The sequence below is a fragment of the Eptatretus burgeri genome, chromosome 5, assembly GCF_056783735.1.
Source record: "Eptatretus burgeri isolate ZD-2024b chromosome 5, Ebu_testis_v1, whole genome shotgun sequence".
NCBI lineage: Eukaryota > Metazoa > Chordata > Myxini > Myxiniformes > Myxinidae > Eptatretus > Eptatretus burgeri.
Genome location: NC_140965.1, coordinates 40,064,415 through 40,136,503, shown reverse-complemented (window position 1 = coordinate 40,136,503; position 72,089 = coordinate 40,064,415). Strand labels below are relative to the sequence as shown.

The 72,089-nt window shown below is 43.8% G+C and overlaps 2 protein-coding genes across 3 annotated transcripts in view; both read right to left on the bottom strand.

The window, feature by feature from the left end:
• Nucleotides 1-15,710: 15,710 nt before the first annotated feature.
• Nucleotides 15,711-43,423, bottom strand: LOC147026289 (uncharacterized). Of its 2 annotated transcripts, XM_085881555.1 has the most exons (7): nucleotides 43,318-43,423; nucleotides 43,016-43,177; nucleotides 40,870-41,043; nucleotides 38,947-39,188; nucleotides 26,308-26,506; nucleotides 19,117-19,261; nucleotides 15,711-15,991 (listed from the first exon to the last, which is right to left on the bottom strand). In XM_085881555.1, exons 3-7 carry the CDS (start codon nucleotides 40,916-40,918, stop codon nucleotides 15,961-15,963), a joined length of 666 nt encoding a protein of 221 aa, XP_085737681.1. In that variant the 5' UTR covers nucleotides 40,919-41,043; nucleotides 43,016-43,177; nucleotides 43,318-43,423; the 3' UTR covers nucleotides 15,711-15,960. The 2 variants fall into 2 exon arrangements, with proteins under 2 accessions (XP_085737681.1, XP_085737682.1); XM_085881556.1 differs by having other exon boundaries at nucleotides 43,016-43,373.
• A 9,902-nt stretch (nucleotides 43,424-53,325) lies between these two features.
• LOC147026288 (prosaposin-like) overlaps nucleotides 53,326-72,089 on the bottom strand; it is a 75,902-nt gene continuing 57,138 nt past the window's right edge. The window contains exons 8-13 of the mRNA XM_085881554.1: nucleotides 64,017-64,106; nucleotides 63,798-63,828; nucleotides 63,477-63,613; nucleotides 60,229-60,309; nucleotides 57,682-57,792; nucleotides 53,326-53,913 (exon numbers count right to left, since the gene is read on the bottom strand). Coding sequence (XP_085737680.1) covers nucleotides 53,878-53,913; nucleotides 57,682-57,792; nucleotides 60,229-60,309; nucleotides 63,477-63,613; nucleotides 63,798-63,828; nucleotides 64,017-64,106 — 486 coding nt within the window. The 3' untranslated portion in view covers nucleotides 53,326-53,877. The remainder of the gene's footprint in view (nucleotides 53,914-57,681; nucleotides 57,793-60,228; nucleotides 60,310-63,476; nucleotides 63,614-63,797; nucleotides 63,829-64,016; nucleotides 64,107-72,089) is intronic.

The window sequence follows — 72,089 nt, the reverse complement described above, 5'->3', positions numbered from 1 at the left end:
CTGTCACTGTACATACCCACTCCCTTAATTTGTCAAACCCCAATTTAGCCCCAACTTATTTTTTTATTGTTTTTATTTTTACTTCCCCACTATAAATCGTCCCCTAACCCCCTTTATCGTCCTTGTTCGGCTAACCGATCCTGTCACCTAGCCTACTCCCAACCCCTACGTTCCCTTCCCGGAGGGGAACAAGGGAGAGCTAGCGTCCTGTGTCGAGGCCCAACGATGCCTCAGAATGGCCTCCCCAGAGTTCGGCGATCTTAACCCAAAGTGGGTCCAGCGGCCCACAACGACAGCGAGGGGATGGATGGTGCGGAGGGGTACATCTCCTAATCTACCCTATCCATTTAACAGTTAAACTACCCCGGGGCTTTCAACAAGCGCCTCTCGCTTAAACTATTGGTTCTAACAACCCAGATTCCCGTCGCCTGTGTTGGTGTCCTCACAATTTCGGGCCTCGCCCCCCAATTTTCGCTCCGTGCCCTCACACGGTCTCCTGGCTGGGACACGTGGCTCCCTTTGGCAGGCACGACCCTCTGCCGAATCTCCCGCTATGGCACCCCCGGGCACTACACTGCCTCCGAGCCTACCAGCTCCCTAACACCGGGGAGTGCCCCCATGGCACCTCCCCTGAAACGCACACGTGGCAGGCCGGCCTCCCGGGCCCCTTTCCGAGGGTCACCCGTGCCCACAACACTGCCCCCGCGGGTAATGGCGCCCCGGGCCCCCGCACCAAGCAGGCGCACCCGTGCCCACTACTCTATCCCGGCCCCCCATGGGCCCTTGGCCTACCGCGGCCGACTAGCCTGGTGCCCGGGGTACCCACTCAGCGATACTCACCTTTCGCAGCCACGCTCCCAAGCCCGTCAACAGGGCTCCTGCACCCCTCCAAATGGGTCTCGAGCCTACTTTCCCACCAACAACAAAACGACCTCCATTTTTACAATTTGACTAACCCAGCTAACTCACTCTACACTGACCCCGGGGTCCCTTGGGCGGGAGTCACTCCTCCCCCCAATCACTCATCGCACCATGCATTCCCCATTCACTCCATACACACAGACCCGCTGGCCTCACTCACTCACCAAGCACATGCTTCCACTTCACTCACCAACTCTTCAACACACACACCACTGAACTCTGCCATCCTTCTTACTACCTCCCCTAACTAACTCGTGCTCCCACGTCATCCCTTAAACTATAGCACGTTCCTTTTAACTCTACGTAGCTAAACTACGTCCCCACTACACATCCAAAGTCTGTCTCTGTCTCCAAATAATTCATTTTATTTCCCAACCTATATCTGGCTACAATCCCTCTAACTAATCCATTCCACGGACTCCATGAGGACTTACCCCTGCCCCATGAAGTCGGTCTAGCTAAGCTAACCCTTCCCCCTAACTAGTTTTCATCCTGTGCCCAGGTAAGGGGGTCTTCCACCCCTTACCCAGGAATCCTTTGCACCCGAAAGTGAGGCTTGTCTTTTTTTTTTTTTTTTTTTCCATGCGCAGCACCTGCGCGGCAACTCAGAGCTCGCGCACTTTGCACCTGCCCGTGACGTCATGCAGCTGCACGTGTTCCTCGTCCCTCCTTGGACGGGACCATCCGGCAGAGATACCCCTCCTGCCGGATTCCAACCCCACGTGCAGCCACGACGTCACCGTGCGCATAAAAAAAACAAGCCCCACGTCTCGAGGGGTTCCCCACGCGAACACATGTGCTTTGCCCGTTGGAGCTTAACACACACGATCGCGTGGAGAACCCGTCCGGTCCAAATCCGTAGTCCTGCCTAAACTTTGTCCGTCCGCGGGATCGGCAAATCCACCGCTGGCGTTTCCGGACCGGGACTTCACTCTCGCAAGCGAGCACGTGGCGGTCTCGTGCGTTGCACAGCACGAACCGCGTGCTCACTGCTGGGCGAACCCGGCACGGTCCCCGAAACAACTACAGCCGCTACTCGGCTTTCTTCCTTCTGTCGCCGTCTCCGTCTCCATTCCACACACGCACACCTGCGTGTCACGACGCACACAGTCCACTCCATCACATTCACACGGGGAGACGCGGCTGCGTGCTCCCGCATGCCAACCGACATCTCCCTCACATACCGCTCTCTCACACACACGGTCTCCCTTGCACTCGGCCGTTCACTCACGCGTGCCTCACTACTCACACAAACCATACTAGCCACACACGCGGGGGCACTCAACCGCTGTGCCTCATCCACACACCGTGCCTCACTCATACACGCGGGGGCACTCAACCGCGGTGCCTCATCCACACACGGTGCCTCACTCACACACGCGGGGGCACTCAACCGCGGTGCCTCACTCGCACTCCGTTCCTCATCCACACATGCGGGGGCACTCACCCGCGGTTTCTCATCCACACTCCGTGCCTCATCCACACACGGCGTGCTGGGAAGCACGTACTCCGGCACCATCGCCACCACACCACTCACACACGAGGTCGCTTCCACACACGGGGACACACTCACACCTTGCACCACACACACAGGGACAACCACACTGGGGATTCGTGTCCCCACAAGGGTCTCCGGGGCCTCTATACCCCCAAGCTCTCCGTGCACCTGTCTGCAGCACTCCTCCCTCAACCTCGCAAAGCACGACCGAACTCACCTGGTCGTGACTCACCTCAAGGGGGCATACTCCCTCCCCTCGTTCCTGGAGGAGGCCATCCAGGTGCTCGCACTGGGTCCCTGCACGCTCCGCGAGCTCACCCCCATTATCCTCCACTACCTCCGTGTGTGTGTGTGCGTCACTTACCCCGTCTTCATCGTGTAGTCTTTCCTCTATTTTTTCTATCTCCCGTGTCTCTACACATCCACAAGTTTCTGCTGTTCCCTCCCGTCCATCAGTCTCCGCTTCTTTCTGGCGTCTTTCCCTTATCTTTATGCAGGTCAACCTTGCTTTCTCTTTAAGTCGCTCCCGTCCTTCCCTGTTTTTCACTCCTTGCTCTTTCACGATCTCCGCGTACCTCATCCTTGCTCTTCGTATTAATTGTTCTTTTCTCTCCCTCGCAATTACTTTCACCTCGTCTCTTGTCTCCCGAATTACTTTTTCCTTACCCGCCTCCACCGTGGGCCTGTCAGCCGTTGCACCCCTTCCAGCTCGTTCGTTCCGACACGTGGAGTCGCCATTCCGAGTTCCCTGCTAACGGCCTTCATGCCCGCCTGCAGGCATCGGCCCATGTTCTGCGTCTCACCCCGTAGTTCTTTCATTTCTTTTTTCATTTGCTGTGTATTCGCATCCATCGTCGTTTTCACTTCATTCATATTCGCATCCATCTTTTCGTTCATGCCTTTCATTTCCGCATTCATTTGTGCCAGCATGGTGAATAGCTGGGCCATGTCGGGTACGCTTGAGTGAGCCATTTCGGCAGGGGTTGGGGAAGGGTCTTGGTGGAGAGGGGGAGGTGTCATACACCGCGGCCGCCGCCGCACCCACCTCAGGTTCTGGGTTCAGTTGGGCGAGTCCGTGTTCCTGCACAATCAACATTTCCTGCTCGGGGATTCCATCCTGGACCATGGATTCTACATTACCACACATATACATTTCTAATACCCCCGGCTCCCGCTCGCCTTGAGACGCCATCTTGCTTCTCGTGAAGGGTTAATTTAAATCGCTCGTAATTTGGAGGGAATCGGGGGTCGCTTCTCTCACCCCTGGACCGATTCCCGTGAATTTAGCCGGAGACAGGAGAGCCCGTTTTCCTGTTCTCCGATACCAGTGCCGCGAGGAGGGCGATGAATTTGTATCGCACGACCTGACACCAGTGTTGCGGATTTCGCGCCCGCCGGCGTGCGACGGCCACGTAACTCGAATCGCGGCACGTCGCCCACCGGACGGACAATCCAGTCGTGACCCTCTCGGACTAACGCCGGGAACCAGTCACGGGTGGACCTTTCGGTCTCACCGCGATCGAGCCAATCAGCCCCCGCGTGGGATAGGGTTGCTCGCCAGATTCGAACTACCTAAGTACCCACGCGGAGGGTAGACCGGGCGATCGCACCTCGCCGCAGGTCGACTTCGGACACGGGCCACTTAAGCGACCCGTTCCGTACTATCAGAATAACCGAGCGGTGTTATCGTCGACCTCGACGGTTCGATTAATTATCGGGCGTATTCAGCCCACTACCAACCCTTTACGTGAAGCAAGATGGGGATTCAATGGAGGAAAAGACGAAGCGAAGCGGGAAACAGTTCAACAATAAAGCACATTTATTCGCGGCACACGGGAAGCACACAAATACAATTCCACCAAATGCACACAAAAAAGAAAACAATTCCATTTACACAAAAAGCAAACATAAAAGTGAAAACACAGTGCAGAGCTAATACCGACTACCGAGCACACGGCAACACTTATACAATTCTACTTCACAGACGGCGCCGACAACACATACCCAAAACCAAGGAAAAGAACATCCCCAAGAATGAGGCAGGCCTGAGGCCGAGACCGGGTCGGGCCTACCCGTCTGGTGATGAGACGCGGAGCGGCGATGGCCCCGCAACCCGCGGGCCTCGTGGACGGTGTCTGGTCGGGGGTGGGAACGGGGCCCCCTTGGTCGCACTATCTCAGCGCGGGGGGAAACAGGAGGGGGTTGCTGATGCTCTGGGTATAGAGGATCTTTATTATCCCTGGTGTGCGTCTCCACCTCGGCCAGGTCGCGCTGCCGGCCTCCCTCGGGCGTGCAGCTCCTGGCACCGACGCGAGCACCCCATCGTCCGACTCTCTTCAGCTTCTCCAGCCACTGCAGGCTTCGGGCTCCAGACTTCTTTCGTTCTCGTTCTCGTTCGTTCCGACTCCTTCTCGTTCTCGTTTGCGACTCTCCTTTTCGTTCTCGTTTTTTTTCTGACTGACGAACACCGTCCTTTTATCCCCCCGTAACTTCGCCTTTGACCCCCTCCCTTTGACCTTTCACCTCGCTCCCCATTGGCCCGAGAAAAAGTGGGCGTGAAGGCTTTTTGATCCACAAATTTGCATATATCGATCGTTCTGGAGGCGGGGCCAAATCGCCCCTCGCTCACCGATTGGACGGCAAAAAGTGGGCGTGTGTCGTTTTTGATCCGTTTTTGAAGCACAAAATCCGTGATTTTGTACACGCTGTTCGACGCGCGTTCTGCATGAGTCCAACACCGGTACCCACAGCGGGGCAAGAACGGTGGCGATGCTACGGTTGTGAGGTGTGCGTGAAGGTCGTGGCGGTTGTGGTGAAGCGGTGGTTGTGGTCGGTGGTTGATGTTGTGGTTGTGATCATGGCGGTTGGTCCAAAATAAAGATAGTAAAAGAAAAACGGCTATCCTGAAGAGTCGCAGCTCGCATAAATGACATGTATTCCCACTAGACAACGGGTTTGGGCCTAACTACACATGCACTTACCGAGATACCTCACCTAAGGGACCTGAATGGTGGTTTGCGAATCTGGTAACCACAACACCACCCCCTTCCCTTTTTACAGACTCGTCCCGAGTCGTCAAATTTTCGTGTGCCATCATGTGTAGTTTTCCCCTAGTGCACTTTACCTACGGATCCCTGAGTGCGACATTCATGGTATTCGTGTCCCCAAAATAAATAACCTGAGGGCTGCGTAACTGTCTAAACAAACTCACTCATACGGACGACTTAAATAAAATTGCCGGCGCTAAGACAAACATGCCGGGGGCGCACTCATATGTACAGTACATCTTAACCTTAACTTACAAATTTTACACTAAACCATGGCCCAGGATCATTGAACTCTGCAAAAAGAAAGCAGTTAGCAGGGAGCCAGGCTGCCCACATGCAGTCTCTGACTCAATACAATGCAGGTGACAGGGAACGTGGCTGGCTGCTCACACGCAGTCCAAGGCCTTCCCTTTTGAACTGAACTCAGTGAACCACAACGGTGCTTGGGCTGCACAACGCAGTCTCCGTGCCAGCTCAAGTGGCACACGCAATGAGCACAACGAATGGATGCATGGACACAAACACGGTGCACGGGCCGCCACTGCAGGCCCGTGTTGTAGCTGCCAACAGGGCAGTTCTTGCAGCTTGCAAACTGTTGCCTTGATCCTGGCGCACATGGAAATGAACAGGGGGGGCAAAGCAAAAATTGAACGGGGGCTGGTGAACAGGGGCAGTGGGCATGGCATGGCAAAGGCAGCAGGCAAACACAGCCCGCAGAAGAAGGCCGCTGCAGGCAAACTCAGCCCGCAGAACCAGGCCGGCACAGGCCTCGAAGCAAACACGGCCAGCCGATGGCACAGGCCTTGCAGCAAAACAACAGCTGCCGATGAAGTTGGCCGGCCTCCGCCTTGAAGCAAAACACGGCCAGCCGATGAAGTTGGCCAGCTCTTGCCGTTCAGTGGAGGTTGGTGGAGGGAGTGCGGTGGTGCTGGCCACTTGGAGGGCGGGCTCGGACCTACCTACCTGTCTCCCTCCCAACCTATCGCCTTTGCCTGTCACTGTACATACCCACTCCCTTAATTTGTCAAACCCCAATTTAGCCCCAACTTATTTTTTTTTTATTTTTACTTCCCCACTATAAATCGTCCCCTAACCCCCTTTATCGTCCTTGTTCGGCTAACCGATCCTGTCACCTAGCCTACTCCCAACCCCTACGTTCCCTTCCCGGAGGGGAACAAGGGAGAGCTAGCGTCCTGTGTCGAGGCCCAACGATGCCTCAGAATGGCCTCCCCAGAGTTCGGCGATCTTAACCCAAAGTGGGTCCAGCGGCCCACAACGACAGCGAGGGGATGGATGGTGCGGAGGGGTACATCTCCTAATCTACCCTATCCATTTAACAGTTAAACTACCCCGGGGCTTTCAACAAGCGCCTCTCGCTTAAACTATTGGTTCTAACAACCCAGATTCCCGTCGCCTGTGTTGGTGTCCTCACAATTTCGGGCCTCGCCCCCCCAATTTTCGCTCCGTGCCCTCACACGGTCTCCTGGCTGGGACACGTGGCTCCCTTTGGCAGGCACGACCCTCTGCCGAATCTCCCGCTATGGCACCCCCGGGCACTACACTGCCTCCGAGCCTACCAGCTCCCTAACACCGGGGAGTGCCCCCCATGGCACCTCCCCTGAAACGCACACGTGGCAGGCCGGCCTCCCGGGCCCCTTTCCGAGGGTCACCCGTGCCCACAACACTGCCCACGCGGCTAATGGCGCCCGGGCCCCCGCACCAAGCAGGCGCACCCGTGCCCACTACTCTATCCCGGCCCCCCATGGGCCCTTGGCCTACCGCGGCCGACTAGCCTGGTGCCCGGGGTACCCACTCAGCGATACTCACCTTTCGCAGCCACGCTCCCAAGCCCGTCAACAGGGCTCCTGCACCCCTCCAAATGGGTCTCGAGCCTACTTTCCCACCAACAACAAAACGACCTCCATTTTTACAATTTGACTAACCCAGCTAACTCACTCTACACTGACCCCGGGTCCCTTGGGCGGGAGTCACTCCTCCCCCCAATCACTCATCGCACCATGCATTCCCCATTCACTCCATACACACAGACCCGCTGGCCTCACTCACTCACCAAGCACATGCTTCCACTTCACTCACCAACTCTTCAACACACACACCACTGAACTCTGCCATCCTTCTTACTACCTCCCTAACTAACTCGTGCTCCCACGTCATCCCTTAAACTATAGCACGTTCCTTTTAACTCTACGTAGCTAAACTACGTCCCCACTACACATCCAAAGTCTGTCTCTGTCTCCAAATAATTCATTTTATTTCCCAACCTATATCTGGCTACAATCCCTCTAACTAATCCATTCCACGGACTCCATGAGGACTTACCCCTGCCCCATGAAGTCGGTCTAGCTAAGCTAACCCTTCCCCCTAACTAGTTTTCATCCTGTGCCCAGGTAAGGGGGTCTTCCACCCCTTACCCAGGAATCCTTTGCACCCGAAAGTGAGGCTTGCCTTTTTTTTTTTTTTCCATGCGCAGCACCTGCGCGGCAACTCAGAGCTCGCGCACTTTGCACCTGCCCGTGACGTCATGCAGCTGCACGTGTTCCTCGTCCCTCCTTGGACGGGACCATCCGGCAGAGATACCCCTCCTGCCGGATTCCAACCCCACGTGCAGCCACGACGTCACCGTGCGCATAAAAAAAACAAGCCCCACGTCTCGAGGGGTTCCCCACGCGAACACATGTGCTTTGCCCGTTGGAGCTTAACACACACGATCGCGTGGAGAACCCGTCCGGTCCAAATCCGTAGTCCTGCCTAAACTTTGTCCGTCCGCGGGATCGGCAAATCCACCGCTGGCGTTTCCGGACCGGGACTTCACTCTCGCAAGCGAGCACGTGGCGGTCTCGTGCGTTGCACAGCACGAACCGCGTGCTCACTGCTGGGCGAACCCGGCACGGTCCCTGAAACAACTACAGCCGCTACTCGGCTTTCTTCCTTCTGTCGCCGTCTCCGTCTCCATTCCACACACGCACACCTGCGTGTCACGACGCACACAGTCCACTCCATCACATTCACACGGGGAGACGCGGCTGCGTGCTCCCGCATGCCAACCGACATCTCCCTCACATACCGCTCTCTCACACACACGGTCTCCCTTGCACTCGGCCGTTCACTCACGCGTGCCTCACTACTCACACAAACCATACTAGCCACACACGCGGGGGCACTCAACCGCTGTGCCTCATCCACACACCGTGCCTCACTCATACACGCGGGGGCACTCAACCGCGGTGCCTCATCCACACACGGTGCCTCACTCACACACGCGGGGGCACTCAACCGCGGTGCCTCACTCGCACTCCGTTCCTCATCCACACATGCGGGGGCACTCACCCGCGGTTTCTCATCCACACTCCGTGCCTCATCCACACACGGCGTGCTGGGAAGCACGTACTCCGGCACCATCGCCACCACACCACTCACACACGAGGTCGCTTCCACACACGGGGACACACTCACACCTTGCACCACACACACAGGGACAACCACACTGGGGATTCGTGTCCCCACAAGGGTCTCCGGGGCCTCTATACCCCCCAAGCTCTCCGTGCACCTGTCTGCAGCACTCCTCCCCTCAACCTCGCAAAGCACGACCGAACTCACCTGGTCGTGACTCACCTCAAGGGGGCATACTCCCTCCCCTCGTTCCTGGAGGAGGCCATCCAGGTGCTCGCACTGGGTCCCTGCACGCTCCGCGAGCTCACCCCCATTATCCTCCACTACCTCCGTGTGTGTGTGTGCGTCACTTACCCCGTCTTCATCGTGTAGTCTTTCCTCTATTTTTTCTATCTCCCGTGTCTCTACACATCCACAAGTTTCTGCTGTTCCCTCCCGTCCATCAGTCTCCGCTTCTTTCTGGCGTCTTTCCCTTATCTTTATGCAGGTCAACCTTGCTTTCTCTTTAAGTCGCTCCCGTCCTTCCCTGTTTTTCACTCCTTGCTCTTTCACGATCTCCGCGTACCTCATCCTTGCTCTTCGTATTAATTGTTCTTTTCTCTCCCTCGCAATTACTTTCACCTCGTCTCTTGTCTCCCGAATTACTTTTTCCTTACCCGCCTCCACCGTGGGCCTGTCAGCCGTTGCACCCCCTTCCAGCTCGTTCGTTCCGACACGTGGAGTCGCCATTCCGAGTTCCCTGCTAACGGCCTTCATGCCCGCCTGCAGGCATCGGCCCATGTTCTGCGTCTCACCCCGTAGTTCTTTCATTTCTTTTTTCATTTGCTGTGTATTCGCATCCATCGTCGTTTTCACTTCATTCATATTCGCATCCATCTTTTCGTTCATGCCTTTCATTTCCGCATTCATTTGTGCCAGCATGGTGAATAGCTGGGCCATGTCGGGTACGCTTGAGTGAGCCATTTCGGCAGGGGTTGGGGAAGGGTCTTGGTGGAGAGGGGGGGAGGTGTCATACACCGCGGCCGCCGCCGCACCCACCTCAGGTTCTGGGTTCAGTTGGGCGAGTCCGTGTTCCTGCACAATCAACATTTCCTGCTCGGGGATTCCATCCTGGACCATGGATTCTACATTACCACACATATACATTTCTAATACCCCCGGCTCCCGCTCGCCTTGAGACGCCATCTTGCTTCTCGTGAAGGGTTAATTTAAATCGCTCGTAATTTGGAGGGAATCGGGGGTCGCTTCTCTCACCCCTGGACCGATTCCCGTGAATTTAGCCGGAGACAGGAGAGCCCGTTTTCCTGTTCTCCGATACCAGTGCCGCGAGGAGGGCGATGAATTTGTATCGCACGACCTGACACCAGTGTTGCGGATTTCGCGCCCGCCGGCGTGCGACGGCCACGTAACTCGAATCGCGGCACGTCGCCCACCGGACGGACAATCCAGTCGTGACCCTCTCGGACTAACGCCGGGAACCAGTCACGGGTGGACCTTTCGGTCTCACCGCGATCGAGCCAATCAGCCCCCGCGTGGGATAGGGTTGCTCGCCAGATTCGAACTACCTAAGTACCCACGCGGAGGGTAGACCGGGCGATCGCACCTCGCCGCAGGTCGACTTCGGACACGGGCCACTTAAGCGACCCGTTCCGTACTATCAGAATAACCGAGCGGTGTTATCGTCGACCTCGACGGTTCGATTAATTATCGGGCGTATTCAGCCCACTACCAACCCTTTACGTGAAGCAAGATGGGGATTCAATGGAGGAAAAGACGAAGCGAAGCGGGAAACAGTTCAACAATAAAGCACATTTATTCGCGGCACACGGGAAGCACACAAATACAATTCCACCAAATGCACACAAAAAAAGAAAACAATTCCATTTACACAAAAAGCAAACATAAAAGTGAAAACACAGTGCAGAGCTAATACCGACTACCGAGCACACGGCAACACTTATACAATTCTACTTCACAGACGGCGCCGACAACACATACCCAAAACCAAGGAAAAGAACATCCCCAAGAATGAGGCAGGCCTGAGGCCGAGACCGGGTCGGGCCTACCCGTCTGGTGATGAGACGCGGAGCGGCGATGGCCCCGCAACCCGCGGGCCTCGTGGACGGTGTCTGGTCGGGGGTGGGAACGGGGCCCCCTTGGTCGCACTATCTCAGCGCGGGGGGAAACAGGAGGGGGTTGCTGATGCTCGGGGTATAGAGGATCTTTATTATCCCTGGTGTGCGTCTCCACCTCGGCCAGGTCGCGCTGCCGGCCTCCCTCGGGCGTGCAGCTCCTGGCACCGACGCGAGCACCCCCTCGTCCGACTCTCTTCAGCTTCTCCAGCCACTGCAGGCTTCGGGCTCCAGACTTCTTTCGTTCTCGTTCGTTCCGACCATATATATATATATATATATATATATATATATATATATATATATATATATATATATATATATATATATATATATATATATATATATATATATATATATATATATATATATATATATATATATATATATATATATATATATATATATATATATATATATATATATATATATATATATATATATATATATATATATATATATATATATATATATATATATATATATATATATATATATATATATATATATATATATATACATATATATATATATATATATATATATATATACATATATATATATATATATATATATATATACATATATATATTTACATATATATACATATATATATACATATATATATATATATACATATATATATATATCCCAGATACCGTTGAGACCGTCTTATTGAGACCGACATGCTGTGAGATCGTTTTGACATGGCTGGTTTCGGGATAGGTTCCTCACCATGAAAGTTATTTTTACCTCCGCCACCAAAGATGAAGGAGGTTATGTTTTCACCCCTCTCTGTCTGTGTTTGGTTCTTGCAAAATCGAATATTTTTCAAGTATATTGGGTCAGTCGATTTTGTCATTCTGCCTGTCTGTTTATCGCCTCCAGGTCACAATTCCAAACTGATCGTCATGAAACGTTACCAAATTGTGGAGGTCATCTGAACTGAAGCCTATTGAAAGTTTTGAGGTCAAAGTTCAAAGGTCATCTTGAGGTCGAATTTCTGAAATCGTCATTTTTCATCCGATTGACTTAAAATTTGTGCAAGATTTGCGAATTGCATCACTGAATTGGGGGACCAACTATTTTTGAGATCAAAAGGTCAAAGGTCAACTCAAGGTCAATCTTGTAAAATCATCAATTTTCAACTGAAAAATTGTTGATTTACATCCTATAAACTTGAAATTTGAACATGATTTGCATCGTTCATCACTGAATTGGGAAAGCAACTATTTTAGGTCAAAGGTCAACTCAAGGTCAAACTTCTAAAATCAACTTCAATATGACCTGAAATTCACCTGAGCTTTGATTGAGACTGTCGATTTCAATCTTGATGAAATGGACAATAGTCTGGCAGCCATTGGCTAAAGTGTGTTTTGGAGTACATACACAATTTTATTACAGATTCTGGTAACATAGACTATACTAAACTCAAATCCGAGTGATGCCACTTTGTCACGCTTGAGCAATTTTTTTTAGGAGCAAAATTCAAAATGGCTGCCATCAAAACCGGTTTTTGGCCACAACTCGGCCAAAAATCGAGATATGAACCCGATTTCAGTGACAGACAAAACCTACGAGAAAGATTGGCCACATGTATTGACCCTCTACAACCAGAGAATCACCCGGATGGGCTTGTGAACATTGTAACCGGAAGAATGAGTCCAAACATTGTCAACGCTGACATTTCTGTTGGCATAGGAGTCAAGCAGATGAGGGAGTATGGCCAGACAGCTTCAACAAGCCGCTCAGCAAACAAGTATTCACGATGGCAGTGTCCCGAAAGCAGATAAAGGTCGGACAAACACCTGTAAATGACACGGGGCTCATGTATTCAAGAGTGTTGGGCCTTCAGGCAGTGAGGGACATCAACCTGAAAGATATCCTGAAGTTTGAGCTCGCCCCAGTACCACCTTCTATGTTTGAAGATAACGGTGGCATGCGAATCACAAAATGGAAAGCAGTCTTGAAGCAGAAATTGCAGGTAGAGGTGTCTGACAGAATGTTTCCAGCAGATGGAGCAATCATTGTAGATGGTTGTGCTATGCTGTGGGTGATTCAATGGCCATCAAAAGGAACAGTTGAGGACTATGTGCAGAATCTTCTTTCTTATTTGAGAGATAAGCTGAAGCTATGTGATACGTATTTGGTCTTTGACCGGTATTATAACAGCATCAAGAAAGTCACGCGAACCGCTCGTGCAGGCAAAGATGCCAGTCGACGACACCAGCTGAATCTGACGACGCCACTCCCTACACAAAAGATCGTTTTGATAGTGACAGAGAACAAAGTCCAGTTAATATCATTTGCAGCAACATCATAAACCATCCTGAAGCATTTTCTGCCAACACAAAGCTCATATTAACTGGACCTCACCTAATACCTATGGAAATTGCAGAATACCAAGTAGTAGAGAGGCCTGACCTCAGAAACACTCACAAAGAAGCCGATGTTATTATGGTACAACAAATGGTCCTTCTGGCCTCATCAGGAGTTCCGAGTATCCGGGTAACTTCAGACGACATAGATGTATTCATATTGCTGTTGCATTTTTACCAACGGAAGGAACTGGCATGCGACCTTGTGATGGCTGGTACAAGTCGTGACAGATCGTCTGTTGACATCAAGGCGACAGTGCAGAAGCATGCACATATTGTCACCCAAGTTCTGGCAGTACATGTGGTGTCTGGATGTGACATAGTTGCATTCATGTGGGGTATCGGAAAAAGCACAATTGTGAAACACCTCAAAGATGGTCGTCAATTAAATTATCTTGGTGATCTTGATGCAGAATTACCAGATTTCATATCTGAAGCAACCGCCTTATTTGCTGCTTGCTATGGATCCCAGGAAACAGAAGACATGTCAGCTATTCGATTTGATGTCTGGTCTTCAAAGATGGCTAACAACAAGCTGACATCAGCACCAGAGTTAAAAACTATACCATCAACCACTGTGGCTTTCATCCAACACGTTCTCAGGGCGCACTTGCAGGTAGCAATATGGCGGGCTGCATTAGATCCAGACCCACCATTGATCGATCCAACGAGTCATGGATGGTCACATGAAGAAGTGTCGAGCATGTTGCTGCCTGTGTCTCTGCCTCCGGATGTCACCAGAGCTCCTGATAATGTTCTCAAGATGATCAGGTGTGGGTGCGGCTCAGTGCGACCCTGTGCAACGAATAGATGTAGTTGCTCTGCCGCCAGGCTCTCCTGTTCATTGTTCTGTGGCTGCCATGGTATGGAGGAATGTCAGAACGACCAAACAAAGTCTGTATCAGCAAGCGAAGCTGTGGAACTTGAGTGAACACGAGTTATTTGATTTATGCAGCTGTCTTGTATGTGAGATTGAGTGAAAGAAAGATTGAGTGAAAGCAGAATGAAAGAAGTTCATCAGCAACCAATCAGTCTATTCATAGTTGATAGCAAGTACAGACCCCTTTTTGGATTTGAATTTGTGTAAAATTTGTGTAAGCCTTGCTTATTACGTTTATTATGGTTATGTGTTAATATAATTAATTATAGTTTGTAGTTACCTAATCATTGTATTACTCAACTGCACTGTTGGAAATAAAGATGTACAATACAATACAATATACTGTTTACCACTTAAATCAGGTTCATATAGATTTTGGGCATAGTTAGGGCTGAAAATAGTTCGGTCGATATTTTTTCAGTCCAAATATTATATCTAAATAGAAAAATTGCAATATAGACTATTATTATGAGTTGTATGGTTTATTTAAACATATCAGTGTATTCCTTGATCCCCAAAACATAGGGTTTGCCACTGAAATCGGGTTCATATCTCGATTTTTTTTTGGGCCGAGTTACGGCCAAAAACCGGTTTTGATGGCGGCCATTTTGAATTTTGCTCCTAAAAAATTGCTCAAACGTGACAAAGTGGCATCACTCAGATTTGCGTTTAGTATTGTCTATGTTACCAGAATCTGCAATAAAATTGTGTATGTACTCAAACACACCAAGGGTAAAATTCCAGTTCTGCATCCAGACTACAATATGATGTATACATGGCAACTTTTGGAGAGGGGGATGGATTTTGCAAGTGTCGTGCATTTTCTTGTTTGTTTGTCTGCAGGAAATCTCAAAGTTGTGGATGGCTCTGGATGAAATTTTGTGGACAGGTTGGGTGTGTGATGAGGACGAACTGATTAGATTTTGGTGACTATCCGCATCCGGAGCCGACTCCCAGAATTTTCAAGTGATTCTTCACCCTTTCTTCACAAAAAAATGATATATAGCACGATATCTCAAAAAGTTGTGGATGGATTCAGATGAAACTTGATGGACATTTTGGGTGTGTGACCACGACAAATTGAGGAGAGGATTCTGATCTGGATACGAGAATTATTTATTTAATCTTTAAAGTGCTTCTTCACCATTGAGAGATAATGCCAAAAACGATATATAACATGATATTTCAAAAATGTTTTGGGCCTGATGTGGATCAGGCATTGTGGGGCAGAGCTACATGCTCTACTGAGTGCCCTTCTTGTTTCACAATGTTATTTTTACATGATATACTGACCATTTGCATGCACAGATGTTATGGTGATATATATATATATATATATATATATATATATATATATATATATATATATATATATATATATATATATATATATATATATATATATATATATATATATATATATATATATATATATATATATATATATAAATGTAAAATCAAAGTAAATATTTGTATAAATTAACACAATAAAGCACTTCTGACAAATGAAGTCATTAACACGTTATAAAAAAACAGAGTTCCTCTCCGAGGAGGACATTGTCCGATGCACAGTGCTACGACACTGGTGGGTTGGTGGGAAGACGTTACTGTTGGCTGGATCCACCAGCAGCAAGAGCAAGAACAGGTTCTTCTTCCTGAGATGGCTGTCCCTGAGGTTCCTTATTTGGTCTCTTCATATTGAGAGGGAGTTGTCTCTTGAGAATCTGTTGGTAACAGTGGATTCCATACTTTTAAACAGTGCCTATAGCAGCACAGCAAACATAGTACCCAGTCATCATCATTCTGCTTCAACAGGTCTGGGGCTTCATTAATTTTTCCAAGAGCCTCTTTCAACACTGGTGGTGAAGACCTTGTGAGGTGGAGCCTTTTCTGCTGTCTCCTTATCCTTCAATGTCACATGCCTTTCCAGTTCCTGCAGGTTATCATTAGTCACTTTCTCCTTATGAGAAGCCAGAACTTACTCCACCTCCTTGGCAATAACATGAAAAAAAATTTTTTGTCCTTGTCCCAAATTTTTCATCCTGTGTAATAATAAAACCTTGTACTGTAAGACTGTTCACAACATGGTATTGCTGTATTAAATTGTAATGATTTAAAAAAAATTTTTCCACTACCAAGATGGTTAAATGGAAACAAATTCTGAAAGCAAGTATAAGAGACAGTGTAAGATTCATTCCATTTGTTGCTTTTCTTTGCCACATGTGACTGACATATTTGACAAAGAAAATATTGATTATGCAATTCACGAAACTTAACAAAATTGAGGTTGTTTGAAGACTCGTATCGAACATATAATGCACCTTGTCCTCTCGTCATTTACTCCTGGAGGATATTTACAATACCTGAACATGTAGCCGTGGAAATAGAAGGCATTCAAATCTGTTACCTTAAAACTTAGTATAATAGCAAAAAAAAAACAAAAAACCTTGAAAACCAAAATGTATTACTACCCTCGCCAGAGGATAGAGTATTGCATTTGTGTCTATTTGTCTGTCTGTTTGCTTGTTTGCACAGAACTTGAGCAGGTGTATTAATTACATTAGACGTCTATATACCTTTAGAACCCTGAGACCCCGTTAGATCTCTTGGAAGCCTTAAAACTCTAGAGATCATGTAGACCGCCGTTACACCCTTTCAAACCCTAAACCCCTGCAATCCTATAATACCGAGTTAGACCCTTTAGAATCCTGAAGACCCCTCAGACTCCTTCATACCCTTTTAGGCCTTTGGACCTTCACACTTTTCAGACCTTTTAATTCCCTTTAGACTCATTTGACCTTTTTAGACCCCTTCGACCTTTTCAGACCTCTTCAGATCTCTCGACCACACAAAACAAGTCCTGCCGAAGGTCTGCAATTTGATTGTTCTTTCCAGTTACCCTCGCGAGAGAAGGTGGTATTGCATTTGGGTGTGTTTGTTTGTTACTTGTGAAAATCGAAGATGTTTCAAATACATTGGTTGGTTGCATGTGTTATTCTGTCTGTCTGTCTCTGTTTTTATGTTTTGAAACTTAGCATATAGCAAGTACTCACCATCGAGAATGTGTGATTAAAAAGAAAGAAAGATGTCATAGGTGCCTTCATTATGACGTCATGATGGCATACATAGAACGCGACATCCGATCACTATGAAAAATTTTGAAGGTCATCAAAAATTGGCCCACAGGAAAAAACTGATTACGTCATCGGTCACGTGGTTCAGCAGCCATATTGTTTTTTTGTCGTCTTTAAACTTCAAAAATCTCTGAAACGACTGAGCAGATCAAGGCAAAACTTTACACATATGACCACCTATCCATGAGGAACAAAACGTTCACACATATGATGTTTATAGGTCACAACCAGCCATATTAGATTTACCCGAAGGAGGAGAGGACAGATTGTTGGTGCTGCCGAAGTCTCCTTGGCTATTGGGCACAATCCTGGACGGGTCACCACTCCGATACAGTATACCAGCATGCCGGCACTCATTTTGCCGACCTCGGAAGAATGACAGGCCGAGTTAACCTCACCTGGTATTAATTCAACAGCTGAGCGGGATTTGAACTCAGGACCCGAGGATCCAAAGCCCACCACCCTAACCATTAAACCAACACCAGGCATATTTACCCTAAAACCTATATATTAAAAAAATATCTTCTCCAGAACGACTGAACAGATCGAGGGGAAACTTGACACAAATGTTCCCCAAGCCTTGGGGACACCAGAGTGTTCACAAAAAATTGATAGGTCACAACGGCTGGCAGCCATATTGGATTGAGCATTAATCTTAAAAAAATATTTCTCTTGAACTGCTTCATTGATCGACATGAACCTCAACAATCAAGATCTAGTAGTTATGGGCAATATATGTTTTAAATTTCAACCTATTTGGATGCATGGTCTGGCAACCAGAATTATTTATTTTTTTTGATCTGGGTTGTGGGTTTTTTTTAATAAGGCTCATTTTTGCTGTGTCTGGATGGGTTTGAGGGTAGAGGAGTAGCAGCTGAAATATCCTATCCAGGTTCCCCCTGATGACTTCATCTTTGCTTTTTCTTGTTTGTGTTCATTCTGATTACTCCAATGCATGACTGTACCTATTTGGTCTTCAATATGATTTGAATTGAAAATATTTTAATCCCATTCTGAATTCAATCAAGTGTCCAATCAAAGCGGGGTTGCATCAAAGTGGGACGTCTTGGTACCCAGTCATCACTGCCAGTGGTTATAAAGTGTCAGTTCTAGTTTTGTCTCTTATTAATTACGTAACACACCAGTGCACAAACACCACACAAAATGACACAAAAGTACTGGTGAGGGTCTGTAATCTCTAATTGCTCTTTTTCTAAACCAGAAAAGGACTGTGGTATCGCATTGTGGCATAGTAATGTGGTGTCATTCTTCATGGTTATTCTTCTTCTTCTTCATCCAACACAATCCCACAACAAAAGTAAAATGTCAAAAGATGTTGTGATGGCAATCCATGAGGATTGCGGTGTCATTTTGTGGCATCGTAATGTGGTGTCATTCACCTTGTTGTTTTTGTTTGTTTTTTTTTTTTGAGATTTCATCCCTCTGTTTTTACATTTTTTTTAATTTAAAATAGTTTTTTTTTCTTTTGTATATAATATATTATCATATCCATTCTGAAAACATAGTTGCCTGATTTATTAATTTATTTATTTTAATGTCATTGTAATGTAACATTAAAAAAAAATGATGTTTTACTTTGCTGTTTTAAGAAAGAATATTTCAAGCATTGAGAACAATGAAGGCATTCTTGAAAGTTCATGTCATAAAAGAGCATAAAATGGGCCATACAGGTACATCAAGTACTCTGGACTTACCTTGACCTCACCACCACCACCACCACCACCACCATTGCCAGGAGCAGAAAAAGGATGGTAACAAACAGAACACCCCAACGTTGTCTTTGACCTGGAATTATTTCTGGTGTTGTGTTTGATGGGGAAGTTGGTGAAGATGATTGTTCTTCTCATTGTTGGGAAAAGGCAATGACAAAATGCAGAATAAAAGGAGAATTAAAATCCACATCATGCACAAATCCACATCATGTACAAATCTACATCATGTACAAATCCACATCATGTACAAATCGACATCATGAACAAATTCACATCATGTACAAATCCACATCATCCGCAAATCCACATCATGTACAAATCGACATCATGTACAAATCCACATCATGTACAAATCGACATAATGTACAAATCCACATCATGTACAAATCCACATCATGAACAAATTCACATCATGTACAAATCGACATCATGTACAAATCGACATCATGTACAAATCGACATCATGTACAAATCGACATCATGTACAAATCCACATCATGTACAAATCCACATCATGTACAAATCCACATCATGTACAAATCCACATCATGTACAAATCCACATCATCAGCAAATCCACATCTTCCGCAAATCCACATCATGTACAAATCGACATCATGTACAAATCCACATCATGTACAAATCCACATCATGTACAAATCCACATCATGTACAAATCCACATCATGTACAAATCCACATCATGTACAAATCCACATCATCAGCAAATCCACATCTTCCGCAAATCCACATCATGTACAAATCCACATCATGTACAAATCGACATCATGTACAAATCCACATCATGTACAAATCCACATCATGTACAAATCGACATCATGTACAAATCCACATCATCCGCAAATCCACATCTTCCGCAAATCCACATCATGTACAAATCCACATCATGTACAAATCCACATCATGTACAAATCGACATCATGTACAAATCCACATCATCCGCAAATCCACATCTTCCGCAAATCCACATCATGTACAAATCCACATCATGTACAAATCCACATCATGTACAAATCCACATCATGTACAAATCCACATCATGTACAAATCCACATCATGTACAAATCCACATCATGTACAAATCCACATCATGTACAAATCCACATCATGTACAAATCCACATCATGTACAAATCCACATCATGGACAAATCCAAATAATGTACAAATCCACATCATGTACAAATCCAAATAATGTACAAATCCACATCATGTACAAATCCACATCATGTACAAATCCACATCATGTACAAATTTGTTGTATTTTTACTGTTATTTCGTTATCTTTGTGTTTACTGTGTGTTTCTTGTTTGGTTTTGTGTTAACACTTCTCCTAAACGTTGAGTATTCATCGTCTTTTCATCATATCGTGTTTCCTTGAGCCTGAGGCCTACTCCTATTCCCGTGTATCAACACCATCTGTTTGTTGTATTTTCTCCTCATCACCTTCATTTTTCCCCTCCACTATCCCTCCATCAATTCCTCTCGACGAAACCCTCTGTTTCAAGTCTTAAAATAAAATAAAATAAAAATAAGAATCTTTTCCCTTCTCACCTCACTCTCCTGTGACCACGTGACTTCCTCGAGGTACATCAAAAGGAGGTCACGTGGTTACAGGAAGGTCAGGTGAGAAGGTACTTCCTCTTCTTCCACCTTCCCAATCCCATTTTGATTGTGAACGTATTCACCACTCACCTCGTCACAATTTCTTTTTTCTTCAAACTCTTCCTTAATCTTCATAAAACAACCACAAAAAAACCATCTCAAAATGTTTTGACTTCCTCTCTCTGCCATGCTCTTCTTCTTCTTCTTACTCTCCTTCTTCTTCTTCATCAAAAACATGAGTTATTTTCAACCTTTCATTCGTTCCGTGTCGAAAAATTCCATCTATTACAATGTTTCCTTCATTCTCTCAATTCTTCTGAACTCCATCCATCCTCCAATGTATTTCAACAAATCTCTCACCTATAAGTTTTTAAAATCCCATTTCACAAAATGCATGTTTTGTCTTCCAATCTTTCTTTTTTTTCCAACTTCAGTGCAAATTTATCACACCTCTTTAAATCTCCCTCCTCCTTACTCCTCCCCTGCTATACTCCCTCCTTCCTCCTCTGATCTTGCCCCCCATCCCACCTTCTCTCTTCACTCCTCTCCATTGCATCTGCTTTAATAACAGCTCCCCCTCTGGTATCCCAAACTGCTTGGTTTTCAAACATCCATGGGCTCCGTTCCAACCTTACAAGTATCTCACTCTCTCATTCGGTACACTCAATGTCTCAAACATGCTCTCTCTTTCCTCTTATCTCACCTCCCCCTCTTCTTACTCCCTCCCCCTCCCCACCCTGCCAAATCTTGTTCCTCCCCCCACCTGCTCCCAACTGAATCATACCTACACCCAGTCCCATCCTTCTTGTCTCCCCACCACTCCCTTCTCTATCCTCCCTCATGACCATGCCTGCTCTCATCATCTTACCCCTCCCTCTCAAATCAGCCACCTCCTTTCTCTTCAAAACAAACATCTCACTCTTCCCCTCCAAGCTCCCCCTTGCCCATCCCCTTCAAATCTCCCCCTTCTCCAAGCGGCCACCCTCATATCCACAAAGGTGCCTCCTTCCCCAACCCTCTCTCTTCCAACTTATTCCCTCACCTCCTCCAATCTCCTGCTTCCTTATTATTCCCCACTTTAACTCAAACTCATCCCTTCAACACCCCTATCCTGAACCTATCCTGAACTTACTCTTTGTCCTCCTCCCCATCCAACCCTCTCCCCAAGATCTTATGCAGTCTCTGACACACTGTCAACAACTCTTCCTACCTCCACCTCTCATCCCCTGCACCCAAAGCATCCTTCCCTCCCTCTTCCTTTACAGTGTGGACCTCAAATATCTGAGGCCTTCGTTCTCACCTGACTGATCTCTCCATACAGGTTGCCACTGACAAACCAGACATAATCTGCTTTACAGAAACTTTCCTCCTTCAAGACACCTTTGAGTTTCTCTCCCTGGTTATTTCCTCCTCTGGTATGATGCACCCTCACCTTGTCATGGTGGCGGAATTGCTCTGTACCAAAAACTCTATTCCTCACTCACCATGCACTGCCCTCTCTCTCCCACACCCCCGGGAATACCTCTGGTTATGGCTTCCACTCCACTCCCACCTCATGTTTAAATGTGTGTTATACCGTCCACCAAACAGTGATGATTCCACTTACATCTCGCTCTCAGAAAACATGGACCAACTTCTATCGTCTCATCAAACCTCTCTCTTCCTCATATGTGGTGACTTCAAATGTCATCACGCCAGTTGGCTGGGGTGGGTACCTCTCTCACCTGCCATGGCACTTCAGCAAAGGATTTCTGTGACTCAATTGGACTGACACAATCTGTCAACTTCTTGACCTGGTTCTCAGCCAACGGACTCCATCTCTTCTGGATTTGATTTTGACCAGTTTCCCAGAAAATGTCTGCTGTTCTTCCTCTGCTCCAATTGGTTCATCTGTTTATATACTTGTTAAAGTGGACATCTCCCTGGCCATTGCAAGAGAACCATCTCACCGCCGACGAGTCTGGCATTTCACTCAAGCCGACTGGCAGGGACTTCAAGCAGCCATCAAACTTCTAGATTGGTCTCCCATCTCTACTCTCTCTGAAAACTCATCCTGGGAATTCTTTCGAAGAAACTTGCTCTCTCTCATGCACAGATTTATCCCCTCTCATCTTCAGTTGTCCTACCCTTCCTCCCATCCATGCTGCACTGAAGCTTGTAGTGAGTAAGTTCTCCTGAAACAACTTGCCTTTGTCTCATGGAAAGCAAATTCAACTGAGGGTAATCTCAGTTCTTCCATAAAGCTCGGAACAAATGTGTATCTACCCTCGGGAGAGCCAGAAAACAACATCTTTCTCATCTCAAGTTTGAACTCTCAAACCTCTCTCCCTCCTCCAAATCCTAATCGTGTCAAATCAAATCTGTTTCTGGTGTATGTTCCCCATCCATCCCCTCGCTGACCTCAAATGGTCGCACAGTTGATGACACTGCATGGGAAAAGGCTGAATGCCGAAACTCTGTGTTTGCTTCCAAATCTTGTGTCCCAAACCCATCGCTTTCTGTACCCACCTTAACCAGTCGTACCCAACTGTTCCTGGACTCTGTGTCCTTCTGTCCTGACAAGGTGGAGAGTTTGCTGTCAAACCTCGACACAGATTGTGCAACCAGTCCAGACGCCACCAGCCCTCATGGCTGCACCAGCCCTCCTAAAAATCTGCACTGCTGTTCTTGCTCATCCTCTCTCTGGTCTATTCACCCTCTAATTTACTCAAGGTCATCTGTCATCAGCTTGGAAATCAGCAAAAATTACTGCACTGCATAAAAAGGTGCAAAAACAGATCCCTGCAACTACAAACCAATCACCCTTCTCCCAATCATCAGCAAGGTTATGGAATCCATCATCGCTTCAGACATTAAATCTTTCTTCTTCAATGGCTTGATTTCCGATCATCAATTTGGATTCACACCAGGTCACTTGACCCTGGACTTGCTGCTCCTGCTCTCTCAACAATGGATGGAGGTCCTCAATGCCAGACATAAGATCAGAGCCTCTCCTGAGATATATCGCGTACTTTCGATACGGTATGGCACCCTGCCCTGCTCACCAAACTCTCTTCTTATGGTATCCAAGACAATCTCCCCTCATGGCTCGCAGACCTCCTCTCCTGTTGCAATCAATGTGTCGCCTTTCATAGAATGCTGTCCTCCCCTCTTCCTGCTCAGGTCGGGGTTCTTTAAGGCAGCGTTCTGGGCGCTGTTCTTTTTCTGGTTTTCATCAATTATCGCTCGGTCTCCCTGGAAAATCCTTTACCTCTTTGCTGATGACTCCACCCTCTTCCGTACCATCTGTCATCCCTCAGACCGGCAAGCAGCAGATTCTTCGCTCACTGCAGATCTGGATAAAATCACAAGTTGGTTCAACGCTCAGAACATGTCTTTGAATCATGATAAATACCACACTGTCACTTTGTCTCTTCAAAAAGACAATTTGAAACCCCCCTATCCCCCCATCTACTTTCTCAACAATCCTCTGGAAGAAGTCCTTTCATTCAAGCTTCTGGGTCTCACTATCTGCTAAGATCTTTCCTGGGAAAGCCACATTTCCAACCTGGCCTACAATGCCAGTCGCCGACTGGGAATCCTCCGTCGTGCAAAGTCCTTCCTCGGCCCTCTTGAGCTCCTGACCACTTACAAAGCTTTTGTCCGTAGCCTGATGGAGTACTGCTCTCCCCTCTGGGCTGGTGCTCCCGCCTCATACCTTTCTCTGTCTTCTACCGTCTCCTCTCCTGCCTTGCACCCCCTGCTCTGTCTGTGATCGCCCCTCCCCCCATCCTGCAGAGTGCTCAAGGTCCACCAGCAACCCCCTTCTGGTGAAACTACCAAAATCAAGAATCACTGCTCACCTTCACTCTTTCATTCCTCTTTTTTTTCTGCCTTTGAAACAAACTCCTGCAAAAAAGCTGTTCACCACCATGTCTTATCTTACTCCTTCCACATCCTTGATCTTTTCTACCCACATTAATCCATTCCAAACCCACCTCCTTCAAATTCCCTGCTTTCCTTCCTGAAAGTCCCTGTCGTGTCCATCTTGTTTACCCCGTGGACCCCACCCCATCCCTCTCCCTTCCACAGATCATCTAATGTCTCTGTTCCCCACTGTTTTGTGCTTCCCTCTCCCACCCCTCGTGTCTCCTGCTCCCCTTGTTATACGTTCTGTGTGTTCGCTCTCATCCGAGCCTCGACATTGTATACAAAAATAAAATAAACAAATGAATCAAACGAGCAATTGATGTATCCTTACGGACAGGTTGATTCGCCACTTTTATAACTTGTAATACTGCCTTCCACCACGTGGTGCTGTACAATACACATCCCCATGGAGAGAATTGGGTTCCTCCCCCTATCCTGAACTTCTAGGACTGATTTTTTTTTTTTTATCCCCCATAAAATGTTCCCCAGATACTCCGTGAGTACAACCAGTGGTTTTAAATATTAGGAAGAGATCAGGAGTGCATGAATCAAACAAACGAACACACAAACAGACTTCTCTAATTTTGTATTATGCACAATGCCAGGAATGTAATGATTCTTCTTTCATGTTCCAATTTGACTGTCTACCTCGTGGCACTATGATCCAAAGGTCAAATAAATTGTCCCTTTTGTCCCCTGTCCTTTGGATGGTGATGTGTATGCGTGTGTGGAGCTCCGTCAACGACCTGACAAACTGGGATAATTCTATTACGATTTAGAAAAGTCGAATCTATTTTTCCCCATCTCGTTGAGAAAACAGAGCATATATTTTTTCTTTTTTTTTTAAATCTCAAACTTAAAGTTTTAAAAATAAATATTTTTTAGTTTTTGTAAATCTCAAACTGTTCAATGTTTAACCTGGTGGAGGTAGTTGGGGGAGGCATTCGCTCGACTGGTGTCTGTGTGTACTGTACGTCTGTATGTCCGGGACCTACTCCAAAACCCTTGAGCCAATCGGCACCAAATGTTCAGGGTATACTCAAGGGGTCCCTACTTGGTTTTCCACAAAATATTTTTTCAAAAAAACATTTCCAATTTTTTTCGGGTTTCTCATCAGGTGTTATTTGTATTATTTGTGCCACAGCACATTGAACACAGAGAGTGGGTTGAGTAGAGCACTCCCACACTGGGCGTGGAAGTACCTGCCAGTTTCGAATGACATTCACCAAAAAATTTAATAAATAAATCACAATTTGCCCTATTTTGGTGGAAACAATTACAATTTTAAGCAATCATTTGAAGTTATATTTTTGCACATTATCAGCAAAGAAATTGTAATATTATTGCAAGTATTTTCAATTAACTCGTTACAAAATCAGTTGTGATACAAGTTGTGCCTGTTTGGCACTTCCACTTGAGTGCTGATCACACATTACAGGGATCCCACAAACTATGATAACTTTTTAAAATTTTTTTAATACACCTGTAATAATTTTCAAATGGACATTGCTATCTTGTCATGTTATTGTCTGCGATCGATTTATGTACAACTCGTCCATGACTCTCAGATCATTGCAGAATAAAAATAATTGTGAATGAGCTAAATGAGGCAAACCAATGCGTTAGTTCATCAACTACTGACCTGGTGCAAGGACGGTCATATTGACCTCACACAAAAACTCCTTCACCTCTGGTAGTATCGTGAGAGTGCAAATGTACTTTCCAGTATCTTGTTCAGCAACATTATTGAAGGAAATTGAAGCATTTCCTTTGGAAGCATCTCCCACAAGTTCCACCCTGTTCACCTGTGAAACAATTTCCTGATTCTTGAACTGCAAAACCTGGGAAGACAAAACCATATTTGAAGGTTATGTTGAAAGCTTTTTAATTTTTTTTTTTTATAAATATGGATTGAAATGCAAATGAGGTTTTGAAAGATGATATTTACCTCTGCCACCAAAAGTGAAGGAGGTTATGTTTTCACTCATTTCTGTCTGTTTGTATGTTTGTCTGTGTGCAGGATATCTCAAAAAGTTGTGGACGGATCTGGATGAAATTTTGCGGACATGTTGGGAGTGTAACAAAGAAGAATTCGTTCTATTTTGTTGAAGATCCGAATCCAGATCCGGATCTGATAAGTTTTTAAGTGATTCCTCACCATTGAGAGATCGGGCTAAAAATGATACATAGCATGATATCTAAAAAAGTTGCGGATGGATTTAAACTAAACTTGGTGGACAGGTTGGGTGTGCAGCAACGACGAATTGCTTCGATTTTGGTGAAGATCCGAATTCGGATCTGGATACGATAGTTATTTAAATTTAAAGTGATTCTTCTCCATTGAGAGATAGGGACAAAAACGATATAGTACTGCCTAGCATGATATTTCAGGCATGAAATGGGCCCGACATGTTCTCGTGGATCAGGCATTGTGTGGTGGAGGTATGTGCTCTACCAAGTGCCTTTCTAGTTAATGATGAACTTGCTTGTGGACTTGGCTCAATTCGAGGTGCAGTGCGCAGTGGTTCGCCGGATCAGGCTGAGTTTAGTCTTTGTGCTTGTGGACTCAGCTCGATACGAGTTACAGTGGAGTGGTTCAGCAGGGCAGGCTGCGTTTCGCGCCTCGGGCCTGTGGACTCGGCTTCGTTCTCCTTTGTGGGTCGGCCCTGCATGGCAAAGAACTGGCGGAGCAAGAGTGTGAGGCTTGGCAGAGATTCTGAACAAGGAGGATTGTGTGTGGCACTCCCGCGAGGGAGTCGAGTGTCTAACTGAGTCGAGGTGGTGGAGATGATGCAGAGAAGGAGGTTGGAAGTGTTGTGTGTCGAGAGGTGGTTCATTCTTTCAAAAAAGTGGAAAGGCCACAAGATTACCTATAGATGTGGACAGAATAGAACAGAATTGGATTTGGTGGTGGTAAGGAAGCAACAGTTGTGGAGGGTTAAGGATTGTAAGACAGTGATGGGAGAACATGTTACCACCCAGCAAAAACCTGTGGTGTTGTGGTACAGATGAAGAAAAGGAGGGAGGTTAAGAGCAGGGGTCAGAAGATTATTAGGTCGGGGAAGTGTAGGGGCAATGTCATTGTAGAGTACCAGGAGAGGGTCAGGGCCAGGTTTGAGTGACTTAGCAAAGAAGTGGTAGGTTTGGAGGAGGACTGGAAGAAGTTCGGAGAGGCATTTAGGGGAATTGCAGAAGTTTTGGGTGGAAGGACGTCAGGAAAGGGTGCATCATCAATGGATAGAAACCACTAATCGGCATACATGAAGTGTACAGAAATGATAATTTCAGTGGGAAAAGTTGGAGTCAGTTAGACAAAGAGGCTGCTGAATGGATGTATGAATGAGGGTTCAGTTGCGGAAGATTGGAGGACAGGGTTAATTGTGCTGATGTGGAAGGGGAAGGGCGATGATCAAGATCCAGGGAAGTACAGGGTACATTACGTTCCTAAGTCATGTAATGAAGGTGCTGGAGAGGATTCTGGATGGGAGGATAAGGAAGAGTGTGGATATGGAGATCAAAGAAGAGTAACAGGGATTTAGAAAAGGTAGGGGGACGATGGATGGGATATTCATGCTGAGACAGCTGGTGGAAAAGAGGTTGGAGGTGCAAGGTGGTGCTAAAATTTACTCTCAACCTAAAACAGTCAATCGTCCTCCATCATCAGAAAATGTATCGTGAATCGTGAATGTGGAGGTGGAGAAGGTGATGAAAGAAACGGCATCCTAGAAATGCAAGTGCACTGTGGGCAGTCCAGTGACGATCACCGGGCAAAGATCACCAGTCTAGCCATCGAGACCAGACCCCAGAACGCAGCTAACGACCAAGCTTGAAAGACCTGTCAACGAAAGCACAGTGAGGGACTTCAAGAAGTACCAGCACCAACTAAACAGTCAAGGTGTTGACATGCTGGAAAAGCTTCGGCAGCAAATGTGAGGTAGGCTCGTTCTTCTTTGCAGAAACTTGGACGCAATGTTTCAAGAGTACATCCACGGCATACGACTTGCAAGGGGGGTCATCAATTGGCTGAATGTCATAGCAGCAGGGTGGGCAATCATAATGAGTGAAAATTGGGAAAAATCAAAGGAGTCTGGGGGTTCAGTGAAATTCTTGTTTCAGTGAAATTCTGTGCCCCTCTACCAGCACCTCGAGCTGACCAAAGCCTGGGCGAACTCGGTACTGTTCAGGATAAACTATGTGCGGAGGAAGGCAACTGAAGCAGCCTGTAAGCTCTCCGTTAACTTTGAAGGTGTGAAAAGCAAGTTCCTGGGAACTATTGCAGAAATCGTCAGAGAACATGACATTCTGATGAGCTGGTCCTGAACTGGGACCAGACAGGAGTGCACATAGTCCATGTGGGTAAACGGACCCTGGTTGAGCAGGGCTCAAAACGTGTTGCCATAACAGGGTTGGAGGACAAGAGAATGATCACCACTGTTGGCCCAGTCTTTCAGGTGAGCTCCTTCCACTGCAAGTCCACCTTTCCTGAGTACTGGGACATCTGGCATTCGTGAAGCCATTGGTCCAATGGCGAGACTATGGTCCACTATGTGGAAAAGGTCATCGTGCCCTACATGGAAGATAGTAGGGAAAGCCTGAACTTGCCTGCCGACTGCCCAACACTTGCTCTCTTTGACGTCTTCAAAGCACACCATGCGGATGACCTCAAGCAATCTTTGAAGGATGTGAACAGCCATTGGAATCACATGCCTGCAAGTTGTACGAGTGACTTGCTACTGCTTGATGCCGACGGGTCTGTGAACGACATGTTCAAGCGTGAACTGAAGCAGACCTACGTGCAGTTCTACTCGGGCACCATCGCTGAGGGCTTGATGAAAGGAGAGAGCTTTCAGGGCATCAAAGTTGACATCTAAGAGCATGAAACAGCCCCTTCATGCCAGGTGTCTTCTATCAGCTTTCAATACAGTGTTTAAGGAAGCAAGATGTCATCATGCAAGACTGGCGGAAAAAGTCAACACAGCCCATGTAAATTAGTTGAACATGAACCAGCACCATTCCGGTTTAAACTTTGATCTGAAATTGTTCAACGTCCCATCACGTTCACCATGAATCTTCTGTAATTTCACTTGTTCTTATAAATATATCAGTGATTCCCCTTCAATGTAAATCTGTTTTGTTTTCATCCCAAATTTCATGTCTAGAAAATAATTCAGCACAGAACTCCCAGGATGCTCGTTCCACAGCGTCATGTTGACAAGTGTAAACCATCAACGAGCAATGCCATCTTTAATTTTTCAAGTTTGTTTCGAGTGCTGAATCAAAAATATTTCATGCCTGTTCCTATTGACATATTGTACCTTGCTAGTAGTTTGAAACTTATTGACAATACAAACTTGACGGAGATACACAACAAATGTATAACACTATTATGACAATGTAAATAAATCATTTTGAAACAACTTTGTTGCTTGAAGTGTATGCAGTATACGTGTGTTGCAACATTGAAGGCTGTTAGCTATCACCATTCTGTTCTTGCATAAGGCAGCTTGGCTTCCAGGTAGCTATCATTTCTTGGAAGCACAGCTGTGCTGCTGATGCTGTGCCCCTCTACCAGTACATTTCTACTCATTTCACCAACCTCAAAAGGATGGCAGGCGGAGTCAATCCCACCTGGTGTTAATTTAGCAGCCAACAGGGCTCAAACTCAGGACCCTAAGATCCCAAGCTAGCCACCCTAACCACTAAGTGAACATCAAGCTTATCACCATCAATATACCAGTACTCGTATCAGATACTCATGGAAAGAGTCAGTCTTGTCTATTGGGTTGGAAAGGGAGCAATTTAGTTTGCAGTCAGATAATTTTGTGGTCGAATCCATCACCGCAATCATAGCAAAAACTTAAATATGTGCAAACTTTTCTTGATTCACAGCTTTCAATCATTGCAGCAGACGTTTAGACTCATGTTTTCTTGAACTCTCTGAACTATAATGCTCATACTTTGGCTTCTACCCAGATAATTTGATGCCAAATAGACCGCCTCGATGCAGCATTATGGGCCATGGCTCCAATTATGACCCACGAGCATACATCATGGTGTCCTTCTGCTTGAATCGAGGAATGTTTATTTCCCTTAAAAATAGTTTGCTGTGTTGCTTTGTTGTATCAATCTTGTTTTACCTGACTGTCCAAGTGTTTTGGCTCTCTCGTTTTACTTTTTCTCCCATATCAGGGAGAGAGAGAGAGAGAGAGAGAGTTGATGGTAATTCAAGTAATTGTACTGCCAAAGTGAAGGGGCTAAAGCTGGAAACTTGTGGAAATGCCTTGGGGTGACCATTTAAACCAGAGATGGGAACTGGGTAACCTTTCCTAGTCTGAGGGCTGTAAGAGCTGTTCTTAAACTTGGTGTGGGACGGATATATGCTTTGTGATTTGTTCGGAATATAAACAACACGTATGCAGGTCAGAAAAAAAAATAATGACCGTTTTTACAGCCATTTTTCCCTGCTGTGCAGGGGTTTGGCTTTTTCTTGAGGCAATGTTTTATGGCCGGATGCCCTTCCTGACGCCAACCCTGGTCGCCTCTTACGACACACAGGGATATGGTACACCTATTCTAACCGGGGCATACACCGGGACCAGTACACTGGTACTCATTTCGCCGACCTCGGAAGGATGACAGGCTGAGTCAACCCCCTGGTGTTAATTCAGCAGCCAACGGGGCTTGAACTCAGGACCCTTGGATCCCAAGCCACCACCCTAACCACTAAGCCAACACCAGGCTTGTATGCAGGTCAGTAATGCAAGTATAATCATTCTGACTTTCTGACCTTCACCTGAATAGCACAGAACTCTGAGTCAACTTTCCAATTCTTCAAGCTTGCATTTCAATCAACCACGGCCGACGATAAAACAAAATATTCACTTATTTCACCGCTTTTTATGTCGAACCGTTCAGACTTTTTACCTCTGCCACCGAAGGTGAATCGAGGTGACGTTTTCACCCGGATTTGTCTGTCTGTCTGTTGTTTGTGTGAGTAGGATATCTCAATAAGTTATGGACGAATTTGGGTGAAACTTGGTGGACAGGTTGTGTGTTTGACGAGGACAAATTGATTCGATGTTTGTGAAGATCCGGATCTGGATCTGGCCTTTCAGTGGGATACAAAACGTAAACAGTTTGGTGTTTAGCCTGGTGGAGGTATGCACTCCACCAAGTGTTGTTCTAGTTTTTAAAGGCTATGGTAAAAAAAAAGTTGTTCTTTTATCTCAAACCATAAAGTTGTACACTGGTAACAATACGTAGTAAGATAGAGCATGTGTGTCGTTGGGAATCGAGACCTTCCTGTTTTCCTGTTCACTTCCTGCCAAGACTGATGCTATCACTTGCAGTGGTGAATATGATTATATGCAACTTATGATGATTAAAGAGGTTATAAAATTTCTTGGGAAATAATTTTTATGATTTATAAAAAAAATATTCCGACATAATCTGTCTTCTTTTCCTCTGTGTGCCATATGGCACAGTTTCATTGGCTTGGTCGCTGGGGGTTACAACCTGGATGGGTCGCCACTCCGACGCAGGATACTCGACTGCAAGTGCAGGAATTTGTAATTGGGTCATGGTGCTACCGATAGCTCACTTTCTCTTTGCTAAGGACAATGTGGGGACTTTAACGTCCATCAACTAAAACTAATGCTGGCAAATGGGACATCCCGTTGAACGACCATCTAAGGGATGGAGCATACATTGATGAATCGCCATGCAAGCAAAACACCAGGATGGCAGTTTATATCTGGGTGGAGATTAGAAGGCAAGCTAAACAGCTCAGGCTGGAGTGAGCCAAAGCAGTGTTTTGGGCCCAAACTCATTCGTAATTTTCATCAACGATCTCTCTGACTGAAGAATTGCCTTTATCTCTTTCCTGATTTCACCTTATGTCATCGTTCAGACAGGAAGGCAGCAGCTTCTTCAGTAGATGATAAATGGGGCTTCTGGGACATCCATTCAAATGAATGGGGAAAAGGGAAAAACTCTCTGACTCAAGCCCTAAAAGCTCAAAATAGGAGACTGATTTTCTCCCCAGCTATCTCCTTCCCTCCCATACAAGCTATTGTAAAATGGAGACTCGTTTTCTTCACACCTATCCCCTCCCCCTCCCATACAAGCAAATGTAAAATTGAGACTGAAAGATTGAGACTTACTGATTAAAGCATTTCTTCCCTTTCATATTTTCATTCACTCAAAGAGCGAACCACGAATATTTGTCCATGTTCTACTTTAGGGAATAACTTAATTTTCTTATGACATTCATTTCCATCGAGTATATTGTTACGGTTCTAGGAACCATATGCATACAAACATACAGGTGCCCCAAAGTTAGTTATGCCGTTAAGTATATGTGTAGATAGAACCCCTCCTTGTGTTTAGTGGGAAATCAAAGGCGTGCGTTGCGATGTTTTTTTAGTTAGATTAATAAATCTTTATATCCCCTCCATTATGAACCACAGTACCTCCCTCTCGCATGGGCTGAACAAACGCTTGTTCGCCTCCTTGCCCAACCGGCGACTCGCTGTCCGATGGAAAATCTTATTGCAGTAGTTCCTTTTTGGCAAGTCCGCATGTGTGGAGTGGGCGCGCTTCCCAGTATGGCCGAAATCCCACCCAGAAAGGGCAGACCCATGGAAACCCTGCCCAATCAAGGCGGACAGTGACGTCAGCTTCACCAAGGCCCCTCCCCGCTGAGGGAGATCTATATATTATGAAGTGTGCTGAGACAGTCATCGGTTGAGGAGCGTTGGGAGGCTGAGAGAATTGGAGGGTTCGTTGGTAAAGGCTGAGAGGGTCGGAGGGTTCGTAGTCTGGTGTGCTGAGAGGAAAAGCGAGTGAGCTGGAAAGTGAGTCGTCTGGTGAGCTGGAAAGCGAGTCGTCTTGGGAGTAAGCTGGAAACCCTGATCCCCGCCTCAGACTCCGCTCTACTTGACCCGGGCTCCTTCACAGACATGGTCTCCACGCGGGCGGCCGTGGACCGAGCCGCACGACCATTGACAGGTGCCGCACCACGGAGCATTCCTTTCCCCGGAACTCAGGTACTAAGAACTGCGACCTCAACTCCCTCCCTCCCTGGCTGAAAAAGTCCTTTGCCATTCAACTGGGTTTATTTTGTCCGAGTGTGTGTCTGAGTGTGTGGCGCCGTCTTTAAGTAGAAACTGTATAAGTTATTCGAACCTTGTAAATCTTGCCTGTATTATTCTCGTGACAAGTCTGCTTTATAAGTTGCTGTAAAATTGTCGCACTACATCTCTCTCATCTTCCCCTGCATAACACCCCAATAAACCTGTTACCTGTACCACATAACTTTCCTCGCTTTATTGTAAATAAATTATTGTAGAAATATGTTCCCAGTTCGTTTTTGTCTTTTCCTCCATTGGTCCAGCATGGTTCGGTCTTTATCCCCGATAATCTGTTCATTCTAGCCGGTACATCCTTGGTAGTTCCGCTCAGCTGCATCAGATCTGGAGTTGGTAGTTGGTAGAGTGAACCGGATCGGGCAAGGCGTACCGAGGGCATGGTTCCCCGGAAGATGACACCACGTGGTTAATTAGGTAAATTGGTTCAACACAAAAAGACCCGACACTACGTGGTGGAGGTATTGGCGTCCACGGTCGGTTAAGCGACCCACCGCCTCACGGAGTTGTCCGTGAGCGACGGCCTACAATTCCGGGAGTCTGGTGGGAGATGACATAACTTCCCCCACCTAGCAGTCGCTCTTGCCACCGGTCTCCGGCCCGCAACAATATTCACAAAGAATAATTTGGAACTTGGTTCTTGGTATGTGTCTTTATTGAGCAGAAATGAAATGATAAACTTCTCTTAATGCTCTTATTTGACCACCTCCTGAGCCACATATCATTTTGAGATTGTAGTAAATTGTTTTTCCATTGTTCAATTGATAACCATCAAAGTTTTCAGTCCATTCAAGGATATTAATTTTTTTCTTAACATCCTCCAACTTATTTGTAATTAAATTTATCCGCTTATTTGTTTTATCTACTTTTATCCGAGTTATTTCTTCAATAAGACTTATTTGATATTTCTCACATTATTTATGTTTCCCATTTAAATACCAAGGCTGATTTCATCTCCAGTCATTGGTTTGGTTATTGCTTGGTTCTATCATTTATAAATCAGTAAAAAGACAGCAGTAGCCTGTGAAAATTCCCAACCCAATATCTTAACACTTATACTTATAACCATCAAGGAGACTATTGATTCCATTCTCTAAAATATATCTTTTATCATCAAAAACTCCTAATGCTTTCTTATTTATCTCTTCTGTATATAATTGATGTTTATAACTTCTTATTGTATTCATTTTTCTGTACTCGACCTTCTTTAAGGTTAAACAGTTATAATAATGTATAAACTTCATTGTTTCCTTGATTATATTTTTCTTTATTCCCTTTAGCTTCTTATCACACCTTTCAATGTTATTATCATCAATATACGTAAAAGCATAAGACTTTGATCTCAATCCTATAAATTCACTTATGACCTTCCCACCCAATTCATCTTTAAACTTACCAATAACCTTTTTACTCTTTGATGAAAACAACACATCACCTGAATTATAATTACTTGTATCATATACATCAATATTATCAATTATATCCTCATACACATCACTTGTCTTAATTTCTAATATAAAACTATCTGTATCCATATATAACAATGACATTATCCTTATACTTTGATTTTGAATTATTATAGTAATAGTCATAGATTAACAACTTTGACAAGTCAAGAATTGTTGTTCCTATATAAATAGGTTAATCCATTTCAATACTCTCTTTTTTCAAATGAATAGCACAAAAGTTCTCTGAAAACACATCCGCTCACTCAAAACTTGGTCTATTAAATAACTTTGAAGCCTGTTTCGAAGATGTAGCAAGTCTTATGTTTTGTCGATTCCTAACATTTTCCAGTCTTTCCAAATACAGCATTATTCATAAATTTATAAAAGTCCTTCTCAAAATTTGTTTTTTCTTCTGTTCTTTTTGTATTAAAATCAATATACTTCTTTAACCAATGACTGTTTAAATTTCACAATCCTATGAATTTTCCTCACTCTCAATCCAGCAGATAAATATTGTCTCAAGTTTCTTTGATGTAAAACATAACTTTCTTTATCATTTAATGTAGTAAGTAGTTTTTCTGTAGATTTACCTTTGATATTAAATAACTGTTGGTAATCACTTAACCATTCTTTTCTTAGACTTTATCAGGGGCATAGAGTAGGTCTTTATGTTTGTGATGAAGTTCTTCTGGATATTTTAAATCAACCTCAAAATAAAAAAAACCAATGTCACCCGCAGGGTGACCCGTATCTTGCCAAAAGGTGACCACGTGTGACTTCTTTAAGGTCACACTGAGGTGAACAGAGCTGCTATCCACCAGGAGCGACTCCTTGAGGAATATCTGCCTACGAGAGATTCCAATGAGAATCGTTATACAGAGTAACCATGAAAAATCTGCTTTTGCCTCATAACGTCACCAAATGACGTCATAATGTCTCAAGCTTGACATATCTAGAAAGCACTCATCGAGGTGTTCAATTTGAGGTACTACACGATATGGTTCCTAAAACTTGAAAATTTGACCTTGGGATCAAATGTGTTTGACCTGAGGCGCTAACCATGAAGGTCAAGGCCAATCGCCACCAAAAATTAATCAGCTGAGCGCCAGACCATGAACTATATTCCAATGAAGTTTGAAGACGATCCGATCAAAATTACTCAAAAAATAAGGGTTTCGTCGACTCCCCTGATTTGCGCCAAACTGACCTTGACCTTTGACCTTGACCTTCAAAATTTTATGCGCTGAAAGGGACCTCCCATAGGCCTCTGATATGTGAAGTTACAAAAATTTCCAATGATAACTGTGCTCTGCAGAATTTTTTATACGTGATTACAGAGAAAAAACAAACAAACAAAAAAAAAAACATACAAGCTGACTAACATATCTTGCAAAACTTCGTTTTGGCAAGATAATAATATCCAACTTTAGCTTCATCCAATTATTTTTGAGAGGAGACAACAATGTCTTGTAAAACTTTTTCATAATGTTTTTCTTGAACCCATTTAAGTTTTCCATAAGGTAAAGATTGAGACAGAGCCCACCCATAAAAATTGTTAGCACCATAATACATCAGGTAAGAGTTGTCCTCATTTTTATTATAATCAGGAAGATATTTGTTATTTGCTTTGGCATATCTCTTGGAACATACTTGAGATATTCCTCCTCTTTTAGCCTTCTATATCATTAAAAGCATATCTATATCACTGATTAATTCCAAATTCTGTGTTGTCATTTTTAACAGAGCACTCCAAGCCAAACCCAGGGCTGTGTAATAGTGAGCGGGGTCTAATCCATAAGAATTTTTTTTAAGACAGACTGTTCTAAAAGTTTCAAACACATCAGCCAATAACAATACATCAGTTTTACGATACAAATCATGATATTCTCCAAGATTCTTTATATTAAAAACTTCTCCCAAACCTTTTTAGCTTGTATATAATCTCTATCGGAAATATGAGTCTTATTCAACTTGCTATAGAAACTTTCCCTTGAAGGAAGTTGTGTTTCTTTAAACTTCTCAAATGAATCCATGTAGTCATACGGATATATTCCCTTTTGTAAAAAAAGATCAATCTCTTCTTGATTTGAGAAATGTGATTTAAGATTCGGTAAGTTTTTAATAGTTGATGCTAAGTTAGATAATGGACTTGCCATAAACTTGTATGGGTCAAGAAATCTGATATGGGTTATGGGGGATGTATGAATTGTTTCTGTGAATGAGATGTATTTTTGATCTGTGTTAGGAATGGCAGAAATATCTCCAGATATCTTTGAAAGTTCATTTATAAATAGGTGTGACATAGTGAGCATTGTTGTGAATAAAGATAGGAATAAAATTTGGGGGCTTGTAATTAAGATTACAACGGGAATGAGCTGGACCTCTATATTTTCCAGTAAGATGACAGTGATCCCTAACTTTGACCTCTCCCTCAATTTTCTCCTCACAAATATGACAGATACTGTTCTTTCTAAATTCCTTTTTCTTACCCTTTGTTAATGACATTGGTTTATAGGTTTTAACTATTATTTCTCTTCGTCTTGTACAGTCTTTTTCCAATCGTCTTACAAACTCCTCTGAGGTATCTTCTCCTCTATAAAGTTCGAACTTGTTGTATTCATCAACAACAGATGATTTGATATAATAACAGAAACCACAAGGAGTATGTTTTTGATATTTATTTATGTATGATTTATTTGGATTTGGAGAAACAGTATCTATCTTTTCAAGGATACTTTCAAAATCAGCATATATCACAGACGGATGTTTTATAGATTTGTTAAAATCTTTGAATGACAAGTTTGAACCTGCTTTTGGTAAATTGATTATGGTTGATTTATGATTACTACGATATTTTGAATGTTGATTTAATCGTTTTTTTGTGTGAAAGGAGGTGAGACATCTCTTCCAAGGATACATTTTACATTTTCTGTTGTTGTTGTTGTTGTTGTTGTTGTTGTTCGTCTTTCGGCTGCTCCCGTTCGGGGTCGCCACAGCGGATCATCCGTTATGATCCGCATAATGATTTGGCACAGGTTTTACGCCGGATGCCCTTCCTGACGCAACCCTGGTCGCCTCTTACGACACAGGGATAAGGATTGGGTTTCACCATGATTCCGGGCTGCCCTACACCCTCTCATAGCGTGGCCCAGCGCAGGGCTCCCGTCCTTAAGTGATCCTCCAACCAAAGCCTCCGAGTAGCCGGATTACAGGCGCACGCCACCACGCCCGGTTATCCAATCTCTTCCCTCTCTTCAAACCTTGACCAAACACAGGCTGGTCAAACACGGTGTTACGCTGCCACATTTTAAGGTACTAGTAAATAACCTTATCACCGGTAAACATCCAAGCCTGATAATGTTTCCTTATTGCAATAGCAAGTGTTCTTTATATTTGGTTACAAATTAAGAGCTCAAGTTAACTGTGCAAGTATGTATTTGATGGAATTGTCAGCTCTATGTTTGGAGGCCAGTGTGGCCCAGTTTCCATGGTGATGGTGTCAAATAATTGAAGTTTTATGATCATTTTGAATATTTGTTTGTACTTCCAGACACCAATGCCACTACCTTCTTTGTTCACTATTAAATTTTGTAACATTCCATATTGTTGCGTTGTCATCATCATTACCCCGACTTCACGACATTAACAATGATCCTCACACAAGTAGAAACAGAATTTAATACAAACCGTTGCAGATCCAAAACTCCAAATGAAATTCATCTCTGATTCTTCCTTCAGTGGGTAAGCACACGGAAAACGTACAGTCTCTCCTGCATCGGCCTCAATGTTGAGCACAGGAGTCGCTTGTAGAGCCATCTTCAAGGGTACCCGTGCACTTCCTTCCTTCTGCACATCCCTCATTGAATTTTCATTACTGTGTTTTTCAATTTGCCTCCTGACAGTTTCTCCAGGTGTCCATTCTTTCACACCTGGTGGAAAATGTAGTGCAGTATTGTAGACGGTGTTAAGTACTCCATGATATATGCATGCATTTGGAGAAAGATTGTTGAAGTGAATTTCCCATGAAAGTCCATTCACAAAATAATCGAACAAATCACAAATGCTAAATGGGGGAATATAGCAACAATGCTTCCGCACTCACCTGGTAGAACCAGGGAACCACTGGTACGCGTGGATGACCCACAAAATATGTAAATTAGCCGATGGTTTGAACAAACTTGTGAAAGCGTTGTGCAGTGATGATTCCTACCAGGTTCTATCTAAATGGGGTGAATACTTTTTGAGAAGAAGTCAAAAGTAGTGACCCCAGAAATAGTAATGACTTTTGACCTTTAAATTGACCTACTTAATATGCAATTTTTTTAATGGGATTTGCAAGGCATCAGGAGGTCTTTGGTGTTTGGAAGAATAAAGAAAGAATCAGCAGCCTCTTCCCTCCCTTCGGACATTGATAAGATCACAAGCTGGTCAAACACGGTGTTACCCCTCCACATTTTAAGGTACTGGTAAACATCCAAGCCTGATAATGTTTACTTATTGCACTAAGAAGTCTTCTCGCTATCTGATGACGAAATAAGAGCTGACTTAAAAAAAAAACCAAAAAGAAAACAAAAACATCAGGGCTGGATGTTTACCCCCTCCCCCCCCCCCCCACAAAGTTTGGTGAAAATAGGATAATTAGTTTTAGCATCGTGGGTGATGAAGGTTGTACTCAAGTTTCATAGAAATCGTGTGTTTAGTTTCAGAGAAGATCCGAGTGTTTACATACTCACTCACTGACTGACTGACGGAGGGACATGCCACAATGCTAATACTTCACCTGAACAATTTTTGTTCCAGGTGAGCTAAAAATGTGAAACACATAAAAATAATTGTGCAATGGCAAATAAATGGCAAAGCACCCACAAAGCCAGAGAGTTCCTTCGATTGTGGTAAAAACGGATGGAATTCTCGGAATCCATCACTTGAAACTTAAAAGTGAACGTGACATGGAAATAATGGAATCATACTACGTATCATTAGAGACGTTTATTTGTTTATTTATTTTTTTTCCTCCTCGTCGCACCATTGCCTAAGGGGGCACGGCTGTGCTGCTGATGCAATGCCCACTGTATGTTAGAGCAGGAATTTGGAGTTTGTTCAGGGTGTTGGCGATAGCTCACCCACTGCGGGCACAGCTGTTAGTCAGGGGGATCTTTAACGTCAACCAAGTAATGACGGCAGACGGGATGGGATGCCCAGTTTAACGTCAATCCGAGGGACGGCACACGCACTGATGTCTTCGCCTGCATGAGGAACACCTAGATGATAGTTTATAGCGAGGCCAATATTCAAATCGTTTCAGACAAAAGAGCAAATACCTATTTTGGGGGTTCAAAAAAACCCCGTAGACCACCCCCTAATGAGTACAAATTTTGATGTGGTCAATCCATCTTCGTTTGGCATCGGATATGAAGCTTGTGGCCAAGTTTCATCAAAATTGTGTGTTTGGTTCATGAGATAATGACTGACGCGTTTACGGACTCACTGACTGACTCACTCACTCATTCACCTGTGGACACTGCTCGATCGCATAAGCTCACCTGACTAAAGTCCAAGTGAGCCAATAACATGCAGAGCCATTATGCCGCACGTACCATCAGTACGTACCTTGACAAATAGACAGCAACATGATGAGAGGGGTCAACATATGGTTCATGGCTTTGGATTTGATGCAAGTCCAGGCAAATAATTAAACTTGGTGCAGGTCCAGCAAGTAAGTTGGGTGACTTCAAGGCCGGTGCAACCACCAGGCAAACTTGGCGGTCGCCTGGAGTGGCAAAACTTTGGTGGGATGGTGGGGGGGCAAAAAAAACTGAATGAAATATTCATGAAATGACATCAATGAAGAAGCAGACTTTCACAGTGAGGAATGAAAAATCTACATCTACTGATTATACATCACTGATATCTGTAGAGATGATAGATGTATGTTATTCCGGCCTCTGTTCAAATAATATGTCATTTTGGAAAGTCATTTATTTTATTCATACTAATGTTGGAAGCATCCAGGCTCACGCGGGGTAGTTCCGTGGGAAAGTCGGGCATGGCTGGCTTTAGCGGTCATGACACACAGGCCAGTGGTCATGGCAGGGAAAGCAGGCAGGTGATGGTGGTACAGGACGATAACAATGGAATACAGCCGGCTTCGCTCTAATCTGTCTGAACCTAATCTATTTCCCTACCTGATGACCTGATATATCAATTCTTGAAACCTACTCAGGTCCCTCTAAGGTACATTAACCCCTGGTTGTTTCACTGCATTAATGCATTTTATATCCATTTTCGAAAGTTAATTGTGGTGGAGGTAGGAAAGGTTTGGTCGCAAAGCTGAAGGGTCGTCTCGGGTGCCTGATACCTTTGCACCGGTCCTGGTTGACTCAGTGCAGCATCTCCACTACATTCATTTTCACTCCGAGAGTATGGCAGGACATGACTGAACACTTCATGTATAATAGAAACTGCAAATACCTTCAGAAACAACGCTGGTCGCTGTACTGTCCTTGGGCCGTTAAAAATGTTATGGGAATGAAATACAATAATCTGAGACATGTCGAGTTTCTTACTTTTAAATATATAATTCACATAGAGTTAGGAAGAATAACATTTTCTTTCGAATCATACAAACTGCTAATATCTATTAGTATTGATATTAAAAAAACCAAAACACCTGTGTATTAAGGATGATTTTGATCGAATACCTGGTTTGTGGATTCATTTTTTGAATTTTTTCAATCTCACAACATGAATAACTGGAATAGCCCTCGGTAGAAAACATGCATACCTTCACAGGGCTGAACAGTTTACATTTTGGATGCCACTGACAGGTGAGATCTGAATGCGGATGTTCACCAAAATTGAATCAGTTCTTCCTTGTCACACACCCACAACCTGCCCACCAAGTTTGATCTGAATCCATCCACAACTTTTTGAGATATCGTGCTATATATCGTTTTTGGCCCTATTTCTGAATGGTGAAGAATAACTTAAAAATCCTAGTAGTCGGATCCGGATCTTCACCAAAATCTAATCAGTTCGTCCTTGTCACACACCCAATCTGTCCACAACATTTCATTCGAATCCGTGCACAACTTTTTGAGATATCCTGTAAACAAACAAACAAACTAGAAAAAGACATCGTGAAAAATCCACATCCTCTCCAAAGTTTGCCACAGTAGTTTATAGTTTATCCGGATATAAGTAAATCAGAAAAAAATATTTGAGGACCATCTGTGTTACTTATGCTTATGGAGAAGGGGGGGGTGAACACTCAAAGTGTAACCCCCCCCCCAAGCTTGTCTCCAACTAATTTCTCTACATTAACCTCTAAAAGTAATTTCCTTTGTCTACCAGCTATACCTCTCCTCCCATACTCCTCTTTCCCCAGGTGTCCTGTCTTCTTCTTCCCCCTTTCTCACTTTACCAGATAGATACATGAAGTAGCCGACCTTCTCGTACATCGGAATTCCTATTCCAACAGTTTCTGGGATCATTTATTTATTACGTACAAAAATGTGGTGAAAACTTTGACCCCTGCATGGTCGGTCCTCAATGCCCCTCACATGCCCCTAAGACCCCCATCTTCACTCAGTGCTATGTTGTCCTAACCGTCCTGACCTCCACCCTCCTCTCTTCCCACATTCTTACATCATCCTAGCATCGTCCTAATTCCTTCTCTTTTCGAGAACACCATTCACCATGCTAAATATAAGGTAACAATGCACAATATTTCAACATTATCCAGTACAGTACTCACCAGAGGATATTCGTGCCTTACTTGTCGCCAGGTCTTTTCTCTCGTCTCTCTTGTACTTTGACTCTTGTGCAATGGTGATTGAATTGTACCTCCCACCCACGAACGGCAATAAGAATTGCAGGTATGAGTGACTAAAGCCTCAGGTATTTTTGTGACGTCATTCTGGATATGACAGTAAAAAAAAAACAGAAAGAACCATAATAAATCAGGCATTTCAAATGTTGCTGGATGTGACTCTCCCCTTTTAGCTAAATTATTTATTTACCGTTTCTGCATTCAACTAATGTTAGTCTATCAATTACCTGGCCAGCCGGTTCATGAAGACTCGGGCCAAGCTTCCCCCGGCCGACCCCACAACTCAGAAAGTCCTCAACAGGCTTCCACTCATAGTCAGTCACCAAAACCGGGACGGCAACATTTTTTTTAAACCAAAGAATTTTGTGGACATACCGACAGGTGTGACGTAATGTAAAAATATGTAAACAGGATAGTTAAAAACAGCTCGCTGATCAAAAATAACACCACACTCAAAGAACCAGCGTGGTGACAAGTCAATAAATCTTGGGTCTTGGGTCCGTCCTGCTTCCACCGTCATCGATTCGATTACCTGGACAGCCCTCGTCTGTTTGCCGTCTCCTCCATCCTCTGCCACAACATGGCTCATCTTCAAGATGGTCAAGCAGCAGCCTCACCCTCTCTGCAGAACTTGATGGAATTAGGAGCTGGTCTAACACTCGGAATGTCTTTCAAATCCGGAAAATCTCAACGTCTCTCTGAAAAGACCCTCCGGCAAACCCTCCCTTGACAAACGGTTTGAGGTTCGATTGCTAAAACGTTTGGGCCTCAACATCACCCATGATCTCTTGGACAAATCAGAGTTGGCCTCCAAACCCAGCAGTTACCGGGCATCCTCCATTGTGCAGTGGCTTTCTTTAACAAGTCTGAACTTCTAACAATGTGCAAGGCCTTCCTCCACAGTTCTATGGTGTACTGCCGACACCCTTGCCTCATCCATACGATCAAAGTGAAATTGCATAGGCCTATTTGTTTGTTACTTGCAAAATTGAAGATACCCCAAGGACCCAAAAGACTCTTAAAGACCCCTTTTACCTTTAAAAGCCTTTCAACACCTAAGACACCTTTAGATCCCTTGACCCGTTTGACCTTTCATACCCTTGAGACCCCTAGAACCTTTCAACTTTCACACTCCTTACATCCTTCAGACAGATTAGACAGCTTGGACCCTTGACCATTTCGATTTTAGAGCTTCAGACCATTTGGACCTTTTTAGAATACAAATAAATATATCACCGATATTACAAATAAATGTTTGTATTATTATTGGTGTAAATCTTGGCAACACAGCAAGCAAGTCAAGTAGTAATTATCCTGAGTTAAAACAAGCCTGTGCTTTCGGAGCGACGTGGTGAGGTGAGCGTAGTGAGCCCATCCACACTGTCACTATATATAAAACTGAAAAACCGGGTGGACAGTGAACCCTCGTCAAGCTGAAATCTTGGTTGACCCCTGTGAGTATGTCCATTAATTACTTACCATTTGAACGTGAGTTGGGCTGTGAGATGCCTATTCATTTCTTATTATGGGACCTTGACTACGTCTATTAATTAAGGACTATTGGAACATATCTTAGACATGTGGACCTTTATAGACCAATACACCTTTTAGACCATTTTTTTAATCTTTTAAGATTATTTCTACCCTTTAAAGCCTGGATCAGAAGTTACCAAACCCAGGGTTGCGACCCGAACTTGGGTGGTGAGGGCCTTCTGATGGGTTGTGTGGAGCCTTTGTGGAGAGAGAGACAGAGGAGGCAGGTGTAGGGTGAGGAGGGAAGAGTGGAGTTAGGGGGGAGTGGGGCAGCGACATCTCACCAAACATGCCGCATGATCTTCCAGTGATATACCGGATTCAAAAGTTAGCAGGCAGCTTCCAAACTTCACAAATTTGAGGGGGGGGGGGGAGGGGGAAAACAAAAGCGTTTTCTCTGACAATTTTTATGGTCGGTACTGGTACCATTTTGGTTGTGAGGTGAATGTGATTTCAAATTTTGGATCACACACCAAAAAAAGTTTGGGAGCCTGAGATCTGAGAAAGATCAAGACCCGTAAGATCCCAAATACTCTTTTGATCCATCAGTAAGACCCTTTAGACCAGTGTTTCTCAAGGTGGGGCGTGGCAATATTGTTGTGGGCCGGGGTTCGGTGGCGTTAAACGTGGATCGTGGTCGCCAATATTTCGACGGCGTGGGGTAGAGTTAATTGCCCAATTTCAATATACCTAAAGACCCACGTCTTCCAACTAGAGGGAAAAACCACACCCTCGACCGACTTTGTCCGAATCGAGTCGCTATCACAGACTCGGATCCGGCGTAACCGAGCGGAAGTTACCAAAGCCGCGCCAGACCAAATGAACAATTTACGGCAGAACGGCCTTACTAATTCTCACACCCGCACCGTACTAGGCCATTGAAGGAAAGCACAGAAAACGAGCTGGTACATTTAACAGGGGTTTATTTATAGCAATAATCGGGGAGGGGGAGCACACAAAGAGCAGAGTTATCACAAATAAAGAAATGTAATGTACAAGCAAATGAAAGCACTTATACAATTCTACTTGCAGATGGGGCCCAAGGACACACACACACACACTAAACTGGACCCCGTGGGTCTATTCGGTAGGGCCGGGCCGGGGTACCTGTCCCGCCTCGTGCGGTCACACCGACTGGAACCCATGACCAGAAGTCCATGGCCCACGACCCTGGCTGCTCGAGCACCACCACACTGTTCGGTCACCACCACCACCACGGTGAGCCACCGCAAAGGACTGCACCCCTCGAACCACAATCCTGCAGAACACCAATCGAGACCAAGACCGCCGACCACTATCGCCACGATTCTGCAGCCCACACTAGTCCTGACCACCACTCTTCTCTTCTTGAGGTGGGAGGGGTTTCTTTTTCTCGCCACTCACCTCCTGATTGGACGGTCAGTTGTCAGGCGACTCGTAGCGGCCCTTCATTGGTCGGGCCGAACACTCCATCTGGCTAAGGCGGAGCCAGCCCTGAGGTGACGAAACCTCCGCTCACGTCCGTGGTCCTGAACACGTGCGTAATGGCGACCGGGTCGAGCAAGGGTGGCATCGCCGTTGTTGTTGTTGTTGTTGTTTTGGTTGTTGTTGAGGATGTAATAAACCTGACTGTAAAATAACTCTTAGTGCACACATGTAACTCCCATTAGACAGGAGGGATTCGAACTATAAACACATACTTATCGAAATAACTAAACTTTGGGTCAACTGTATGTGCAAATGCGAATGTTTTCCAGATTCGTAACAATATTTTGGTGGGACATGAGGATTCAGAATTAATGAATCAATATATGATCGCTTTCATAGCTTTGCACTTTTAAATTTTCAAAAGTTTGAAGCTGCGACTGATGCCTCATCGCATCATAACTAAAAACTGCTTCACCGCGCCCTTGTTAGCCAATGCGCCGGTAAGGCGTGTCCTTGATCAATTCAACGCTGTTACGTCACCATGACTTGCTTTTCGTCAAGGCGAATTCCTTATATGTAGTATATACTGTGGTGTCTCTAATCATGGTGGGGCGTACGATATTTTTGAAAATCAGTGGGGCGTGGGACAAAAAAAGGTTGAGAAACACTGCTTCAGACCCTCAGACAATTTCAACCCGAGCTGTAATATATATATATATATACATATATATATACATATATATATACATATATATATATATATATATATATATATATATACATATATATATACATATATATATACATATATACATATATATATATACATATACATATATATATATACATATACATATATATATACATATATATATATACACATATACATATATATATACATATATATATATACATATATATATATACATATACATATATATATATATATATATATATATACATATATATATACATATATATATACATATATATATATATACATATTTGTTCATAAATGCTTCAAAAACTACAAAAGATTTGAACCAGATTTTGCATGTTGACTAAGTGTACCCCATGTATGGTTTCTGTCTGGCTAGCATATCCAGAGAATGGCGTTCAGGGTGTGGGGAAGACCCCAATTCTCTTTATGTGAATGTGTATCATATAGCACCACCTGGTGGTAACCAGTACAGTATTACAACTCTTATCGCATAAGACATGAGAGCCCTTTGTCCGTATGTCTGTGGCCATTTTTCTCAGAGATGACTGAACGTATCTTCGTTTTTTTTTCAATCACTGTCGTGCCTCAGCCTTTGTAGTTATGGGAATGGTAATATTAAATGATCCCCGACCACAATCGTTAGGGGGTGTAGGGAAGTGTGTTGGGCTCCCAAGAGATATATATATATATATATATATATATATATTATATATATATATATATATACACATTGTTGCGAATTCGCGCCCGCCGGCGTGCGAGCGGCCACGTAACTCGAATCGCGGCACGTCGCCCACCGGACGGACAATTCCGTTGTGACCCTCTCGGACTAGCGCCGGGAACTAGTCATGGGTGGGCCTTTCGGCCTCACCACGATCGTGCCAATCGGCCCCCCGCGTGGGATAGGGTTGTTCGCCAAATTCGACCTACCTAAGTACCCACACGGAGGGTAGACCAGGCGATCGCACCTCGCCGCAGGTCGACCCCGGACACGGGCCACTTAAGCGACCCGTTCCGTACTATCGGGATAACCGAGCGGTGCTATCGTCAACCTCGACGGTTCCGATTAATTATCGGGCGTATTTAGCCCACGACCAACCCTTTACGTGAAGTAAGATGGAGATTCAATTAAAGAAAACACGAAGCGAAACGGGAAAAACAGTTCAACATTATTCACATTTATTCCGCGGCACACGGAAAGCACACATATACAATTACAACAATTATGCACCAAAAGCAATTGCAACGAAAGAAACACAACAATGCAGAGATACTACCGACTACGCGAGCACACGGCAACACTTACACAGTTTTACTTTACAGACGGCGCCGACAACACATATACTCAAAGCAAAAGAAAAGGGCCACCCTGAACGACAAGGGGGCAGACGTGGTCTTTGGGCGCGAGACCAGGCGGAGCCTACCCGTCTTGTGATGAGCCGCAAATGTCGCGGCGGTGCCCCGACTCCGCGCTCCTCCGCGGGTTTCGTTGGCACTGCTTGGAATGGGGTGGGAACGGGGCCCCCTTTCCGCACTATCTCAGCGCGGGGGGGGGGGGGTAAGGGGGGAATTGTTGATGCTCTGGGGAAAGAGGATAGCTGGCTTGCTTGGGTCCCGCGACGAGCGACTCCACTGCGACCTCGACCGCGCTCCCGGCTTCACCTCTCTGCAGCTCCCCGACAGACTCTGACTCCGACAGACTGACTCTCCTCCAGACCCGTCTTGACTGCTGCTGCCACACTCTGCCGCTGCCACACTTCGCCGCCGCCACACCTCTCCAACTCCCCCGAGCCCAAAACTGACTGAATTCGCCCCGCACTCGGCGCTTTATATTAAGGCAGGATCCCATATTCAAATTTCCGGATCAGGATGAGCTCGGGGGCGGAGCCACGCTCGCCCATTGGACAGAGGAAAAGTGGGCGTGAACCTCCCCTGATCCTCGAATTTGCATATATTGATTCTACTCCGACGCGCCTGGAGGCGGGGCCAAATCGCCCCGCGCTTGCTGATCGGACGGATCAGAAGTGGGCGTGTATCATTCCTGATCCGACTTTTCCTCGGAAAGGCCGCTTTTTGCACCCGCGGCTCAGCGCGCGTCCCGCACGAGGCCAGGACAGCCTGACGCTCGGCGTTCACAAGTGGTGCGGGAATGGCCGCAGAAGGAGAGGCGAAGGTGGTGGAGGTTCTAAAGTGGCGGTGCCTGGCCACGGTGACGCTTGGAATGGCGGTGATGCGATGTTTGCGGTAGCGAGCTGTGAAGGTAAAGGTCGTGGCTGTTGGCGTTGTTGTGAAGCGGCGTTGCGGTTGGTGGTTGTTGTGTGATGGCGGTTGAGACGTGGTTGGTTCAAAATAAAGATAGAACAGAAAAACGGCTATCTTAAAGGGTCGCAGCCCGAATGAATGACATTTATTCCCTCTAAACAACGGGTTTGGGGCTAACTACACATGTACTTACAGAGATATCTCACCTACGGGACCTGAATGGTGGTTTGCGAATTTCCTCAACCACAACAATATATATATATATATATATATACATATATATATATATATATATATATACATATATATATATACATATATATATATATATATACATATATATATATATATATACATATATATATATATATATATATATATATATATATATATATATATATATATACATATATATACATATATACATATATATATATATATACATATATACATATATATATATATATACATATATATATATATATATATATATATATATATATATATATATACATATATACATATATATATATATATACATATATATATATATATATATATATATATATATATATATATATATATATATATATATATATATATATATATATATATATAAATTGATTTCTCAAAACATCAACAAGGTTAGAACAGCACTGACCAATATCAGGTACCCATGGTAGTACTGTATAAAGAAAGTTCATACAACTTGATAAAGTGCATCGTGATGATGATGCTGAAATCTGAGAGAATGATTCGAAATTTTGAAAATGTTTCATTTCTCATTTTAATACGAGTGGACTTTCAAACCAAACCATCCAACAGTTTGCATAGCAGAAAAGAGGAAATTATTTTTGCTCACACCATATATAAGCAGCAAAGATGTTTGATGAAGGTGATGTTAGCAAAAATTCCAAGCAAATGGAAGATGACCTTTGGAAAATTAGAGTGAATACAGCAGATGATGTTCGTGAAGCACAACATGTTGTCTTTCGATAAAATTAATCAGCAAAGCGAAGGGTAAAAATGCCTAGTACTTTTATACTTCCTCTTTTTGATGCAGAAGTCAAGGCCCGAAAATAATTTGAATTTCCCATGACAAAACCAATTCTCCCAGCCTGTTCCACCCACATGGCAGCAGTTGATGGGGCTTGTTTCCTACCACATTCCTCGTCTTGCAGCCTCTGGATGCACGTGTTCAACCAGCAAGTTTCAAAATCCAGGGTCACTTCTCCCTTCCACTCATTTGTTCCTCTTATGCCTGTGGAACCAACTTCAGTCTGTCCAAGCTCATTCTTCCTTCCAAGGTGGATGTTCACCTCAGGTAAATCACCTCCATCCATATCTTATCTTTTCTATATCCTTGTTAAACCATCCTGAACACACACCTTCCTTTCGACGACCTTCCCCCCACAACCCACAAATCTTTAGTTGCTCATCGATATATAATGGATGTCCAGCCACAAACGCACGTGACTATACAGTTCTTAATTACACATAGTTTGATCATCAGTTGCACTTTGACTACATCTATTAATTGCACATACTATTGGACTGTACCTTTTAAACCCTTTTGACTGCTGAGACCTCAAATACCTCATAAGACCACTTAAACCCTTAAGACCCCTAATACCTTTACGACCCTTTCAACACTATGGACCCCAAAGACATTTACATCCTTTTGAGATCATACTCTTTAGAGTTTAGCAATCTAGAACATTTTATATGCACAAAACACAAACATCTATTGTCTTCTTGTAAAACACAGACTATCGGTATACTTGTTTCAGCAAGTAAAAAACTATCCACCCAAAGGGTGGGTACTCTGCAAATTATACTAACGTGAGTTCCCTTACGATGAACTTTGACAGAGGCCATGAGGCACAAAGCCTGTGCGATTATTACCAACTTATGGGTGTTTGTCCATGCTTTTAAATGCAGAGCATCAAGCAACGAAGCAGCACGTACCATTTAAAAAAAAGTCTTTGGTACGACTGGGCTAAGGTTAGAACCACCGACCTCCCAGACTCAGAACAGATGCTTTAACCATTATGCCACCGAGATTAATCCCCAGCTTTCCCTTCCATTTGTGTCAACCCCTTATTTGGTGGTCAAGCTTGGATTCAGCATTCTTCTTAAAAAAAAAAAATTCTTCATATGTGTCCCTCTGTCCTGCTATCGAAGAATTGACTTTCCACTGCGTTTATAGCTGTTCCACAACAATATGAAAAAAAAGAAGAAAAAAAAAAAAAAGGAGGCCTTTGGAAACTGCCAGAGGTTAAAAAAAACAAAGTTTAGGTTTCCAAAAACTGAAAAATAATGTAAATTTCAGAGTTGTTAAAAAAGGCCCTTTTCAGGGAACAAGTAATGAGTTAGCAACTACAGCAGTTCTGCAGCAATGGAAGTAAATTAAGCTTTGAAAGTTGATGCAAACAATTCCTATAGATGTCCCAACTTTCGTTGATTAGTTACAAACCCTCTGTATAAAAAGCAGTGGTGGAACAGACTGTTGCTGCAACCTCTGAAGCATTAGTTGGACAATATTGCACTGCAGGAAGTAGTATATTGCTGTCATAATGGTGAGAAAAAAAAAATTAACAAAGGAAGACAGACAGAGCATTATAACCCTTAAAAGTGTAGGTCTTTCCTTTCAAGAAATTGCAAAGAAGCCAAGGTGTCAGTGAGTACAGTTTCCTACACCATCAAAAGGCACTTGGAAACTGGAGGAAACTCTGACAGGAAGAGGTCTGGCAGACCCAAAGCCACAACACAACCAGAAGAAAAGTTTCTGAGAGTCAACCGCTTGCACAATCGGTGGCTCACAGGACAGCAGCTTCAAGCACAGCTTAACACTGGTCGAAGTAAGGAAGTCTCAGTTTCAACTGTGAAGAGAAGACTTTGAGCTGCAGGTTTGACAGGTCGAGTGGCACAAAGAAAAAGAGCCTTGCCTGGGCCATGACGCCCAGCCAGTGGACTACTGAAAACTGGAAGGTCTTATGGACCAATGAATCAAAATTTGAAATCTTCGGTTCATCATGCAGTTTTTGTACGCCGTCGAGGAGGCAAAAGAATGGTTTCTCAGTATGTGACACAAACTGTCAAACATGGAGGAAGCGTGATGATCTGGGGCTCTTTTGCTGGATCCAGAGTTGGCGACTTGCACAGAGTGACTGGCACCCTGAACCAAAAGGGCTACCACAGCATTTTGCAGCACCATGCAATACCCTCTGGTCTACACCCAGTTGGTCAGAGCTTCATCCTACAGCAAGATAACGACCAAAAACATACCTCCAGGCTATGTAAGAACTACCTAAGAAGAAAAGAACAAGACTGTAGGCTCCAAATCATGGAATGGCCGGCACAGTCTCCAGACGTAAACCCCATCGAGCTGGTTTGGGATGAACTGGACAAAAGGGTGAAAGCAAAGCAACCTACAAGTGCAACACATTTGTGGGAACTTCTGCAACAGTGTTGGGAAGAACTTTCCGAACAATATTTGATTTCCATTGTAGAAAGAATGCCACAAGTATGTTCGGCTATTATATCTGCAAAAGATGGCTACTTTGAAGAGTCAAAAATTTGGATTAAATTTTGTTCAACAGAACAATTCCATGATTTCTTTTTTTATCTGCAATTGTTTATTTGTTCTATGCTTTAATTTCAGTGTACATTGAAACATTAAACTGCTTAAATTTCAGTAAAAATAAATGGAAAAATGGGGGTGTTCTCAAACTTTTGACCAATAGAGTATGTATGTATGTATATATATATATATATATATATATATATATATATATATATATATATATATATATATATATATATATATATCTATCTATATATATATATATATATATCTATCTATATATATATATATATATATATATATATCTATCTATATATATATATCTATATATATATATATATATATATATATATATATATATATATATATATATATATATATATATATATATATATCTATCTATATATATATATATATATATCTATCTATATATATATATATATATATATATATATATATATATCTATATATATATATATATATATATATATATATATATATATATATATATATATATATATATATATATATATATATATATATATAGCATACACACACTTCGAAGGGTTCAAAAACTTCAAGAATAACAGAAGTTACAAGCCTGTGAACTTGGAAATTTATACGAAGAGAAAACCCTGCATGTTCCTCATTTAAAATAAATAAAGCAACTTCCTTTCAATTCTGTACTATCAAAACATGCAAAAGGTCAATCATTACCCATTTGGCTCATGATGTAGGTAGGGCTTTATTAGAACAATCTTTGAAGCCATACCTAATGGATTAAACCAAAATGAAGTGAGAAAGTTAAACGGAAAAAATAAGATGGCATACAAACCAAAAAGATCTGATGAACTCCAATTAAAGGATTTTTCTACAAACTGATAGCACAGAGTGCCAAATAGAATATAGCAAGCACAGCTCAACCAGGCCAAATAAAAATGCAAAACAAAAACAAAACAAAACAACCATGTCAATCACCAAATGCCAGTTCTACTTCAAACTGTCATCTCATCACATCACACTGGAAGGTAAAACTTTTATTACCACAGCAAAGTCACAACATAAGCAAATAATTACATCTACGTTACAAGTTACAACGAATCGAGGTGATCGACATGCAATGAGAAAAAGGTTCAAACAAACAAAGAAAAAAAAAATCAATCAATGATCAGAGTCTACAATATCAGCAATGTTATGCTTCACGTGCAGGAGGCAAGCATTGGAGGATAAGCGTGCATATGTTGGAAAGGAAGGTCGACGACAGCTGTCATTATTCCATTACACCCACTTATGACGTTTGCAGAAATCCTCCGCCTGAAAAATAAAAAAAAATTACGACGTTTAAGAAACAATAACAACATCCAGAATAAGAAAGTAGGGTGAACATTAGAGAAATGTGCTCAGATGACAAAGCCAAAACAAATGGTCTGAGATTTACTTTGTAGACCTGCACTATAGTGATGTGCTTTGGGAAAGAGCAATACTTTTCCAAGGTTGCTATAGCGCAGTCATTGATATGGCACAAAACAAGGCAAAATTTTTGGAAAATTAAAACCACAAATCAAAAAATACCCCCGAGCGGGAGTGCCGGTCATCTCTGCCAGAGGTCGACAGAAGCAAAATCAAATTAGGGGCATCTATAATCGATTCCATGGCTCGTGGATCTGGTCGTAGAATGCAGATCGCCAGAACAGTCGGTCACTTCAAATAAATGATGAAGGAGACACTTTTCTGAATAAGTGATCCTGACAACAGCAGGCGCGCTTTAATGCTAATCCATGTGATACCTGGGGTTCCACTAAGTGGTCGGTAATATGGGAATTCTGGAACGTGATTATGATCGACCGTGTTGTAAACTCTCTCTAAAACGATCAGGCACACGGGTAGCCAGCAGCCGACTTTCGGGTGGGCAATTCCGCGATTATGACATAAACTACGGTAATACAAGTTCAAAAAGTAACTCTGTGCCAGACTGGAATAGGGGCAGTTCATAAAGTACGTACGCTCTACTTCCAGGTTTCAAAACCACCCACCCCCCTCTGTATGCAGGCGAGTGACCACCCACCCACCCACCCACCCACCCACATATGCGTCTCATATCACAATACTTGAAGATTACAACGAACTGTAGATTTATCTCAAATGAATCAGTAATTATTAACTACGGTACTACAGTAATATGGAACAAGTATTGACATCCACAGATTCAACATCACGTCGAAAATGTTCCTGTGAACGGGGATATTTTTCCCCCTCGCGATGACGACAGGCTCACCTTCATCTTCTGAAACGCTTTCATGTAGTCCAACACCACTTTCATGAAGTATGTATACAGCCGTCATACCACCCACCCACCCCTGTACGCAGCCCAGACACGGGCTTTAAACCACCCACCCCCTTAATGTTGTATGTACTTTATGAACGGCCCATACGGGGCAAAAATTTGCGCAGGACCAGGAGCATCTTCAGAGATTGGCGCTGGCCTCCGGATGACCACTTCAAATTAGCACCGGACATGTGAGAATCAGAGCGAAGTTTGAAGGGCTATAAAATCGGAACGAGAGCAATTTTCAAAAAAATGGCTTGTGTTGTTCTAGATAATAGTCCATAGTATCTGAATCACTAATAACATTTGATCTCTCTTGAAAAATGAGGGAGGAGATACGATTTGAAATCGACGATTTTCACAACTTTGACAGCCTCGTGACCTTGAAAGTTATATCATTGTGCATGTCTCATCAACCTCTATTGGTTATTTGTCTCCACTCGGTTTGATTGTGGACGGACGGACGTATGGACGGGCTGGACAAACTTTGAGACTGGCACAATTAGGTCATCTCTACTGAGATGATAGAGATGACCTAAAAAAAACCACCAAAATAAATAATAAAAACAATGTCACCCGCAGGGTGACCCGTATCTTGCCAAAAGGTGACCACGTGTGACTTCTTTAAGGTCACACTGAGGTGAACAGAGCTGCTATCCACCAGGAGTGACTCCTTGAGGAATATCTGCCTACGAGAGATTCCGATGAGAATCGTTCTACAGAGTAACCATGAAAAATATGCGTTTGCCTCATAACGTCACCAAATGACGTCATAATGTTTCAAGCTTGACATATCTAGAAAGCACTCAGTGGTGTTCAATTTGAGGTACTACACGATATGGTTCCTAAAACTTGAAAATTTGACCTTGGGGTCAAATATGTTTGACCTCAGGCACTAACCATGAAGGTCAAGGCCAATCGCCAACAAAAATTAATCAGCTGAGCGCCAGACCATGAACTATATTCGCATGAAGTTTGAAGACGATCCGATCAAAATTACTCAAAAAATAAGGGTTTCGTCGACTCCCCTGATTTGCGACAAAGTGACCTTGACCTTCAAAAATTTGTGCACTGAAAGGGACCTCTATAGGCCTCGGATGTGCGAAGTTACAAAAATTTCCAATGATAACTGTGCTCTGCAGAATTTTTTATACGTGATTACAGACAAACAAACAAACAAACAAACAAAAAAAAAACACAAGCTGACTAACATATCTTGCAAAAAATTCGTTTTGGCAAGGGAAAAAAAAAAAAAAAAAAAAAAAAAAAAAATCGGAATGCAGGACGGACACCAATAGGTATCAAATCCCATTTTGCACAAACAAGGTAGGATCAAAATAAAGTGTTCCAAGCATTGTTACAACCACGAAGGCCAATGGGAACACTCGGTTCAAAAGGCTGACATCATGAGACTGGCAAAACTACAAAAACCGGTTCCAACTGCATTTCTGCTTCTTTAAACCTCTACTAAGACATGACAAAACCTTCACGAGAAAACAATGGTGGGTATCTTCTCCCAATGGCAGATTATATGTGTGTGTGTGTGTGTGTGTGTGTGTGTGTGTGTGTGTGTGTGTGTGTGTGTGTGTGTGTGTGTGTGTGTGTGTGTGTGTGTGTGTGTGTGTGTGTGTATACATATATTCTGATTGGCTGGAGACACCATGCCAGAAACAACTGTACAAATTACATCCTGACACACACACAGACACAGACACAGACACAGACACACAGACACACAGACACACAGACACACAGACACACAGACACACAGACACACAGACACACAGACACACACACAGACACAGACACAGACACAGACACAGACACAGACACCTTTTCATTAAAAATGCAATATATATATATTTTTTTACAAACCTAAACTGTTAGTAATTGCCAAAAATGTTGCATCGTTAAAGGGGAGTCCGGTGGGGTGTGAGAAGGGAGGGACAAGGATGGGTAGGGACTGAAGGCTGGGATTCTCAACCTATGGCCCACATGCAGTAAAGTTGCCTGCGTTTCACACAGTCAGACCCACCTCAAGTTACAGGATTCAAAACATTTTAGCTATTCAGTAAGAGAGAAAGAAAATTAGAGTTTGTTCTTTGGAGAGAGAGTGAGAGAAAATACCTGTGGAAACTAGATGCAAAGTGTGAATCGAGGAAGGAAGTAGTGTTGGTGGGTGAAGAGTTAAGGGGGGTTGGCAGGTTCCAAGGTTGCTTTATTTGCTGCACAGCTATAGCTCTGATGAACCATTTAGTGATGGGGAGGTTGTAAAATTATTATTCATAGAAACAAGTTCTTTAAGTGGTCCAAAATAGGACATTTTGAAGAATAAAAAATAAAAAATGAAGTTAGTGACGAGTCATGCTCCTTTGACACAACGGAAATATTCATTCTTGATTGCAATGTGGCAACCATTTTTCAACTACGGTAATCACTTCATAGCAATTCAGGAAATTTATCTTTTCTTTTTAACATATGGCAAGTACATTTTATCAAGGTTCATATTAATTTTAATCATGCAGTCTGCTTTTTGTATAATCGGTTCCAGTCAAAAACGAGAATAAAAATAATTTTCCATCAAAAGAAACAGACATCCAAGGGGCAAATGAGCAGGAACAAGGCAAAGTAGAACATTCTATAACTAATAAACATACAGTATCATACAAGGTGAGATGCATGACCCATTCCAATAAAGAAAAGAATGAGAAGAAAGCCACGAAGGTGTGGGGAGAGAGGGATGGTGGAATACTCACATCACACTGCTTGGCATTCTCATGACTGAGACACCAGAAACTAGGACCCCAAGTACACTGTACTGCACCAACCAGGGGGTGCTTTTTTGCCGATGGACACAAGCCCAACTCCTGGGGGGTTGAAACGAAAATATAAACGTTAGCTCTTCGGGAAGAACATCAAACTGGCATCCCATCTACTGGCATTTGTTGGTGAACATTAGATATCCCACGGTGTCCTTCACGAAGAGTAGTCGAGCTATCGTTGGCATCATGAACAAATTAGAAACTCCTGCTCTAATCTGCAGGGGACACTGCATCAGTGGAACGGCTGCAACCCCGGCAAATGACGTTACCCACAGCCACGTACCGTACACAAAAGAAGTTGAAGAAGCACTCCAAGTGGATCAAAGGAAGAGAAGTGGACACCTTGAAATGATGGAAAAATCAATTTGATGCAATATTTTACAATGAGGATAGAAAAAGTGCCACTCGAATGTGTGACTACCTTTTGCAGGCTAATGTGTGAATACTCCAAATAACACGTTTTCATTGGGAATTTCGTTCGGAAGAAACTGACTCATGTAAACATGTTCAATGGCAAGCAGATGTTAAATAACCTAAGACATGAGTACTGGCACACTGTCGACTTTCCAAAATGAGTTCTTCTTCTTCTTCTTTTCCTTTGTATGAGGTGAGATCTAATGGTAGACTGCTGCTGCCTCAGCTTTTGTACAACACTCCACTGCTCTCAAACCCCAGCCAACAACAACCACCCCAACCTTACACAATCTTTCCATATCAGCCAAAGTCTACCTCTTCCTCAATCCATCTGCTTTTTTGCCACTCTCTCTTCCTCCATCCTAATTATTATACAAAAATAAGTAAATGAAAGCTGTGACAAACCAGGGGATATTCATAAATTAAATAATGTACAAAGTCTTGTGCATTTTGTTCACCTCCGCCATCTTCAAAGATGGATGGAGGTTACTGTTTTCACCCCTTTCTGTTTGTTTGTTTGTTTGTGAACAGTATAACGGAAAAACTCCGACGGATTTCGACGAAACTTGGTGGGGGAGTAAGGTATGGTCCAAGGATCATGCCATTAAATTTTGGACTTGGTCCCCCCCCCACACCCCAAAAAAATATTTTTTTTTGCATTTCTACATGTTTTAAGTGATTTCCAACCCCCCCCCAAAATTTTTTTACCCCTCCCCCCCAATTTTTTTTTTTTTGCATTTCTACATGTTTTCAGTGATTTCTAACCCCCGCAAAAAAATTGTTACCCCCCAATAATTTTTTTTGCATTTCTACATATTTTAAGTGATTTCCAACCCCCCGCCCCCCAAAAAAAAATGTTGGAGAAAAGAACTATAACTCTGCCAGCACTGTTGACATCATATTTAATGAATAAGATACAAGGTTCACTTGAGTGACCCAGCAGTATTGGCGGCGGAAGTTTTGCACTCTCCCGAGTGCTCCCTCTCTAGTTTTTCTTTTGGAACAATTTCGTAATACAATTCATGTAAAATGTACATGGTTGATTAATCAAGTGTAAGCATCAAGATTACCGACGCATTTTAGCATTCACCATTTTTTTGGTTTTTCTCAAATGTCGACTGCCATTTGGTTTTGTTGCCAAAATTGTAACTATAAATCGTGTTATCCACAAACTTCAAGTCATAAAATCCGTTTGACGTTTATATCTACGAAACCAAAAAGTACTTCAAACAACCCTAATTATTTCAACTTTGTGGGTTCAGGTGGGGGAAAGTTTTGGTGCAGGTGTTTCACAAACCAGCGGGGGAGGCCTGACGATCTACCGAAACAGATATGAGCAGGAATTTGGAACTTGTTCAGGATGCCGCCAACAATTCGATTACCCTCCACAAAGGACACGACGTCCACTAGTTACTGCCAGCAGTTAAGACACCCAGAAAAACAAGTTAGGATAAGAAAAATAACAAAACAAACAACAGTACGAGAAATTGGTGAAAAGAAAAAGAAGCAGAATTGTCTGCATTTAAACAAAATAGTTGAATCTCGTAAATAATGTATATAAAGTGGCCAAGCTCACACAATATTTAAATTCAACAAAGGAAATAGCATAAACCATTCCATGATATCTGATGATCAAAAAGGGGGCAAATTAAATGATGATATTAAACAAGTATGAATCATGATCAACTTTCCACCCCAGGGGATATTCATAAATCAACTTTCCACCCCAAAACCCCCCCACCCCCCCTGTGTGTTTATGCCTTTTCTTTTTCTTCAAATATGGAAAGCAGGGGCACACTAAATGTAAATATCTTGGTTGTTTCTATTTTCTATGTCAATATTTTGAAGATAAATATTAGGTGGTTTGACTCACCAGCATTCCTACCACCACAAACACCACTGGCCTCAATAGAGATTGAATGTTTCACCACTCAAGGACTATGCCCCCCAACCCAAACCTCAATGCTCACGTATTACTCTGATAATGGCAATTCCAGCACCAAAATATGACTGTGCACTCTTCATCGTTTCAGCACACAACCTCGTTACCCAAACTCCATGACATACCGAGCATACGTAATTAGGATCAAGGCTCTGTAGCAACAGCTGAATCAGCATATCCTCATACTCGTCCACAAGTGCATCACACTGCAAAAAAGAAGAAGAAAAAAAACCTCAGTCAATTCAAGAGATAAAATGAGCAGGGTACTCTTCGATGTTTCCAGATATGCCTCCACCCTCATTATTGCACCATTATACATACGTGTACCAAGTTTGATTAAAATCCCTGAACCCAGATTCAAAATAATAAATAATTCTGGCTGCCAGACCATGTATCCGATCAGGATGAAATTTAAAACAGATATTCCCCATAATTACTAGATCATAAATGTGATGTTTCACATCATTTGATGAGGTGGTTCAAGAGAAAGAATTTTTAAAATATTTCCATTCAATCCAATATGGCTGCCAGACCATGTGACCTATTAAGTGCTGTGAACACACTGGTATCCCCAAGGCTTGGGGAACATGTGGGTGAAGTTTCCCCTTGATCTGTTAAACTGTTCTAGAGAAGATTATTTTTAAAACTTTAGTCTTCAAAAAAATTATAGTTGCCAAACCATGTGACTTATGACATCATAGATTTTGAACGTTTTGTTCCTCATGGATAGGCGATCATACCTGTAAAGTTTTGCCTCGATCTGTTCAGAAGTCTCAGAGAAGATGATTTTTGAAGGTTGTTTATGTTGAAAAAAAAAATATGGCTGTCAAACCACGTGACCAATGACGTCATCAACCCCCCCCCCCACCATACAATTTAGCCCTGGATGACCCTCAACATTTTTCATATTGATTGGATAAAGCCTTCGACAGATGCAATTATGACTGCATAACAAACCCACCAATGACATCAAAAAAGCAAACTTATTTCTCATGGGGAGTACTTCACATAAGTAAAGTTTCAATTATTTTCATGGAACGGTTTTAGAGATAGAGGCCCAATGTTTTTATCTTTTTTCCAACATGGCTGCCACACCGCATGGCCTAAGACATCATAATAATCATTAAAACATTCTACATGAGTAGTCGCACCGATGGTGAAAAATTAGTGTCAATCGGATAAGCTGTTGCAGTGAAAACAGAGAAAATTATCACGGATTAACTTACGTATGTACGTACTGGACAAACCCAAAAACATAATGCCTCCAGCGACTTTGTCAGCGGAGGCATGAAAAAAGAAAAACTATCAATTCAAGAGATACTAAAAAAGAACAATAAAGAGTGTAAAACCAAATTGAATATTCATTTTTATAGACATACTGTCGTGGCCAAAAATATTGGCACCCTTGCACTTTTTTCAAATAATGCACCATTTCTTCCAGAAAATTGTTGAAATTAAAAAAAATCTCCTTGGTATGCACACATGTATTTTTGGTTTGCAGTGGAACAAAACTAAAAAAAAAAAAGCTGAAAAGGTACGAAATCTTAGCTTATTCCACATAATTCTTAAAATGGCCTGGACAATATTATTGGAACCTTTTAGAAGTTGTTCGAAATAATTAGATTTGAAGCAGGTGATTCTCCTTTACTTTGGAATTGAACTCACCTGTGGTGAGTTGCAGGTGCCTGGGATATAAAAGTCGTTCATTCAACCAGTTTGAATAGAGAAAGGGAGCGATTCTGCTGCTTTGTGTCTTGTGTACCACAATGAGCATGGAGAAAGGAAAGAAAACCAGAGAATTGTCTGATGAGGTCAGACACAAGATTGTAGCCAAGCATGGACAATGTCAAGGCTACAAGTCCATCTCCAGAGACCCTGATGTTCCTGTGTCCACCATACGCAATGTGATCAGGAAGTTTAAGGCCCATTGCACTGTAGCCAACCTCCCTGGACGTGGCGGCAAGACAAAGCTTGATCGAAGATTGCAGTGAAGGATTGTTCGAATGGTGGAGAAAATGCCTCGATCAACTGCCAAACAGATTCAAGCTGACCTTCAGATAAAAGGTACGACGGTTTCAACTCGCATCATCAGTTGCCAACTCTGAAAGAGGGTTCTATGGGAGGAGACCCAGGAGGACCCCACTGCTGAGAGAGACATAAGAAAGCCTGACTGGAGTTTGCCAAAACACACCTGTACAATCCAAAATCCTTCTGGGAGAATGCTCTGTGGACAGATGAGATCAAATTAGAGTTTTTGGGTGAATCACATTAACTCTGTGTTTCCAGAACACAAAATGTTTGAAAAAGAAAATGTTACTTCAAAGAAAAGTACACCTTCCCGAAAGTAAAACATGGAGGAGGTTCAGTGATGTTTTGGGGTTGCTGTGCTGCCTTTGCAATGCATGAATGGCATCACGAAATCAGGAGATTACCAAGGAGGCATTTTGGAGTGCAATGTTCAACTCAGTGTCAGAAAGCTGGGTCTCTGTCGAAGGTCATGGGTCCTGCAGCAGGACAACGACCCTAAACACACTTCATAAAGCACCCAGGAATGGTTCAAGACAAAACACTGGACTGTGCTGAAGTGGCCAACAATGAGTCCAGATCTAAATCACATTGAACACCTGTGGGGAGATCTGAAAACAGCAGTTGGGAGAAGGCACCCTTGAAATCTGGGAGAACTGGAGCAGTTTGCACAAGAAGAGTGGGCCAAACTGCCAGTAGAGAGGTGTAGGAAGCTTATTCATGGCTCCAGGAATTGCTTGACTGCAGTTATTTTGTCCAAATGTTATATTGAGAGAGTTAATAATTTCGTCAATGCCATTTCTTTTTATTCTCTCATTTAAAAGGGTATATCGAGTTATGGATCTAAAAAAAAGGTTCTCCAATATTAACAGTGAAATAAATAATTGTGGAGACCAAATACTTTCATCAATTTCAACTTATTTTTGGAGAAAATTGTGAGTTATTTGAAAAAAGTGCAAGGGTGTCAATATTTTTGGCTACGACTGTATATGTTGGTAAAATAATTTTAACGAGCTGGTGGCTTTGCCACACTGATAAATAACCAATAGTTTTAGCTGTGGTACGAAATTAGAACATTTTAGTCCAAGTTGGTATCAAAGAAATAGACCACAGCAGTGGCATCAGGCACCAGGCTAACTCAAACATTACCTCCAGCTGTAAGCACTTGCCAACGTGAGACAAGTCCTTTATATCAACTGGATTGAGCAACACCTATCTGAAATCACATTTAGTTCTACAGATTTTATAGTTACCATTTATTTTTCCTTTAATCTACTTTAGAAAGCACAATTGTCACTTCACAACAAACTTGAGTAAATTTTATTTACCATTTAATGGTATGTATTACCTCCTGCAGGTAGGCTTCAGGAAGATATCCGCAGACCGCCAACAGCGCTTTCTTGATCTCATCTTCTGTGGCATTATTTGCCAACATGGACTCAAGTTGCTGAATCACAAGCTTGCAAATCTCACATGTAGGGCCACCTTTCAGAGTAATGTCAGAACGAGGAGATGGGAGAAGGATCAAGAGGTAGATAAAACAGTTATCAGCATGAATCAAAATTGCAGTAACTTTAATAACAAAATTCAAATCCCAAATTCCACATCATACAACCTAATGAGCACCACCCCATCACCCCAACCACACCTTTTCCCCTATAAACCTTACCTTGTTTCACAAGTGGTACCAATGGAATGCCCTAAGAACAAGAAAAGATAAAGTTGGAGCAAGTAAAATCAAAATTCACTTTAAAATAATAAATAAATAAATAAATAAAATCCCTCTATCGATGCAGTATTTGATATAAAACAATCATATACTGCAACCAATAATAAACGAGGACTGAAGCCACAAAAAAAACCAACACAAACACACGTACACACATACCGCAGGCTTGGCAGCAGTTAAGGACATCATAGGCACAGCACCTGATGCACGACTGCAGAACCCACCCATTTGGCAGAGTTGACTTGGAGTCTACCAGGAAAATAATGCATGACAAACTAAATATATATTGACAAACAATTAGATAATTGAAGCAGATTCTATATTTTTTTTTTCAAACTACAGAGGCAAACAAACAAGTAAAAAATAAAAGAAAATCAGCATGTGTGCATGCATAATACACCTCATCTCCACCAGCATGTTCTCAACCAATCAGATCTGACTGGTTCAAGCAAGAACACACCTCCCCTTAAAATTTTGTTGTTAGAAGCAGCCACAAGCAGGATAATCAAGCAGGTATTGAATTAGTGTGTGCAGTTTCTGAGTCTATAAACTTCAGCAAATGTTGCTCAAATTTGTTTAGAAACTACTTGTGGTGACAATGGTGACAGAGGTGGTGACAGAGGCGGACAGCGAGGTGTGTTTTCGCCAAGGGCCCCTCCCCGTGGAGAGACTGTAAAAAGGATCCGGTCGAGTTTGCTTTCACGGTGGCTGTAACGGGTCGAGTTTGCTTTCACGGTGGCTGTAACGGGTCGAGTTTGCTTTCACGGTGGCTGTAACGGGTCGAGTTTGCTTTCACGGTGGCTGTAACGGGTCGAGTTTTGTTTCACGGTGGCTGTAACGGGTCGAGGTTTGTTTCACGGTGGCTGTAACGGGTCGAGGTTTGTTTCACGGTGGCTGTAACGGGTCGAGTTTTGTTTCACGGTGGCTGTAACGGGTCGAGTTTTGTTTCACGGTGGCTGTAACGGGTCGAGTTTTGTTTCACGGTGGCTGTAACGGGTCGAGTTTTGTTTCACGGTGGCTGTAACGGGTCGAGTTTTGTTTCACGGTGGCTGTAACGGGTCGAGTTTTGTTTCACGGTGGCTGTAACGGGTCGAGTTTTGTTTCACGGTGGCTGTAACGGGTCGAGTTTTGTTTCACGGTGGCTGTAACGGGTCGAGTTTTGTTTCACGGTGGCTGTAACGGGTCGAGTTTTGTTTCACGGTGGCTGTAACGGGTCGAGTTTTGTTTCACGGTGGCTGTAACGGGTCGAGTTTTGTTTCACGGTGGCTGTAACGGGTCGAGTTTTGTTTCACGGTGGCTGTAACGGGTCGAGTTTTGTTTCACGGTGGCTGTAACGGGTCGAGTTTTGTTTCACGGTGGCTGTAACGGGTCGAGTTTTGTTTCACGGTGGCTGTAACGGGTCGAGTTTTGTTTCACGGTGGCTGTAACGGGTCGAGTTTTGTTTCACGGTGGCTGTAACGGGTCGAGTTTTCTTTCACGGTGGCTGTAACGGGTCGAGTTTTGTTTCACGGTGGCTGTAACGGGTCGAGTTTTGTTTCACGGTGGCTGTAACGGGTCGAGTTTTGTTTCACGGTGGCTGTAACGGGTCGAGTTTTGTTTCACGGTGGCTGTAACGGGTCGAGTTTTGTTTCACGGTGGCTGTAACGGGTCGAGTTTTGTTTCACGGTGGCTGTAACGGGTCGAGTTTTCTTTCACGGTGGCTGTAACGGGTCGAGTTTTGTTTCACGGTGGCTGTAACGGGTCGAGTTTTGTTTCACGGTGGCTGTAACGGGTCGAGTTTTGTTTCACGGTGGCTGCTACGAGGAGTTTTAAGGAAGGACAGAGGGACCCTGACCTCCATCCGTGGACCCCGATTGTTCACCACCTGAGCTCCGCCACAAACGAGTTCCTACGTGCGACTGGGGACAGGACCAACGACCTTTGTCAGGTGCCACATCGTGGAGCACGCCCTTCCTCCGACGGTCAGGTACACCACCGAACTCTGACCCCCAGCTTGTCTCTCTCCACAACTGCGAGGGTCCAATAAAGACTCTGGGTTTCTTTTCATCTTGTGTGTATGTTTGCGTGTGGGCCCGTCTTGTAAGTCGATCTGAATAAGTGTTTTTTGCTCATTGTGAATATTCCTTCTTGCATATTTGCGTTAAGTCTTGCCTTTGTCTTTTTATTGTAAGTAAACATTTGTAGAAATATTCCCAGTCTGTTTCAGTCCTTTCTTGAATTGGTCCAGCATGGTTCGGATCTGAGTTTAGGCGGGGTTTTATCCCAGTTAATCCGTTCATTCCAGCCGGCACGTCTTTGGCAGTTTCCGCTCGGCTGCACCCGTACCGGAGTTGGTAGTTGGAACTCCACCACAGTCGGTATAGTGACCCGGTTTGAGCAAGACGTGCCGGGGGCGTGGTTTTCCCGGTAGTCGAAATCGCGTAGTTAATTAGGTAAATTGGTGACAGACAAATAGACCCTAAGCTATGCGATTGAGATATTGGCGACCACGGTAGGTTAAACGACCCGCTGGCTCGCGGAGTTATCCGAGTGACGGCTGACAATTCCGGGGAGTTTGGTGGGAGACGACGCAAACCTCCCCCACCTAGTGGTCGTTATCGCCAACGACCCCCAACAAAATATATATATATATATGTATATATATATATATATATATATATATATATATATATATATATATATATATATATATATGTATATATATATATATGTATATATGTATATATATATATATATATATATATATATATATATATATATATATATATATATATATATATATATATATATATATATCTTTTTTTTTTTTCTTCTTCTTTCGGCTTCTCCCGTTAGGGGTCGCCACAGCGGATCATCCATATGATCCGCATAGTGATTTAGCCCAGGCTTTACGCCGGATGCCCTTCCTGACGCAACCCTGGTCGCCTCTTACGATACAGGGATATGGTACACCTGTTTTTATCCGGGGAATACACCGGGCCCAGTACATTGGTACTCACTTCGCCGACCTCGGAAGGATGACAGGCTGAGTCAACCTCCTGGTGTGTATTAATTCAAGCGGCCAACGGGGCTTGAACTCAGGACCTTTTGGATCCCAAGCCGCTACCCTAACCATTACGCCAACACCAGGCTATATATATATATAAAAAATATATATATATGAATATGTCATAGAATGATTGCAGAATTAGTATCTAAAATCACCATGACACCCTCACCACCCTCCCCAACTCCCATACTTTGACCTGGATGTATTGTTGTGGGCCAGGTATCGGTGACGAGCTCGACCGCTAAGTGGAGCAGTAGAGTCGGCTCCACCGAACACCCAGAATTTATAGGTCATCACCCCGGATAACTCCGGAGCCAACGGTTCCCTTATCGGACCAAAGATCGCCAATAGGTCGACCGCGTGGGATAGGGTACATTGCCAATTTCAATTTACATAAATACCCACGTCGTCCAAACTACCGGGGAAATTCACCCTCAGCAGAGCTCGAGCCAGTAGCGTGCTCGAACCGTGTGTAACCCGAGCGGATGGTTAACGAGGTCCGTCGGTCCAAATGCACAATTTACCCTCGCTACTTCTCAACACGCACCATGCTAAGCCAATGAAAAAAACCCCACAAAAACGAGCTGAAACATTTAACAGGTGATTTCTTTCTAACAGGGGGGAGGGGGGGGGGAGAGGGGAACACACAAGGAGCAGAATTATCTGACTGTAAGAAGAAATGCAAATAATGTGCAAGCGAAGAGCACTTAAAAATTCCTACTTACAGACGGGCCGACACACACACACACACACACGCACACGCACACACACACAAAATGGAAACGTCAGTGGAAGTGGAAACTGCCCGGGGTACCTGCCCCGCCTCGTGCGGTTACACCGACTCGAATCACCACGGTGAGACTCGATCCCACGACCTGAACTCCACGACCACGACCGTCTGCAGGGCCCTCGTTGACAACCACTCACTGTCTTTGGATGCTAGGTTGGAAAATGCCTGGACTGAGAATGTCCTCTCCCATTGGGAACGTCTCACACATGCACGATCCTCGTTGCTTGGCAAAACGCCACGATCTCGTGAACTGGCCAACACTCCTGCCACAAGCACACTGTCTATCCCCTCCCTGGTCCAGACAACCACTCCTTCCTTTTCAGGAGGGAGGGATTTCGTTCCTCGCCACTCGCCTCCTCATTGGACGGTTCCGTCGCGCGATTCGCTAGTCGCTCCCGTGAATGGCCGAAAGGGGCGCCAAGTCCGCTGATTGGTCCGGGGAGGGGGGGGGCGTGACAGGCGTCGCGGCAGCCCGCCCCTCAAACAAGGAGAGTAATGTGGTCCTACGTGGGCTACGCTTATTGGCCGACCATCGGCAACCTCGCTCGCATCCCCCAGATTGGGCGAGAGAGGCGTCAGGTCCTAGTGAATTCCGCCCACATACGTGCTGACACGCACGCGTGTAATGGTGCCGGTGGGTGGTGGAAGGAAGTGAAGGCAGGTGTCGTCGTTAGTAAGTGTAAAAATCCTATCCACAAAATAACTTCGCAGCGCATGCACACTTAATTCCCATGAGACATAGGGGATAGGGAGCTATCTATCCACATTTACTTATCGAAATAACTAAGCTATGGGGACCTGAATGTTGAATGCAGTAAGCTTCCAGATTCGTAACAGTATAAAGTAATGTAGATGACCCCTTTAAAGGATTAAAGTGTTTAAACATTATTTAGAACAGCAGCTATTACAGGGGGTTGGTGGGAAGTTTAAACAGGAGGGTAAAAAAAAAAAAAAAAATACAGGAGAAACTGTTGTACCTGATGAAGACCGTTACAATTGCCAGGAATCATTTGTGAAAGATGTGGGGGCAAGGCTTTATTTCATGCTTTCTGTGGTTCAGGCAGCTATGCAGAGAAAACCCTGCTTAAAATTGTATATATATATATATATATATATATATATATATATATATATATATATATATATATATATATATATATATTTGAAAGTGTGTCCGTCTGTGTGTCTGTTTCTCTGTGACCTATGCACGTGAAAAGTACTGGACTGATCCTCACCAAACTTCACATGCTGACACAAAATGTACCCGGGAGTGTCCCGATGTAAAAGAATTGTACTTCCGCCTTTCGGTTTCCAAATTATGATGTCATCACCCGATTTCATAATGTTAATTTTTCAAGTTCAGCCGATTGACATGGGGCCAACGCCATTTGCAATAGAATGAAAAAAATAATGCTACAGTCAATTGAAGACAATGACTTCCGACTTCCCGGTTTCCGAATTATGACGTCATCACCTGAATGCGTAACGTTCATGTTTCAAGTTCAGCTGATTGTAGCATTATTTTTTTCATTCTATTGCAAATGGCGTTGGCCCCATGTCAGTAACTTGAAGACAATGACTTCCGACTTCCCGGTTTCCAAATTATAATGTCATCACCTGATTGCGTAACGTTAATTTTTCAAGTTCAGCCGATTGACATGGGACCAACGGAATTTGCTAGAGAATGAGAAATTAATACTACAGTCAATTGAAGACAATGACTTCCGACTTCCCGGTTTCCGAATTATGACATGCGTTCAACACACTTGCAAAAATGACCGTATGTATATTATACCGTATAATGATATAATAATCATCTGCAAGTCATATTTTAACATTTTCTTTGTTCATTATTGTTATAACCATGGTTATAAAACCATTTTTATTGTTACTGTATAACGTTTTTACATCACTTCGGCCTGGATTCGGGATCAGCGATCAAATAATGTAAATCACGATAAAAAATTATTTTTTTGATGATGCGGGAGTTATTTTTATTAAAATCAGTAGAGGAAATATACACCTTGTCTGATATTTGGGTCTTTCATGTCTCCGACGATGCCTTTATCTCCAGGGACGCATCATTCCCCATGTCAAAAACCGGAAGCAAAAGGGTCATAGCCGAGGACACGGATTCCAAATTGCCAGGGTATTGTGTTGTTGTTGTTTACTATTTTCTCATGTGCACGCGTTGAGTATGAAGCTCACTACGTTCGCTATGAAATGCTGTGCGGTGTATAAACACGATCGGGTTTGATTTCTATGTTGCGAATATTAAACGCTGTGCGGTGTATAAACACGATCGGATTTGCTTTCTATCTTGCGAATAAAAAATAATTGAATAAATAAATACACACTTCGGGTCATGATCTCCCGGCATGCATCATTCCCCACGACAAAAACCGGAAGCAAAAGGGTCATAGCCGAGACACGGATTTGAAATTCCCAAGGTATTGTGTTGTTGTTGTTGTTTCCTTTTCTCTCATGTGCACATGTTGAGTATGAAGCTCACTACGTTCGCGATTATACACTTTTCGTTGAGAACAGTAGTGGATCAATACACGCTGCCTCACCCCAATATGTTCATATTATACCTGCACATGCGATGCAGAGACCGTTTTATATTTCCTCGCCAAATATAGACGATACGGCGTCCATGGTATTTGATACACTATCATAGGCCTTATTTACATCAACAAAAAACTATAGAGGTGGTCTATTATACACATTTCCTTGAGAACAATAGGTCATCAGCTGCCTCACATCAATAGAGGTCTTCTAATATACACTTTCGTTGAAGCGGAGATATTTTTTCCCGAGCAATTCCTCATCATCAAATCCTCACCAATTCCTCATCCGTTTCTAATCATAAAGCATTTACCTCAGCAATAGGACCAGTACCTCTATCAGGGGATCGTGCTAAAATAGTGTGACTATTTACTTTTGTATAGTGGCAAAAGGTTGGTTGTGCTCATTCCCGCAGACCCCAGTGCAAATCGCTGGAACTCCCGCACTTTTTGAGCCGGACCTGTGCGTTTTGTCGCAGGGCTCTCGGGACTAATTGGCCTCCCCAGTTGGCAGCGGATCCCCTTGCGAGGACTCCCGCGACCTGAGTTGTAGGGGATAGTCCCCTGACGAGTTGCCCCGAGCACAACCACCACACATAAAATTAATCCACACATTAATACATAATAGTAATATTTTGATAATTCTAATAAATTAATGATGCCTCCTGAAAAACGAGGAAGCAGCATTGGGAGAAAAACGCCACATGCGAAGACTGTGAGAACGTCACGAGATGTCAAGACCGAAGAGAAAACGACCTCAAGGCGTCAAAGAGACAGGTCGCCTTTGGCAGCTGCTCCACTTGCAGAGACTCCTGAAGCTACAGACGCTCGGCGCCGAAGCGTTCGCCAAACAACCACAGCAGCGAGAGCAGCAGAGCTGCCTGAAGCTACGGACGCTTGATGTAGAAGCAATCGCCAAGCAACCGCAGCAGCGAGAGCAGCAGAGCTGCCTGAAGCTACGGACGCTCGATGTAGAAGCAATCGCCAAGCAACCGCAGCAGCGAGAGCAGCAGAGCTGCCTGAAGCTACGGACGCTCGACGCAGAAGCAATCGCCAAGCAACCGCAGCAGCGAGAGAAGCAGAGCTGCCTGAAGCTACGGACGCTCGACGCAGAAGCGATCGCCAAGCAACCGCAGCAGCGAGAGAAGCAGATCTGCCTGAAGTCTCGGACGATCGACGCCAAAGCAAACGGTTGCATTCAGCTGCCAATAGAACCAGCCCTTTCAAATCATCGAAAATGGAAAGAGAAGCCTTTAACTAAAGACCGCATAATCAGTATCAATTGATCCCTAAACTTCAAATAGGTGGGATGGATGAGATCTGCCGTCATTGTGGGGCAAGAAAATTCAAGAAAGAACCTCCTGGTATGTGTTGCAGTGGAGGGAAAGTGAAAATCACTGATATATACGAACCACCAGAACTGTTGAAGTCTCTGTTGGATGGAACATCTGCCCACTCGCAACATTTCCTTGGCAATATCAGGAGGTATAACTCATGCTTCCAAATGACAGAATTTGGAGCTGAAGAAGTTAGGTTACCGGGCTACTTCCCTACGTTTAAGGTTTGTGGGCAAATACATAATATCATTGAGCCGCGGCCATTTTGCCACAACCCGGAGAAGAACCTAAGTTTCTTCAGATCTATTTCATGGGCGATCACAATCAGGAAGCTCAACGTAGGTGTGGCTTTGTTGAAGATATCCGTCTCGAGTTGGTTTTGGACTTGCAAAAGATGTTGCATGAAACTAACAACATCGTAAGAAGTTTCAAAACAGCCTTAGAACAGGCTCCCAGTGAAGACATGAGGGTTGTAATTCATGCTGATAG

What these genes read in the sequence shown, in the direction of transcription:
- LOC147026289 (XM_085881555.1), bottom strand. Translation starts at nt 40,918, where the DNA reads ATGAACCATATGTTGACCCCTCTCATCATGTTGCTGTCTATTTGTCAA. An exon ending in TATGACCGTCCTTGCACCAG is followed by an intron (nt 19,262 to 26,307) that starts GTCAGTAGTTGA and finishes AACAATGAGAAG; the next exon opens with AACAATCATCTTCACCAACT. An exon ending in GTGGTGGTGGTGAGGTCAAG is followed by an intron (nt 15,992 to 19,116) that starts GTAAGTCCAGAG and finishes TGTTACCAACAG; the next exon opens with ATTCTCAAGAGACAACTCCC.